Source organism: Chiloscyllium punctatum, chromosome 31 (genome assembly GCF_047496795.1).
Source record: "Chiloscyllium punctatum isolate Juve2018m chromosome 31, sChiPun1.3, whole genome shotgun sequence".
Classification (NCBI taxonomy): Eukaryota; Metazoa; Chordata; class Chondrichthyes; order Orectolobiformes; family Hemiscylliidae; genus Chiloscyllium; species Chiloscyllium punctatum.
The window spans coordinates 73,058,386-73,129,769 of record NC_092769.1 but is presented as its reverse complement, the minus strand read 5'-3'; the positions used below and the strand labels follow the sequence as shown (position 1 = coordinate 73,129,769).

The 71,384-nt window shown below is 57.7% G+C and overlaps 2 protein-coding genes across 3 annotated transcripts in view; both read right to left on the bottom strand.

The window, feature by feature from the left end:
* The window catches only part of LOC140457076 (avidin-like), a 5,872-nt gene extending 924 nt beyond the window's left edge, over positions 1-4,948 (bottom strand). Inside the window, exons 1-3 of the mRNA XM_072551048.1 lie at positions 4,836-4,948; positions 3,819-4,014; positions 1,279-1,402 (exon numbers count right to left, since the gene is read on the bottom strand). Of these exons, the coding sequence (XP_072407149.1) occupies positions 1,279-1,402; positions 3,819-4,014; positions 4,836-4,907 (392 nt within the window). The 5' untranslated portion in view covers positions 4,908-4,948. The remainder of the gene's footprint in view (positions 1-1,278; positions 1,403-3,818; positions 4,015-4,835) is intronic.
* Positions 4,949-37,499: 32,551 nt separating this feature from the next.
* On the bottom strand, positions 37,500-70,180 carry ccs (copper chaperone for superoxide dismutase). Of its 2 annotated transcripts, XM_072551044.1 has the most exons (8): positions 70,001-70,174; positions 67,517-67,589; positions 61,453-61,590; positions 60,577-60,754; positions 50,012-50,072; positions 48,680-48,757; positions 38,493-38,596; positions 37,500-37,724 (listed from the first exon to the last, which is right to left on the bottom strand). In XM_072551044.1, exons 1-8 carry the CDS (start codon positions 70,019-70,021, stop codon positions 37,571-37,573), a joined length of 807 nt encoding a protein of 268 aa, XP_072407145.1. In that variant the 5' UTR covers positions 70,022-70,174; the 3' UTR covers positions 37,500-37,570. The 2 variants fall into 2 exon arrangements, with proteins under 2 accessions (XP_072407145.1, XP_072407146.1); XM_072551045.1 differs by lacking the exon at positions 48,680-48,757 and having other exon boundaries at positions 70,001-70,180.
* Positions 70,181-71,384: the final 1,204 nt, after the last annotated feature.

Below are 71,384 nucleotides of genomic sequence, written 5' to 3'. Positions count from 1 at the left end.
GTGAACTAGATTACCTTAAAATGAAAAGTTTGTGTTAGTCCCAGACCAGAGGTGTTTGGATCAAACCCTGAAGTGATCGCTCAAGGCTGAGTATGTGTAAATGTGATCACGTCTTCCTGGAGCTATCTGCATTTCCAGCCCAAACCTTGATATCACAAGAGCTTTATACCAATGAGGTGGTAGATACAGGCACTCTGGTGTGAGTGCTGGTTTGGGGACAATATAGATTGTTTTGCTAGCTTGAAAATGATTGTGCTTCTTTTTGATGAAAGAGGGTGGGGAGGAGTTGGGATGTCTAGAAATGCAATACTGTACCAGATTCTTGGCTTTTGTGATCTCTCCCACCATCTGCAGGCCCCTAGGCTACAGATTAGATTATCTACAGTGTGGAAACAGGCCCTTCGGCCCTCCAAAGAGTAACCCACATAGGCCCATTTCCCTCTGACTAATGCAATTTAGCACGGCCAATCCCACCCTAACCTGCACATCCCTGGACACTATGGGACAATTTAGCATGGCCAATCCACCCTAACCTGCACATCCCTGGACACTATGGGACAATTTAGCACGGCCAATCCACCCTAACCTGCACATCCCTGGGCACTATGGGACAATTTAGCACGGCCAATCCACCCTAACCTGTACATCCCTGGGCACTATGGGACAATTCAGCACGGCCAATCCACCCTAACCTACACCTCAGGCGACTGACTGTGTGGAGTTTGCACGTTCTCCCCGTGTCTGCGTGGGTTTCCTCCGGGTGCTCCGGTTTCCTCCCACAGTCCAAAGATGTGCAGGTCAGGTGAATTGGCCATGCTAAATTGCCCGTAGTGTTAGGTAAGGGGTAGATGTAGATGTAGGGGTATGGGTGGGTTACGCTTCGGCGGGGCGGTGTGGACTTGTTGGGCCGAAGGGCCTGTTTCCACATTGTAAGTAATCTAATCTAATCTAATCTAATCTAATCTAATCTAATCTAATCTAATCCCTGAGCACTATGGGACAATTTACCATGGCTGATCCACCCTAACCAGCACATCTTTAGATTGTGGGAGCACTGAGAGGAAACCCCATGCAGACACGGGGAGAATGTGCAAACTCCACACAGACAGTCGCCCGAGGCTGGGATCGAACCTGGGACCCTGGTGCTGTGAGGCAGCAGTGCTAACTACTGAGCCACCGTGCCGCCCTGAAGACAGAGTAACCAGCTTGACTGTGACTCAGTCAGATTCTGACAGGACCCCGGCCTGAGAGAGACAGTTTATTCGTGAAAATCATTACCAGGTTGCCTCCCAGTTGTCTTTTGACGTCGAAACACTTCGCCTGAGTAACCACATGGTCATCAAAGTCTCCTTTTCGTTAATCACGAAGTACTGTCCAGTCCAGACGCTGACACTGCCTGGGACTGTGAGTGACAAGGAACCAAAGCAGAAATACAAATGTCAAGAGCACAGCTTCTGACGATAGCGACCAGGTGTAGGTTTACTCCTACAGCGACAGAATTGAAAAGTTGTAACAGACACATAACCTTAGCTTGGCTGGACAGCATTTCTAGGTAAAAACAATGACTGCAGATGCTGGAAACCAGAGTCTGGATTAGAGTGGTGCTGGAAAAGCACAGCAGGTCAGGCAGCATCCGAGGAGCAGGAAAATCGACGTTTCGGGCAAAAGCCCTTCATCAGGAATAAAGGCAGAGAGTCTGAAGCATGGAGAGATAAGCTAGAGGAGGGTGGGGGTGGGGAGAAAGTAGCATAGAGTACAATGGGTGAGTGGGGGAGGGGATGAAGGTGATAGGTCAGGGAGGAGAGGGTGGAGTGGATAGGTGGAAAAGAAGATAGGCAGGTCGGACAGGTCATGGGGACAGTTACTGAGCTGGAAGGTTGGAACTAGGGTGAGGTGGGGGAAGGGGAAATGAGGAAACTGTTGAAGTCCACATTGATGCCCTGGGGTTGAAGTGTTCCGAGGCGGAAGATGAGGCGTTCTTCCTCCAGGCGTCTGGTGGTGAGGGAGCGGTGGTGAAGGAGGCCCAGGACCTCCATGTCCTCGGCAGAGTGGGAGGGGGAGTTGAAATGTTGGGCCACGGGGCGGTGTGGTTGATTGGTGCGGGTGTCCCGGAGATGTTCCCTAAAGTGCTCTGCTAGGAGGCGCCCAGTCTCCCCAATGTAGAGGGGATCGCATCGGGAGCAACGGATACAATAAATGATATTAGTGGATGTGCAGATGAAACTTTGATGGATGTGGAAGGCTCCTTTAGGGCCTTGGATGGAGGTGAGGGAGGAGGTGTGGGCACAGGTTTTGCAGTTCCTGCGGTGGCAGGGGAAGGTGCCAGGATGGGAGGGTGGGTTGTAGGGGGGGCGTGGACCTGACCAGGTAGTCACGGAGGGAACGGTCTTTGCGGAAGGCGGAAAGGGGTGGGGAGGGAAATATATCCCTGGTCTTTTTGGAGGTGGCGGAAATGTCGGCAGATGATTTGGTTCATGCGAAGGTTGGTAGGGTGGAAGGTGAGCACCAGGGGCGTTCTGTCCTTGTTACGGTTGGAGGGGTGGGGTCTGAGGGCGGAGGTGCGGGATATGGACGAAATGCGTTGGAGGGCATCTTTAACCACGTGGGAAGGGAAATTGCAGTCTCTAAAGAAGGAGGCCATCTGGTGTGTTCTGTGGTGGAACTGGTCCTCCTGGGAGCAGATACGGCGGAGGCAGAGAAATTGGGAACACGGGATGGCATTTTTGCAAGAGGTAGGGTGGGAAGAGGTGTAATCCAGGTAGCTATGGGAGTCGGTGGGTTTGTAAAAAATGTCAGTGTCAAGTCGGTCGTCATTAATGGAGATGGAGAGGTCCAGGAAGGGGAGGGAGGTGTCAGAGATAGTCCAGGTAAATTTAAGGTCAGGGTGGAATGTGTTGGTGAAGTTGATGAATTGCTCAACCTCCTCGCGGGAGCATGAGGTGGCGCCAATGCAGTCAACAATGTAGCGGAGGAAGAGGTGGGGAGTGGTGCCGGCATAATTATGGAAGATCAACTGCTCTACGTAGCCAACAAAGAGACAGGCATAGCTGGGACCCATACGTGTGCCCATGGCTACCCCTTTGGTCTGGAGGAAGTGGGAGGATTCAAAGGAGAAATTGTTAAGGGTGAGGACCAGTTCGGCCAAACGAATGAGAGTGTCGGTGGAAGGGTACTGTTGGGGACGTCTGGAGAGGAAAAAAACGGAGGGCTTGGAGGCCCTGGTCATGGCGGATGGAGGTGTAGAGGGATTGGATATCCATGGTGAAGATGAGGCGTTGGGGGCCGGGGAAACGGAAGTCTTGGAGGAGGTGGAGGGCGTGGGTGGTGTCTCGAACGTATGTGGGGAGTTCCTGGACTAGGGGGAATCGTCACTTGCTGGGTCACTGTCTACAGATTATGGGGTGGGGCCATTTTGGACTGAGATGGGGAGAAATGTCTTCCCCCAGAGAGTGGGGGGGGGGGGGGGTGGGGGGGGGGGGGGGGGGGGGGGGTGGTGGTGGGGGAGAGCCTGTGGAATTGTCTGTCACAGAAAGGGGGGTTGGGGCTGAAACAGCGAATGTTCTTAGGAAGGAGTCGGATCAAATTCTTGGGGCTAAACGGATCAAAAGGTACGAAGGGAGAAAGCAGGAACAGCAGACTGAGTGAGGAATGATCAGCCTTCATCCTATTGAATGGGGTAGTAGGATTGAACGGCTAAAGGGCCTGCTCCTGTTTACTCACTCCCCCCCTGTTGAGAGGTGAAGAGTAAAATTTGTATAAACGAAAGATCGACTGTTGCCTCAGGGGAATTGATTGGTTAAATAAATATTCAGGGTTACCTGTGATCCACTTCACCACAAACCCAAAGGTGGGATTGCTGAGATCTTGCTGATACCCAGTGACATTCCCTCTTGCAGGCTGTGCAGACGCTGACACTTTGGAGATGTACGAACCAGTTATTAACCCAGAGTTGGACACACTGATCCGCATTGTAGAATGGAGTTCGTTCACCCAGCAGCCAGACAGGGCAGTTATCTGATAGGAAAATGACAGATTTAAACATCATCGACTGATTTCCACTGGACAGTGATCAGGAGCAGGGACCCTGTCTGATTCCCCCTCTCTGACTCTAACCCTGGGGATCACTGGACAGTGATCAGGAGCAGGGACCCTGTCTGATTCCCCCTCTCTCTCTAACCCTGGGGATCACTGGACAGTGATCAGGAGCAGGGACCCTGTCTGATTCCCCCTCTCTCTCTAACCCTGGGGATCACTGGGCAGTGATCAGGAGCAGGGACCCTGTCTGATTCCCCCTCTCTCTCTAACCCTGGGGATCTTTGGACAGTGATCAGGAGCAGGGACCCTGTCTGATTCCCCCTCTCTCTCTAACCCTGGGGATCACTGGACAGTGATCAGGAGCAGGGACCCTGTCTGATTACTCCTCTCTCTCTAACCCTGGGGATCACTGGGCAGTGATCAGGAGCAGGGACCCTGTCTGATTCCCCCTCTCTGACTCTAACCCTGGGGATCACTGGACAGTGATCAGGAGCAGGGACCCTGTCTGATTCCACCTCTCTCTCTAACCCTGGGGATCACTGGACAGTGATCAGGAGCAGGGACCCTGTCTGATTACCCCTCTCTCTCTCTCTAACCCTAGGGATCACTGGACAGTGATCAGGAGCAGGGACACTATCTGACATCTCTCCTCTCCCTACACCTGGCCTGGCCACCCTGTTTGAAAGCCAGGGTCGAAATCTAAGCGACATTCACCAGCCTGACCGCCACAAAAACCCCCCTGGCCAACCCTGGTCTGCGTCTCCTGCAGGAACCCTTTCGGCCGAACCCTGTCGGTTTACCAATTCCACACGCGAAGAGCTGGAGACAGGCAAGGAGATTGCGAGAGCCAGTTGGAGCAGCTTAATGTCCATGGTGCTGCCCGAGACACCCACTCAGACGCGGAACTGCAGCCCATCTGCATTTATAGCGTTCCCTTCCCTCCAGCCCGAGGTCAGGTTGTGCAACGATTGAGCAAGTCGAGGAGAAGGGGAGGGGTTAAATCTGCCCTTGAGAAGAGATGGAGGAACTGGCAAACACCAGCCGACTGTTGGCAGGGGGTTAACATCAGCGCAGAGTTAATTCACAAACTGAGCTGAGTTTGATGGGGAGCGGGCTGACATATCATTACGGAGAAGTGGGAATGCTTGGTGCCAATTATTCCGAAGGCTTTATTAAGCTTACCCCTTGCAATTCAAGCCTGGCATCTGCTGGCTCGGGCAGCCCCTGATATGGGAGTGGGGGGTGGGGGGGGGGGCACGAATTTAGGCTATGAGAGAAAATGACCGCAGTGTGATCCATCAACATCTCTCCCAGAGGGTTCTCACTTGCATTTACCTGGCACCACGGCCAATGACAGATCGCCAATAACTTTTGGAATCGGGTCCCGTTTCTGAAGGCAGGGAAGGTGACGCCACATTCAGTAACAGGATTGACTCAGGAGGTCGACTCAGGTACTCACATCCTGGGAGGATTCCTCACCATGAACAACAAGGCTTCCAGTAGGAGCTGATGGAGCTTTCACCCACACGGTACAAGGCAGACGGAGTGTTGGTTGGATGTCACACCCTGAAAGGTAGCACTTTGGACAGTGCCCGCTCCCTCAGCACTGACCCTCCGACAGTGCGGCGCTACCTCAGCACTGACCCTCCGACAGTGCGGCACTCCCTCAGCACTGACCCTCCGACAGTGCGGCACTCCCTCAGCACTGACCCTCCGACAGTGCGGCGCTCCCTCAGCACTGACCCTCCGACAGTGCGGCGCTCCCTCAGCACTGACCCTCCGACAGTGCGGCGCTACCTCAGCACTGACCCTCCGACAGTGCGGCACTCCCTCAGCACTGACCCTCCGACAGTGCGGCGCTCCCTCAGCACTGACCCTCCGACAGTGCCCACTCCCTCAGCACTGACCCTCCGACAGTGCGGCGCTCCCTCAGCACTGACCCTCCGACAGTGCCCACTCCCTCAGCACTGACCCTCCGACAGTGCGGCACTCCCTCAGCACTGACACTCCGACAGTGCCCACTCCCTCAGCACTGACCCTCCGACAGTGCGGCGCTCCCTCAGCACTCACCCTCCGACAGTGCGGAACTCCCTCAGCACTGACCCTCCGACAGTGCCCACTCCCTCAGTGCTGACCCTCCGACAGTGCAGCGCTCCCTCAGCGCTGACCCTCCGACAGTGCGGCACTCCTTCAGCACTGACCCTCCGACAGTGCCCGCTCCCTCAGCACTGACCCTCTGACAGTGCCCACTCCCTCAGCACTGACCCTCCGACAGTGCCCATTTTCTCAGCACTGACCCTCCGACAGTGCCCACTCCCTCAGCACTGACCCTCCGACAGTGCCCACTCCCTCAGCGCTGACCCTCCGACGGTGCGATGCTCCCTCAGCGCTGACCCTCCGACAGTGCGGTGCTCCCTCAGTACTGACCCTCCGACAGTGCAGCACTCCCTCAGCACTGACCCTCCGACAGTGCGGCGGCCACTCAGCACTGACCCTCCGACAGTGCAGCACTCCCTCAGCACTGACCCTCCGACAGTGCGGCACTCCCTCAGCACTGACCCTCCGACAGTGCAGCACTCCCTCAGCACTGACCCTCCGACAGTGCGGTGCTCCCTCAGCACTGACCCTCCGACAGTGCGGCACTCCCTCAGCACTGACCCTCTGACAGTGCGACACTCCCTCAGCACTGACCCTCCGACAGTGCCCGCTCCCTAAGCACTGACCCTCCGACAGTGCCCACTCCCTCAGCACTGACCCTCTGACAGTGCCCACTCCCTCAGCGCTGACCCTCCGACAGTGCGGCACTCCCTCAGCACTGACCCTCCGACAGTGCCCACTCCCTCAGCGCTGACCCTCCGACAGTGCGGCACTCCCTCAGCACTGACCCTCTGACAGTGCCCGCTCCCTCAGCACTGACCCTCTGACAGTGCCCACTCCCTCAGCACTGACCATCCGACAGTGCCCACTCCCTCAGCACTGACCCTCCGACAGTGCCCACTCCCTCAGCACTGACCCTCCGACAGTGCGGTGCTCCCTCAGCGCTGACCCACCGACAGTGCCCACTCCCTCAGCGCTGATCCTCCGACAGTGCGGCGCTCCCTCAGCGCTGACCCTCCGACTGTGCGATGCGCCCTCAGCGCTGACCCTCCGACAGTGCGGTGCTCCCTCAGCACTGACCCTCCGACAGTGCGGCACTCCCTCAGCACTCACCCTCCAACAGTGCGGCGGCCTCTCAGCACTGACCCTCCGACAGTGCCCACTCCCTCAGCACTGACCCTCCGACAGTGTGGCACTCCCTCAGCACTGACCCTCCGACAGTGCGGTGCTCCCTCAGCACTGACCCTCCGACAGTGCGGCACTCCCTCAGCACTGACCCTCTGACAGTGCGGCACTCCCTCAGCACTACTGACCCTCCGACAGTGCCCACTCCCTCAGCACTGAACCGCCGACAGTGCCCACTCTCTCAGTACTGACCCTCCGACAGTGCGGCACTCTCTCAGCACTGAGCCTCCGACAGTGCGGTGCTCCCTCAGTGTTGACCCACCGACAGTGCCCACTCCCTCAGCGCTGATCCTCAGACAGTGCGGCGCTCCCTCAGCGCTGACCCTCCGACAGTGCGGAGCTCCCTCAGCGCTGACCCTCCGACAGTGCGGCGCTCCCTCAGCGCTGACCCTCCGACAGTGCGGCACTACCTCAGCGCTGACCCTCCGACAGTGCGGCGGCCCCTCAGCACTGAGCCTCCGACAGTGCGGCGCTCCCTCAACACTGACCCTCCGACAGTGCGGCGCTCCCTCAACACTGACCCTCCGTTGGTGCGGCGCTCCCTCAACACTGACCCTCCGACAGTGCGGTGCTCCCTCAGCGCTGACCCACCGACAGTGCCCACTCCCTCAGCGCTGACCCTCCGACAGTGCCCACTCCCTCAGCGCTGACCCTCCGACAGTGCGGTGCTCCCTCAACACTGACCCTCCGATAGTGCGGTGCTCCCTCAACACTGACCCTCCGACAGTGCGGTGCTCCCTCAGCGCTGACCCTCCGACAGTGCCCACTCCCTCAGCGCTGACCCTCCGACAGTGCGGCGCTCCCTCAACACTGACCCTCCGATAGTGCGGCGCTCCCTCAACACTGACCCTCCGACAGTGCGGTGCTCCCTCAGCGCTGACCCACCGACAGTGCCCGCTCCCTCAGCGCTGACCCTCCGACAGTGCCCACTCCCTCAGCGCTGACCCTCCGACAGTGCGGTGCTCCCTCAGCGCTGACCCACCGACAGCGCCCACTCCCTCAGCGCTGACCCTCCGACAGTGCGGTGCTCCCTCAGCGCTGACCCAACGACCATGCCCACTCCCTCAGCGCTGACCCTCAGACAGTGCGGCGCTCCCTCAGCACTAACCCTCCGACAGTGCGGCACTCCCTCAGCGCTGACCCTCCGACAGTGCCCGCTCCCTCAGCGCTGACCCTCTGACAGTGCCCACTCCCTCAGCACTGACCATCTGACAGTGCCCACTCCCTCAGCACTGACCCATCTGACAGCGCCCACTCCCTCAGCACTGACCCTCTGACAGCGCCCACTCCCTCAGCACTGACCCTCTGACAGTGCCCACTCCCTCAGGACTGACCCTCTGACAGTGCCCACTCCCTCAGCACTGACCCTCCAACAGTGCCCATTTTCTCAGCACTGACCCTCCGACAGTGCCCACTCCCTCAGCACTGACCCGCCGACAGTGCCCACTCCCTCAGCACTGACCCGCCGACAGTGCGGCACTCCCTCAGCACTGACCCTCCAACAGTGCCCGCTCCCTCAGCGCTGACCCTCTGACAGTGCCCACTCCCTCAGCACTGACCCTCTGACAGTGCCCACTCCCTCAGCACTGACCCTCTGACAGTGCCCACTCCCTCAGCACAGACCCATCTGACAGCGCCCACTCCCTCAGCACTGACCCTCTGACAGCGCCCACTCCCTCAGCACTGACCCTCTGACAGCGCCCACTCCCTCAGCACTGACCCATCTGACAGCGCCCACTCCCTCAGCACTGACCCTCTGACAGCGCCCACTCCCTCAGCACTGACCCTCTGACAGTGCCCACTCCCTCAGCACTGACCCTCCGACAGTGCGGCGCTCTCTCAGCACTCACCCTCCGACAGTGCCCACTCCCTCAGCACCGACCCTCCGACAGTGCCCACTCCCTCAGCACTGACCCTCCGACAGTGTGGCACTACCTCAGCACTGACCCTCCGACAGTGTGGCACACCCTCAGCACTGACCCTCTGACAGTGCGGCACTCCCTCAGCACTGACCCTCTGACAGTGCGGTGCTCCCTCAGCACTGACCCTCCGACAGTGTGGCACTCCCTCAGCACTGACCCTCTGACAGTGCGGCACTCCCTCAGCACTGACCCTCTGACAGTGCGGCACTCCCTCAGCACTGACCCTCTGACAGTGCGGCACTCCCTCCGCACTGACCCTCCGACAGTGCCCACTCCCTCAGCACTGACCCGCCGACAGTGCGGCACACCCTCAGCACTGACCCTCCGACAGTGCGGCACACCCTCAGCACTGACCCTCCGACAGTGCCCACTACCTCAGCACTGACCCTCCGACAGTGCGGTGCTCCCTCAGCGCTGACCCACCGACAGTGCCCACTCCCTCAGCGCTGATCCTCCGACAGTGCGGCGCTCCCTCAGCGCTGACCCTCCGACTGTGCGATGCGCCCTCAGCGCTGACCCTCCGACAGTGCGGTGCTCCCTCAGCACTGACCCTCCGACAGTGCGGCACTCCCTCAGCACTCACCCTCCAACAGTGCGGCGGCCTCTCAGCACTGACCCTCCGACAGTGCCCACTCCCTCAGCACTGACCCTCCGACAGTGCGGCACTCCCTCAGCGCTGACCCTCCGACAGTGCGGCGCTCCCTCAGCACTGACCCTCCGACAGTGCGGCACTCCCTCAGCACTGACCCTCCGACAGTGCGGAGCTCCCTCAGCACTGACCCTCCGACAGTGCCCACTCCCTCAGCACTGATCCACCGACAGTGCCCACTCCCTCAGCGCTGATCCTCCGACAGTGCGGCGCTCCCTCAGCGCTGACCCTCCGACAGTGCGGCGCTCCCTCAGCGCTGACCCTCCAACAGTGTGGCACTCCCTCAGTACTGACCCTCCGACAGTGCGGCATTCCCTCAGCACTGACCCTCCGACAGTGCCCACTCCCTCAGCACTGACCCTCTGACAGTGCGGCACTCCCTCAGCACTGACCCTCCGACAGTGCCCACTCCCTCAGCACTGACCCGCCGACAGTGCGGCACTCCCTCAGCACTGACCCTCCGACAGTGCGGCACTCCCTCAGCACTGACCCTCCGACAGTGCCCACTCCCTCAGTACTGACCCTCCGACAGTGCGGCGCTCTCTCAGCACTGACCCTCCGACAGTGCCCACTCCCTCAGCACTGACCCTCCGACAGTGCCCACTCCCTCAGTACTGACCCTCAGACAGTGCGGCGCTCCCTCAGCGCTGACCCTCCGACAGTGCGATGCTCCCTCAGCGCTGACCCTCCGACAGTGCGGCGCTTCCTCAGCACTGACCCTCTGACAGTGCCCACTCCCTCAGCACTGACCCTCCGACAGTGCGGCGCTCCCTCAGCACTCACCCTCCGACAGTGCCCACTCCCTCAGCACTGACCCTCCGACAGTGCCCACTCCCTCAGCACTGACCCTCCGACAGTGTGGCACTCCCTCAGCACTGACCCTCCGACAGTGCGGTGCTCCCTCAGCACTGACCTTCCGACAGTGCGGTGCTCCCTCAGCACTGACCCTCTGACAGTGCGGCACTCCCTCAGCACTGACCCTCTGACAGTGCGGCACTCCCTCAGCACTGACCCTCCGACAGTGCCCACTCCCTCAGCGCTGACCTTCCGACAGTGCGGAGCTCCCTCAGCACTGACCCTCCGACAGTGCCCACTCCCTCAGCACTGACCCTCCGACAGTGCGGCGCTCCCTCAGCGCTGACCTTCCGACAGTGCGGAGCTCCCTCAGCGCTGACTCTCCGACAGTGTGGTGCTCCCTCAGCGCTGACCCACCGACAGTGCGGCACTCCCTCAGCACTGACCCTCTGACAGTGCGGCACTCCCTCAGCACTACTGACCCTCCGACAGTGCCCACTCCCTCAGCACTGAACCGCCGACAGTGCCCACTCTCTCAGTACTGACCCTCCGACAGTGCGGCACTCTCTCAGCACTGAGCCTCCGACAGTGCGGTGCTCCCTCAGTGTTGACCCACCGACAGTGCCCACTCCCTCAGCGCTGATCCTCAGACAGTGCGGCGCTCCCTCAGCGCTGACCCTCCGACAGTGCGGAGCTCCCTCAGCGCTGACCCTCCGACAGTGCGGCGCTCCCTCAGCGCTGACCCTCCGACAGTGCGGCGCTCACTCAGCACTCACCCTCCGACAGTGCGGCGGCCCCTCAGCACTGACCCTCCGACAGTGCCCACTCCCTCAGCACTGACCCTCCGACAGTGCGGCGCTCCCTCAACACTGACCCTCCGTTGGTGCGGCGCTCCCTCAGCACTGACCCTCCGACAGTGCGGTGCTCCCTCAGCGCTGACCCACCGACAGTGCCCACTCCCTCAGCGCTGACCCTCCGACAGTGCCCACTCCCTCAGCGCTGACCCTCCGACAGTGCGGTGCTCCCTCAACACTGACCCTCCGATAGTGCGGCGCTCCCTCAGCGCTGACCCTCCGACAGTACGGCACTCCCTCAGCGCTGACCCTCCGACAGTGCCCACTCCCTCAGCGCTGACCCTCCGACAGTGCGGCGCTCCCTCAACACTGACCCTCCGATAGTGCGGCGCTCCCTCAACACTGACCCTCCGACAGTGCGGTGCTCCCTCAGCGCTGACCCACCGACAGTGCCCGCTCCCTCAGCGCTGACCCTCCGACAGTGCGCAGCTCCCTCAGCGCTGACCCTCCGACAGTGCGGTGCTCCCTCAGCGCTGACCCACCGACAGTGCCCACTACCTCAGCGCTGACCATCCGACAGTGCGGTGCTCCCTCAGCACTGACCCAACGACCATGCCCACTCCCTCAGCACTGACCCTCAGACAGTGCGGCGCTCCCTCAGCACTAACCCTCCGACAGTGCGGCACTCCCTCAGCGCTGACCCTCCGACAGTGCCCGCTCCCTCAGCGCTGACCCTCTGACAGTGCCCACTCCCTCAGCACTGACCCTCTGACAGTGCCCACTCCCTCAGCACTGACCCATCTGACAGCGCCCACTCCCTCAGCACTGACCCTCTGACAGCGCCCACTCCCTCAGCACTGACCCTCTGACAGTGCCCACTCCCTCAGGACTGACCCTCTGACAGTGCCCACTCCCTCAGCACTGACCCTCCAACAGTGCCCATTTTCTCAGCACTGACCCTCCGACAGTGCCCACTCCCTCAGCACTGACCCGCCGACAGTGCGGCACTCCCTCAGCACTGACCCTCCAACAGTGCCCGCTCCCTCAGCGCTGACCCTCTGACAGTGCCCACTCCCTCAGCACTGACCCTCTGACAGTGCCCACTCCCTCAGCACTGACCCTCTGACAGTGCCCACTCCCTCAGCACAGACCCATCTGACAGCGCCCACTCCCTCAGCACTGACCCTCTGACAGCGCCCACTCCCTCAGCACTGACCCTCTGACAGCGCCCACTCCCTCAGCACTGACCCATCTGACAGCGCCCACTCCCTCAGCACTGACCCTCTGACAGCGCCCACTCCCTCAGCACTGACCCTCTGACAGTGCCCACTCCCTCAGCACTGACCCTCCGACAGTGCGGCGCTCTCTCAGCACTCACCCTCCGACAGTGCCCACTCCCTCAGCACCGACCCTCCGACAGTGCCCACTCCCTCAGCACTGACCCTCCGACAGTGTGGCACTCCCTCAGCACTGACCCTCCGACAGTGTGGCACACCCTCAGCACTGACCCTCTGACAGTGCGGTGCTCCCTCAGCACTGACCCTCCGACAGTGCGGCACTCCCTCAGCACTGACCCTCTGACAGTGCGGTGCTCCCTCAGCACTGACCCTCCGACAGTGTGGCACTCCCTCAGCACTGACCCTCTGACAGTGCGGCACTCCCTCAGCACTGACCCTCTGACAGTGCGGCACTCCCTCAGCACTGACCCTCTGACAGTGCGGCACTCCCTCCGCACTGACCCTCCGACAGTGCCCACTCCCTCAGCACTGACCCGCCGACAGTGCGGCACACCCTCAGCACTGACCCTCCGACAGTGCCCACTCCCTCAGTACTGACCCTCCGACAGTGCGGCACTCTCTCAGCACTGACCCTCCGACAGTGCGGCGCTCCCTCAGTGCTGACCCTCCGACAGTGCGATGCTCCCTCAGCGCTGACCCTCCGACAGTGCGGCGCTCCCTCAGCGCTGACACTCCGACAATGCGGCACTCCCTCAGCGCTGACCCTCCGACAGTGCGGCACTCCCTCAACGCTGACTCTCCGACAGTGCGGCGCTCCCTCAGCACTGACCCTCCGACAGTGCCCACTCCCGCAGCGCTGACCCTCCGACAGTGCGGCACTCCCTCAGCACTGACCCTCCGACAGTGCCCACTCCCGCAGCGCTGACCCTCCGACAGTGCGGCGCTCCCTCAGCGCTGACCTTCCGACAGTGCGGAGCTCCCTCAGCACTGACCCTCCGACAGTGCCCACTCCCTCAGCGCAGACCCTCCGACAGTGCGGCGCTCCCTCAGCGCTGACCTTCCGACAGTGCGGAGCTCCCTCAGCGCTGACCCTCCGACAGTGCGGTGCTCCCTCAGCGCTGACCCACCGACAGTGCCCACTACCTCAGCGCTGACCCTCCGACAGTGCGGCGCTCCCTCAGCGCTGACCCTCCGACAGTGCGGCGCTCCCTCAGCGCTAACCCTCCGACACTGCGGCACTCCCTCAGCGCTGACCCTCCCACAGTGCCCACTCCCTCAGCACTGACCCTCTGACAGTGCCCACTCCCTCAGCACTGACCCATCTGACAGCGCCCACTCCCTCAGCACTGACCCTCTGACAGCGCCCACTCCTTCAGCACTGACCCTCTGACAGCGCCCACTCCCTCAGCACTGACCCTCTGACAGCACCCACTCCCTCAGCACTGACCCTCTGACAACGCCCACTCCCTCAGCACTGACCCTCTGACAGTGCCCACTCCCTCAGCACTGACCCTCTGACAGTGCCCACTCCCTCAGCACTGACCCTCCGACAGTGCGGCGCTCCCTCAGCACTCACCCTCCGACAGTGCCCACTCCCTCAGCACTGACCCTCCGACAGTGCCCACTCCCTCAGCACTGACCCTCCGACAGTGTGGCACTCCCTCAGCACTGACCCTCCGACAGTGCGGTGCTCCCTCAGCACTGACCCTCCGACAGTGCGGTGCTCCCTCAGCACTGACCCTCTGACAGTGCGGCACTCCCTCAGCACTGACCCTCTGACAGTGCGGCACTCCCTCAGCACTGACCCTCCGACAGTGCCCACTCCCTCAGCGCTGGCCTTTCCGACAGTGCGGAGCTCCCTCAGCACTGACCCTCCGACAGTGCCCACTCCCTCAGCACTGACCCTCCGACAGTGCGGCGCTCCCTCAGCGCTGACCTTCCGACAGTGCGGAGCTCCCTCAGCGCTGACTCTCCGACAGTGTGGTGCTCCCTCAGCGCTGACCCACCGACAGTGCCCACGACCTCAGCGCTGACCCTCCGACAATGCGCCGCTCCCTCAGCGCTAACCCTCCGACACTGCGGCACTCCCTCAGCACTGACCCTCTGACAGTGCCCACTCCCTCAGCACTGACCCTCTGACAGTGCCCACTCCCTCAGCACTGACCCTCCGACAGTGTGGCACTCCCTCAGCACTGACCCTCCGACAGTGTGGCACACCCTCAGCACTGACCCTCTGACAGTGCGGTGCTCCCTCAGCACTGACCCTCCGACAGTGCGGCACTCCCTCAGCACTGACCCTCTGACAGTGCGGTGCTCCCTCAGCACTGACCCTCCGACAGTGTGGCACTCCCTCAGCACTGACCCTCTGACAGTGCGGCACTCCCTCAGCACTGACCCTCTGACAGTGCGGCACTCCCTCAGCACTGACCCTCTGACAGTGCGGCACTCCCTCCGCACTGACCCTCCGACAGTGCCCACTCCCTCAGCACTGACCCGCCGACAGTGCGGCACACCCTCAGCACTGACCCTCCGACAGTGCGGCACACCCTCAGCACTGACCCTCCGACAGTGCCCACTCCCTCAGTACTGACCCTCCGACAGTGCGGTGCTCCCTCAGCACTGACCCTCCGACAGTGCGGCACTCCCTCAGCACTGACCCTCTGACAGTGCGGCACTCCCTCAGCACTGACCCTCTGACAGTGCGGCACTCCCTCAGCACTGACCCTCCGACAGTGCCCACTCCCTCAGTGCTGACCTTCCGACAGTGCGGAGCTCCCTCAGCACTGACCCTCCGACAGTGCCCACTCCCTCAGCACTGACCCTCCGACAGTGCGGCGCTCCCTCAGCGCTGACCTTCCGACAGTGCGGAGCTCCCTCAGCGCTGACCCTCCGACAGTGCGGTGCTCCCTCAGCGCTGACCCACCGACAGTGCCCACTACCTCAGCGCTGACCCTCCGACAATGCGCCGCTCCCTCAGCGCTAACCCTCCGACACTGCGGCACTCCCTCAGCACTGACCCTCTGACAGTGCCCACTCCCTCAGCACTGACCCTCTGACAGCGCCCACTCCCTCAGCACTGACCCTCTGACAGCGCCCACTCCCTCAGCACTGACCCTCTGACAGCGCCCACTCCCTCAGCACTGACCCTCCGACAGTGCCCACTCCCTCAGCACTGACCCTCTGACAGTGCGGCGCTCCCTCAGCGCTAACCCTCCGACACTGCGGCACTCCCTCCGCGCTGACGCTCCGACAGTGCGGCGCTCCCTCAGCACTCACCCTCCGACAGTGCCCACTCCCTCAGCACTGACCCTCCGACAGTGCCCACTCCCTCAGCACTGACCCTCCGACAGTGCCCACTCCCTCAGCACTGACCCTCCGACAGTGCGGCACTCCCTCAGCACTGACCCTCCGACAGTGCCCACTCCCTCAGCACTGACCCGCCGACAGTGCGGCACTCCCTCAGCACTGACCCTCCGATAGTGCGGCACTCCCTCAGCACTGACCCTCCGACAGTGCCCACTCCCTCAGTACTGACCCTCCGACAGTGCGGCACTCTCTCAGCACTGACCCTCTGACAGTGCGGCGCTCCCTCAGCGCTGACCCTCCGACAGTACGGCACTCCCTCAGCGCTGACCCTCCGACAGTGCGGAACTCCCTCAGCGCTGACCCTCCGACAGTGCGGCACTCCCTCAACGCTGACTCTCCGACAGTGCGGCGCTCCCTCAGCACTGACCCTCCGACAGTGCCCACTCCCGCAGCGCTGACCCTCCGACAGTGCGGCGCTCCCTCAGCGCTGACCTTCCGACAGTGCGGAGCTCCCTCAGCACTGACCCTCCGACAGTGCCCACTCCCTCAGCGCAGACCCTCCGACAGTGCGGCGCTCCCTCAGCGCTGACCTTCCGACAGTGCGGAGCTCCCTCAGCGCTGACCCTCCGACAGTGCGGTGCTCCCTCAGCGCTGACCCACCGACAGTGCCCACTCCCTCAGCACTGACCCTCTGACAGCGCCCACTCCCTCAGCACTGACCCTCTGACAGTGCCCGCTCCCTCAGCACTGACCCTCTGACAGTGCCCGCTCCCTCAGCACTGACCCTCTGACAGTGCCCGCTCCCTCAGCACTGACCCTCCGACAGTGCCCGCTCCCTCAGCGCTGACCCTCCGACAGTGCCCACTCCCTCAGCACTGACCCTCCGACAGTGCCCGCTCCCTCAGCGCTGACCCTCCGACAGTGCCCGCTCCCTCAGTGCTGACCCTCCGACAGTGCCCACTCCCTCAGCACTGACCCTCTGACAGCGCCCACTCCCTCAGCACTGACCCTCTGACAGTGCCCGCTCCCTCAGCACTGACCCTCTGACAGTGCCCGCTCCCTCAGCACTGACCCTCTGACAGTGCCCGCTCCCTCAGCACTGACCCTCCGACAGTGCCCGCTCCCTCAGCACTGACCCTCCGACAGTGCCCGCTCCCTCAGCGCTGACCCTCCGACAGTGCCCACTCCCTCAGCACTGACCCTCCGACAATGCGCCGCTCCCTCAGCGCTAACCCTCCGACACTGCGGCACTCCCTCAGCACTGACCCTCTGACAGTGCCCACTCCCTCAGCACTGACCCTCTGACAGCGCCCACTCCCTCAGCACTGACCCTCTGACAGCGCCCACTCCCTCAGCACTGACCCTCTGACAGCGCCCACTCCCTCAGCACTGACCCTCCGACAGTGCCCACTCCCTCAGCACTGACCCTCTGACAGCGCCCACTCCCTCAGCACTCACCCTCCGACAGTGCCCACTCCCTCAGCACTGACCCTCCGACAGTGCCCACTCCCTCAGCACTGACCCTCCGACAGTGCCCACTCCCTCAGCACTGACCCTCCGACAGTGCGGCACTCCCTCAGCACTGACCCTCCGACAGTGCCCACTCCCTCAGCACTGACCCGCCGACAGTGCGGCACTCCCTCAGCACTGACCCTCCGATAGTGCGGCACTCCCTCAGCACTGACCCTCCGACAGTGCCCACTCCCTCAGTACTGACCCTCCGACAGTGCGGCACTCTCTCAGCACTGACCCTCTGACAGTGCGGCGCTCCCTCAGCGCTGACCCTCCGACAGTACGGCACTCCCTCAGCGCTGACCCTCCGACAGTGCGGAACTCCCTCAGCGCTGACCCTCCGACAGTGCGGCACTCCCTCAACGCTGACTCTCCGACAGTGCGGCGCTCCCTCAGCACTGACCCTCCGACAGTGCCCACTCCCGCAGCGCTGACCCTCCGACAGTGCGGCGCTCCCTCAGCGCTGACCTTCCGACAGTGCCGAGCTCCCTCAGCACTGACCCTCCGACAGTGCCCACTCCCTCAGCGCAGACCCTCCGACAGTGCGGCGCTCCCTCAGCGCTGACCTTCCGACAGTGCGGAGCTCCCTCAGCGCTGACCCTCCGACAGTGCGGTGCTCCCTCAGCGCTGACCCACCGACAGTGCCCACTACCTCAGCGCTGACCCTCCGACAGTGCGGCGCTCCCTCAGCGCTGACCCTCCGACAGTGCGGCGCTCCCTCAGCGCTAACCCTCCGACACTGCGGCACTCCCTCAGCGCTGACCCTCCCACAGTGCCCACTCCCTCAGCACTGACCCTCTGACAGTGCCCACTCCCTCAGCACTGACCCATCTGACAGCGCCCACTCCCTCAGCACTGACCCTCTGACAGCGCCCACTCCTTCAGCACTGACCCTCTGACAGCGCCCACTCCCTCAGCACTGACCCTCTGACAGCACCCACTCCCTCAGCACTGACCCTCTGACAACGCCCACTCCCTCAGCACTGACCCTCTGACAGTGCCCACTCCCTCAGCACTGACCCTCTGACAGTGCCCACTCCCTCAGCACTGACCCTCCGACAGTGCGGCGCTCCCTCAGCACTCACCCTCCGACAGTGCCCACTCCCTCAGCACTGACCCTCCGACAGTGCCCACTCCCTCAGCACTGACCCTCCGACAGTGTGGCACTCCCTCAGCACTGACCCTCCGACAGTGCGGTGCTCCCTCAGCACTGACCCTCCGACAGTGCGGTGCTCCCTCAGCACTGACCCTCTGACAGTGCGGCACTCCCTCAGCACTGACCCTCTGACAGTGCGGCACTCCCTCAGCACTGACCCTCCGACAGTGCCCACTCCCTCAGCACTGACCCTCCGACAGTGCCCACTCCCTTAGCACTCACCCTCTGACAGCGCCCACTCCCTCAGCACTGACCCTCTGACAGCGCCCACTCCCTCAGCACTGACCCTCTGACAGTGCCCACTCCCTTAGCACTCACCCTCTGACAGCGCCCACTCCCTCAGCACTGACCCTCTGACAGCGCCCACTCCCTCAGCACTGACCCTCTGACAGTGCCCGCTCCCTCAGCACTGACCCTCTGACAGTGCCCGCTCCCTCAGCACTGACCCTCTGACAGTGCCCGCTCCCTCAGCACTGACCCTCCGACAGTGCCCGCTCCCTCAGCACTGACCCTCCAACAGTGCCCGCTCCCTCAGCGCTGACCCTCCGACAGTGCCCACTCCCTCAGCACTGACCCTCCGACAGTGCCCGCTCCCTCAGCGCTGACCCTCCGACAGTGCCCGCTCCCTCAGTGCTGACCCTCCGACAGTGCCCACTCCCTCAGCACTGACCCATCTGACAGCGCCCACTCCCTCAGCACTGACCCTCTGACAGCGCCCACTCCTTCAGCACTGACCCTCTGACAGCGCCCACTCCCTCAGCACTGACCCTCTGACAGCACCCACTCCCTCAGCACTGACCCTCTGACAGTGCCCACTCCCTCAGCACTGACCCTCTGACAGTGCCCACTCCCTCAGCACTGACCCTCCGACAGTGCGGCGCTCCCTCAGCACTCACCCTCCGACAGTGCCCACTCCCTCAGCACTGACCCTCCGACAGTGCCCACTCCCTCAGCACTGACCCTCCGACAGTGTGGCACTCCCTCAGCACTGACCCTCCGACAGTGCGGTGCTCCCTCAGCACTGACCCTCTGACAGTGCGGCACTCCCTCAGCACTGACCCTCTGACAGTGCGGCACTCCCTCAGCACTGACCCTCCGACAGTGCCCACTCCCTCAGCGCTGACCTTCCGACAGTGCGGAGCTCCCTCAGCACTGACCCTCCGACAGTGCCCACTCCCTCAGCACTGACCCTCCGACAGTGCGGCGCTCCCTCAGCGCTGACCTTCCGACAGTGCGGAGCTCCCTCAGCGCTGACCCTCCGACAGTGCGGTGCTCCCTCAGCGCTGACCCACCGACAGTGCCCACGACCTCAGCGCTGACCCTCCGACAATGCGCCGCTCCCTCAGCGCTAACCCTCCGACACTGCGGCACTCCCTCAGCACTGACCCTCTGACAGTGCCCACTCCCTCAGCACTGACCCTCTGACAGCGCCCACTCCCTCAGCACTGACCCTCTGACAGCGCCCACTCCCTCAGCACTGACCCTCCGACAGTGCCCACTCCCTCAGCACTGACCCTCTGACAGTGCGGCGCTCCCTCAGCGCTAACCCTCCGACACTGCGGCACTCCCTCAGCACTCACCCTCCGACAGTGCCCACTCCCTCAGCACTGACCCTCTGACAGTGCCCACTCCCTCAGCACTGACCCTCTGACAGCACCCACTCCCTCAGCACTGACCCTCTGACAGTGCCCACTCCCTCAGCACTGACCCTCCGACAGTGCGGCGCTCCCTCAGCACTCACCCTCCGACAGTGCCCACTCCCTCAGCACTGACCCTCCGACAGTGCCCACTCCCTCAGCACTGACCCTCCGACAGTGTGGCACTCCCTCAGCACTGACCCTCCGACAGTGCGGTGCTCCCTCAGCACTGACCCTCTGACAGTGCGGCACTCCCTCAGCACTGACCCTCTGACAGTGCGGCACTCCCTCAGCACTGACCCTCCGACAGTGCCCACTCCCTCAGCGCTGACCTTCCGACAGTGCGGAGCTCCCTCAGCACTGACCCTCCGACAGTGCCCACTCCCTCAGCACTGACCCTCCGACAGTGCGGCGCTCCCTCAGCGCTGACCTTCCGACAGTGCGGAGCTCCCTCAGCGCTGACCCTCCGACAGTGCGGTGCTCCCTCAGCGCTGACCCACCGACAGTGCCCACGACCTCAGCGCTGACCCTCCGACAATGCGCCGCTCCCTCAGCGCTAACCCTCCGACACTGCGGCACTCCCTCAGCACTGACCCTCCGACAGTGCCCACTCCCTTAGCACTCACCCTCTGACAGCGCCCACTCCCTCAGCACTGACCCTCTGACAGCGCCCACTCCCTCAGCACTGACCCTCTGACAGTGCCCGCTCCCTCAGCACTGACCCTCTGACAGTGCCCGCTCCCTCAGCACTGACCCTCTGACAGTGCCCGCTCCCTCAGCACTGACCCTCCGACAGTGCCCGCTCCCTCAGCACTGACCCTCCGACAGTGCCCGCTCCCTCAGCGCTGACCCTCCGACAGTGCCCACTCCCTCAGCACTGACCCTCCGACAATGCGCCGCTCCCTCAGCGCTAACCCTCCGACACTGCGGCACTCCCTCAGCACTGACCCTCTGACAGTGCCCACTCCCTCAGCACTGACCCTCTGACAGCGCCCACTCCCTCAGCACTGACCCTCTGACAGCGCCCACTCCCTCAGCACTGACCCTCTGACAGCGCCCACTCCCTCAGCACTGACCCTCCGACAGTGCCCACTCCCTCAGCACTGACCCTCTGACAGTGCGGCGCTCCCTCAGCGCTAACCCTCCGACACTGCGGCACTCCCTCCGCGCTGACGCTCCGACAGTGCCCACTCCCTCAGCACTGACCCTCCGACAGTGCCCACTCCCTCAGCACTGACCCTCCGACAGTGCCCACTCCCTCAGCACTGACCCTCCGACAGTGCGGCACTCCCTCAGCACTGACCCTCCGACAGTGCCCACTCCCTCAGCACTGACCCGCCGACAGTGCGGCACTCCCTCAGCACTGACCCTCCGATAGTGCGGCACTCCCTCAGCACTGACCCTCCGACAGTGCCCACTCCCTCAGTACTGACCCTCCGACAGTGCGGCACTCTCTCAGCACTGACCCTCTGACAGTGCGGCGCTCCCTCAGCGCTGACCCTCCGACAGTACGGCACTCCCTCAGCGCTGACCCTCCGACAGTGCGGAACTCCCTCAGCGCTGACCCTCCGACAGTGCGGCACTCCCTCAACGCTGACTCTCCGACAGTGCGGCGCTCCCTCAGCACTGACCCTCCGACAGTGCCCACTCCCGCAGCGCTGACCCTCCGACAGTGCGGCGCTCCCTCAGCGCTGACCTTCCGACAGTGCGGAGCTCCCTCAGCACTGACCCTCCGACAGTGCCCACTCCCTCAGCGCAGACCCTCCGACAGTGCGGCGCTCCCTCAGCGCTGACCTTCCGACAGTGCGGAGCTCCCTCAGCGCTGACCCTCCGACAGTGCAGTGCTCCCTCAGCGCTGACCCACCGACAGTGCCCACTACCTCAGCGCTGACCCTCCGACAGTGCGGCGCTCCCTCAGCGCTGACCCTCCGACAGTGCGGCGCTCCCTCAGCGCTAACCCTCCGACACTGCGGCACTCCCTCAGCGCTGACCCTCCCACAGTGCCCACTCCCTCAGCACTGACCCTCTAACAGTGCCCACTCCCTCAGCACTGACCCATCTGACAGCGCCCACTCCCTCAGCACTGACCCTCTGACAGCGCCCACTCCTTCAGCACTGACCCTCTGACAGCGCCCACTCCCTCAGCACTGACCCTCTGACAGCACCCACTCCCTCAGCACTGACCCTCTGACAACGCCCACTCCCTCAGCACTGACCCTCTGACAGTGCCCACTCCCTCAGCACTGACCCTCTGACAGTGCCCACTCCCTCAGCACTGACCCTCCGACAGTGCGGCGCTCCCTCAGCACTCACCCTCCGACAGTGCCCACTCCCTCAGCACTGACCCTCCGACAGTGCCCACTCCCTCAGCACTGACCCTCCGACAGTGTGGCACTCCCTCAGCACTGACCCTCCGACAGTGCGGTGCTCCCTCAGCACTGACCCTCCGACAGTGCGGTGCTCCCTCAGCACTGACCCTCTGACAGTGCGGCACTCCCTCAGCACTGACCCTCTGACAGTGCGGCACTCCCTCAGCACTGACCCTCCGACAGTGCCCACTCCCTCAGCGCTGACCTTCCGACAGTGCGGAGCTCCCTCAGCACTGACCCTCCGACAGTGCCCACTCCCTCAGCACTGACCCTCCGACAGTGCGGCGCTCCCTCAGCGCTGACCTTCCGACAGTGCGGAGCTCCCTCAGCGCTGACTCTCCGACAGTGTGGTGCTCCCTCAGCGCTGACCCACCGACAGTGCCCACGACCTCAGCGCTGACCCTCCGACAATGCGCCGCTCCCTCAGCGCTAACCCTCCGACACTGCGGCACTCCCTCAGCACTGACCCTCTGACAGTGCCCACTCCCTCAGCACTGACCCTCTGACAGCGCCCACTCCCTCAGCACTGACCCTCCGACAGTGTGGCACTCCCTCAGCACTGACCCTCCGACAGTGTGGCACACCCTCAGCACTGACCCTCTGACAGTGCGGTGCTCCCTCAGCACTGACCCTCCGACAGTGCGGCACTCCCTCAGCACTGACCCTCTGACAGTGCGGTGCTCCCTCAGCACTGACCCTCCGACAGTGTGGCACTCCCTCAGCACTGACCCTCTGACAGTGCGGCACTCCCTCAGCACTGACCCTCTGACAGTGCGGCACTCCCTCAGCACTGACCCTCTGACAGTGCGGCACTCCCTCCGCACTGACCCTCCGACAGTGCCCACTCCCTCAGCACTGACCCGCCGACAGTGCGGCACACCCTCAGCACTGACCCTCCGACAGTGCGGCACACCCTCAGCACTGACCCTCCGACAGTGCCCACTCCCTCAGTACTGACCCTCCGACAGTGCGGCACTCTCTCAGCACTGACCCTCCGACAGTGCGGCGCTCCCTCAGTGCTGACCCTCCGACAGTGCGATGCTCCCTCAGCGCTGACCCTCCGACAGTGCGGCGCTCCCTCAGCGCTGACACTCCGACAGTGCGGCACTCCCTCAGCGCTGACCCTCCGACACTGCGGCACTCCCTCAACGCTGACTCTCCGACAGTGCGGCGCTCCCTCAGCACTGACCCTCCGACAGTGCCCACTCCCGCAGCGCTGACCCTCCGACAGTGCGGCGCTCCCTCAGCGCTGACCTTCTGACAGTGCGGAGCTCCCTCAGCACTGACCCTCCGACAGTGCCCACTCCCTCAGCGCAGACCCTCCGACAGTGCGGCGCTCCCTCAGCGCTGACCTTCCGACAGTGCGGAGCTCCCTCAGCGCTGACCCTCCGACAGTGCGGTGCTCCCTCAGCGCTGACCCACCGACAGTGCCCACTACCTCAGCGCTGACCCTCCGACAGTGCGGCGCTCCCTCAGCGCTGACCCTCCGACAGTGCGGCGCTCCCTCAGCGCTAACCCTCCGACAGTGCGGCGCTTCCTCAGCGCTGACCCTCCGACAGTGCGGCACTCCCTCAGCGCTGACCCTCCGACAGTGCGGCACTCCCTCAACACTGACCCTACGACAGTGCGGCGCTCCCTCAGCACTGACCCTCCCACAGTGCCCACTCCCTCAGCACTGACCCTCTGACAGTGCCCACTCCCTCAGCACTGACCCATCTGACAGCGCCCACTCCCTCAGCACTGACCCTCTGACAGCGCCCACTCCTTCAGCACTGACCCTCTGACAGCGCCCACTCCCTCAGCACTGACCCTCTGACAGCACCCACTCCCTCAGCACTGACCCTCTGACAGCGCCCAGTCCCTCAGCACTGACCCTCTGACAGTGCCCACTCCCTCAGCACTGACCCTCCGACAGTGCGGCGCTCCCTCAGCACTCACCCTCCGACAGTGCCCACTCCCTCAGCACTGACCCTCCGACAGTGCCCACTCCCTCAGCACTGACCCTCCGACAGTGTGGCACTCCCTCAGCACTGACCCTCCGACAGTGCGGTGCTCCCTCAGCACTGACCCTCCGACAGTGCGGCACTCCCTCAGCACTGACCCTCTGACAGTGCGGCACTCCCTCAGCACTGACCCTCTGACAGTGCGGCACTCCCTCAGCACTGACCCTCCGACAGTGCCCACTCCCTCAGTGCTGACCTTCCGACAGTGCGGAGCTCCCTCAGCACTGACCCTCCGACAGTGCCCACTCCCTCAGCACTGACCCTCCGACAGTGCGGCGCTCCCTCAGCGCTGACCTTCCGACAGTGCGGAGCTCCCTCAGCGCTGACCCTCCGACAGTGCGGTGCTCCCTCAGCGCTGACCCACCGACAGTGCCCACTACCTCAGCGCTGACCCTCCGACAATGCGCCGCTCCCTCAGCGCTAACCCTCCGACACTGCGGCACTCCCTCAGCACTGACCCTCTGACAGTGCCCACTCCCTCAGCACTGACCCTCTGACAGTGCCCACTCCCTCAGCACTGACCCTCTGACAGCGCCCACTCCCTCAGCACTGACCCTCTGACAGCGCCCACTCCCTCAGCACTGACCCTCCGACAGTGCCCACTCCCTCAGCACTGACCCTCTGACAGTGCGGCGCTCCCTCAGCGCTAACCCTCCGACACTGCGGCACTCCCTCCGCGCTGACGCTCCGACAGTGCGGCGCTCCCTCAGCACTCACCCTCCGACAGTGCCCACTCCCTCAGCACTGACCCTCCGACAGTGCCCACTCCCTCAGCACTGACCCTCCGACAGTGCCCACTCCCTCAGCACTGACCCTCCGACAGTGCGGCACTCCCTCAGCACTGACCCTCCGACAGTGCCCACTCCCTCAGCACTGACCCGCCGACAGTGCGGCACTCCCTCAGCACTGACCCTCCGATAGTGCGGCACTCCCTCAGCACTGACCCTCCGACAGTGCCCACTCCCTCAGTACTGACCCTCCGACAGTGCGGCACTCTCTCAGCACTGACCCTCTGACAGTGCGGAACTCCCTCAACGCTGACTCTCCGACAGTGCAGCGCTCCCTCAGCACTGACCTTCCGACAGTGCGGTGCTCCCTCAGCACTGACCCTCCGACAGTGCCCACTCCCTCAGCGCTGACCCTCCGACAGTGCGGCGCTCCCTCAGCGCTGACCTTCCGACAGTGCGCAGCTCCCTCAGCGCTGACCCTCCAACAGTGCGGTGCTCCCTCAGCGCTGACCCACCGACAGTGCCCACTACCTCAGCGCTGACCCTCCGACAGTGCGGTGCTCCCTCAGCGCTGACCCTCCGACAGTGCCCACTCCCTCAGCACTGACCCTCCGACAGTGCCCACTCCCTTAGCACTCACCCTCTGACAGCGCCCACTCCCTCAGCACTGACCCTCTGACAGCGCCCACTCCCTCAGCACTGACCCTCTGACAGTGCCCGCTCCCTCAGCACTGACCCTCTGACAGTGCCCGCTCCCTCAGCACTGACCCTCTGACAGTGCCCGCTCCCTCAGCACTGACCCTCCGACAGTGCCCGCTCCCTCAGCACTGACCCTCCGACAGTGCCCGCTCCCTCAGCGCTGACCCTCCGACAGTGCCCACTCCCTCAGCACTGACCCTCCGACAGTGCCCGCTCCCTCAGCGCTGACCCTCCGACAGTGCCCGCTCCCTCAGTGCTGACCCTCCGACAGTGCCCACTCCCTCAGCACTGACCCATCTGACAGCGCCCACTCCCTCAGCACTGACCCTCTGACAGCGCCCACTCCTTCAGCACTGACCCTCTGACAGCGCCCACTCCCTCAGCACTGACCCTCTGACAGCACCCACTCCCTCAGCACTGACCCTCTGACAGTGCCCACTCCCTCAGCACTGACCCTCTGACAGTGCCCACTCCCTCAGCACTGACCCTCCGACAGTGCGGCGCTCCCTCAGCACTCACCCTCCGACAGTGCCCACTCCCTCAGCACTGACCCTCCGACAGTGCCCACTCCCTCAGCACTGACCCTCCGACAGTGTGGCACTCCCTCAGCAATGACCCTCCGACAGTGCGGTGCTCCCTCAGCACTGACCCTCTGACAGTGCGGCACTCCCTCAGCACTGACCCTCTGACAGTGCGGCACTCCCTCAGCACTGACCCTCCGACAGTGCCCACTCCCTCAGCGCTGACCTTCCGACAGTGCGGAGCTCCCTCAGCACTGACCCTCCGACAGTGCCCACTCCCTCAGCACTGACCCTCCGACAGTGCGGCGCTCCCTCAGCGCTGACCTTCCGACAGTGCGGAGCTCCCTCAGCGCTGACCCTCCGACAGTGCGGTGCTCCCTCAGCGCTGACCCACCGACAGTGCCCACGACCTCAGCGCTGACCCTCCGACAATGCGCCGCTCCCTCAGCGCTAACCCTCCGACACTGCGGCACTCCCTCAGCACTGACCCTCTGACAGTGCCCACTCCCTCAGCACTGACCCTCTGACAGCGCCCACTCCCTCAGCACTGACCCTCTGACAGCGCCCACTCCCTCAGCACTGACCCTCCGACAGTGCCCACTCCCTCAGCACTGACCCTCTGACAGTGCGGCGCTCCCTCAGCGCTAACCCTCCGACACTGCGGCACTCCCTCAGCACTCACCCTCCGACAGTGCCCACTCCCTCAGCACTGACCCTCTGACAGTGCCCACTCCCTCAGCACTGACCCTCTGACAGCACCCACTCCCTCAGCACTGACCCTCTGACAGTGCCCACTCCCTCAGCACTGACCCTCCGACAGTGCGGCGCTCCCTCAGCACTCACCCTCCGACAGTGCCCACTCCCTCAGCACTGACCCTCCGACAGTGCCCACTCCCTCAGCACTGACCCTCCGACAGTGTGGCACTCCCTCAGCACTGACCCTCCGACAGTGCGGTGCTCCCTCAGCACTGACCCTCTGACAGTGCGGCACTCCCTCAGCACTGACCCTCTGACAGTGCGGCACTCCCTCAGCACTGACCCTCCGACAGTGCCCACTCCCTCAGCGCTGACCTTCCGACAGTGCGGAGCTCCCTCAGCACTGACCCTCCGACAGTGCCCACTCCCTCAGCACTGACCCTCCGACAGTGCGGCGCTCCCTCAGCGCTGACCTTCCGACAGTGCGGAGCTCCCTCAGCGCTGACCCTCCGACAGTGCGGTGCTCCCTCAGCGCTGACCCACCGACAGTGCCCACGACCTCAGCGCTGACCCTCCGACAATGCGCCGCTCCCTCAGCGCTAACCCTCCGACACTGCGGCACTCCCTCAGCACTGACCCTCCGACAGTGCCCACTCCCTTAGCACTCACCCTCTGACAGCGCCCACTCCCTCAGCACTGACCCTCTGACAGCGCCCACTCCCTCAGCACTGACCCTCTGACAGTGCCCGCTCCCTCAGCACTGACCCTCTGACAGTGCCCGCTCCCTCAGCACTGACCCTCTGACAGTGCCCGCTCCCTCAGCACTGACCCTCCGACAGTGCCCGCTCCCTCAGCACTGACCCTCCGACAGTGCCCGCTCCCTCAGCGCTGACCCTCCGACAGTGCCCACTCCCTCAGCACTGACCCTCCGACAGTGCCCGCTCCCTCAGCGCTGACCCTCCGACAGTGCCCGCTCCCTCAGTGCTGACCCTCCGACAGTGCCCACTCCCTCAGCACTGACCCATCTGACAGCGCCCACTCCCTCAGCACTGACCCTCTGACAGCGCCCACTCCTTCAGCACTGACCCTCTGACAGCGCCCACTCCCTCAGCACTGACCCTCTGACAGCACCCACTCCCTCAGCACTGACCCTCTGACAGTGCCCACTCCCTCAGCACTGACCCTCTGACAGTGCCCACTCCCTCAGCACTGACCCTCCGACAGTGCGGCGCTCCCTCAGCACTCACCCTCCGACAGTGCCCACTCCCTCAGCACTGACCCTCCGACAGTGCCCACTCCCTCAGCACTGACCCTCCGACAGTGTGGCACTCCCTCAGCACTGACCCTCCGACAGTGCGGTGCTCCCTCAGCACTGACCCTCTGACAGTGCGGCACTCCCTCAGCACTGACCCTCTGACAGTGCGGCACTCCCTCAGCACTGACCCTCCGACAGTGCCCACTCCCTCAGCGCTGACCTTCCGACAGTGCGGAGCTCCCTCAGCACTGACCCTCCGACAGTGCGGCGCTCCCTCAGCGCTGACCTTCCGACAGTGCGGAGCTCCCTCAGCGCTGACCCTCCGACAGTGCGGTGCTCCCTCAGCGCTGACCCACCGACAGTGCCCACGACCTCAGCGCTGACCCTCCGACAATGCGCCGCTCCCTCAGCGCTAACCCTCCGACACTGCGGCACTCCCTCAGCACTGACCCTCTGACAGTGCCCACTCCCTCAGCACTGACCCTCTGACAGCGCCCACTCCCTCAGCACTGACCCTCTGACAGCGCCCACTCCCTCAGCACTGACCCTCCGACAGTGCCCACTCCCTCAGCACTGACCCTCTGACAGTGCGGCGCTCCCTCAGCGCTAACCCTCCGACACTGCGGCACTCCCTCAGCACTCACCCTCCGACAGTGCCCACTCCCTCAGCACTGACCCTCTGACAGTGCCCACTCCCTCAGCACTGACCCTCTGACAGTGCCCACTCCCTCAGCACTGACCCTCCGACAGTGCGGCGCTCCCTCAGCACTCACCCTCCGACAGTGCCCACTCCCTCAGCACTGACCCTCCGACAGTGCCCACTCCCTCAGCACTGACCCTCCGACAGTGTGGCACTCCCTCAGCACTGACCCTCCGACAGTGCGGTGCTCCCTCAGCACTGACCCTCTGACAGTGCGGCACTCCCTCAGCACTGACCCTCTGACAGTGCGGCACTCCCTCAGCACTGACCCTCCGACAGTGCCCACTCCCTCAGCGCTGACCTTCCGACAGTGCGGAGCTCCCTCAGCACTGACCCTCCGACAGTGCCCACTCCCTCAGCACTGACCCTCCGACAGTGCGGCGCTCCCTCAGCGCTGACCTTCCGACAGTGCGGAGCTCCCTCAGCGCTGACCCTCCGACAGTGCGGTGCTCCCTCAGCGCTGACCCACCGACAGTGCCCACGACCTCAGCGCTGACCCTCCGACAATGCGCCGCTCCCTCAGCGCTAACCCTCCGACACTGCGGCACTCCCTCAGCACTGACCCTCTGACAGTGCCCACTCCCTCAGCACTGACCCTCTGACAGCGCCCACTCCCTCAGCACTGACCCTCTGACAGCGCCCACTCCCTCAGCACTGACCCTCCGACAGTGCCCACTCCCTCAGCACTGACCCTCTGACAGTGCGGCGCTCCCTCAGCGCTAACCCTCCGACACTGCGGCACTCCCTCAGCACTCACCCTCCGACAGTGCCCACTCCCTCAGCACTGACCCTCCGACAGTGCCCACTCCCTCAGCACTGACCCTCCGACAGTGCGGCACTCTCTCAGCACTGACCCTCCGACAGTGCCCACTCCCTCAGCACTGACCCGCCGACAGTGCGGCACTCCCTCAGCACTGACCCTCCGACAGTGCGGCACTCCCTCAGCACTGACCCTCCGACAGTGCCCACTCCCTCAGTACTGACCCTCCGACAGTGCGGCACTCTCTCAGCACTGACCCTCCGACAGTGCGGCGCTCCCTCAGCGCTGACCCTCCGACAGTACGGCACTCCCTCAGCGCTGACCCTCCGACAGTGCGGCACTCCCTCAACGCTGACTCTCCGACAGTGCAGCGCTCCCTCAGCACTGACCTTCCGACAGTGCGGTGCTTCCTCAGCACTGACCCTCCGACAGTGCCCACTCCCTCAGCGCTGACCCTCCGACAGTGCGGCGCTCCCTCAGCGCTGACCTTCCGACAGTGCGCAGCTCCCTCAGCGCTGACCCTCCGACAGTGCGGTGCTCCCTCAGCGCTGACCCACCGACAGTGCCCACTACCTCAGCGCTGACCCTCCGACAGTGCGGTGCTCCCTCAGCGCTGACCCTCCGACAGTGCCCACTCCCTCAGCACTGACCCTCCGACAGTGCCCACTCCCTTAGCACTCACCCTCTGACAGCGCCCACTCCCTCAGCACTGACCCTCTGACAGCACCCACTCCCTCAGCACTGACCCTCTGACAGTGCCCGCTCCCTCAGCACTGACCCTCTGACAGTGCCCGCTCCCTCAGCACTGACCCTCTGACAGTGCCCGCTCCCTCAGCACTGACCCTCTGACAGTGCCCGCTCCCTCAGCACTGACCCTCTGACAGTGCCCGCTCCCTCAGCACTGACCCTCTGACAGTGCCCGCTCCCTCAGCACTGACCCTCCGACAGTGCCCGCTCCCTCAGCACTGACCCTCCGACAGTGCCCGCTCCCTCAGCACTGACCCTCCGACAGTGCCCGCTCCCTCAGCACTGGCCCTCCGACAGTGCCCGCTCCCTCAGCGCTGACCCTCCGACAGTGCCCGCTCCCTCAGTGCTGACCCTCCGACAGTGCGGCACTCCCTCAGCGCTGACCCTCCGACAGTGCCCGCTCCCTCAGCACTGACCCTCTGACAGTGCCCACTCCCTCAGCACTGACCATCCGACAGTGCCCACTCCCTCAGCACTGACCCTCCGACAGTGCGGTGCTCCCTCAGCGCTGACCCACCGACAGTGCCCACTCCCTCAGCGCTGATCCTCCGACAGTGCGGCGCTCCCTCAGCGCTGACCCTCCGACTGTGCGATGCGCCCTCAGCGCTGACCCTCCGACAGTGCGGTGCTCCCTCAGCACTGACCCTCCGACAGTGCGGCACTCCCTCAGCACTCAGCCTCCAACAGTGCGGAGGCCTCTCAGCACTGACCCTCCGACAGTGCCCACTCCCTCAGCACTGACCCTCCGACAGTGCGGCACTCCCTCAGCGCTGACCCTCCGACAGTGAGGCGCTCCCTCAGCACTGACCCTCCGACAGTGCGGCGCTCCCTCAGCGCTGACCCTCCGACAGTGCGGCGCTCCCTCAGCGCTGACCCTCCGACAGTGCGATGCTCCCTCAGCGCTGACCCTCCGACAGTGCGGCGCTCCCTCAGCGCTGACCCTCCAACAGTGTGGCACTCCCTCAGTACTGACCCTCCGACAGTGCGGCATTCCCTCAGCACTGACCCTCCGACAGTGCCCACTCCCTCAGCACTGACCCTCTGACAGTGCGGCACTCCCTCAGCACTGACCCTCCGACAGTGCCCACTCCCTCAGCACTGACCCGCCGACAGTGCGGCACTCCCTCAGCACTGACCCTCCGACAGTGCGGCACTCCCTCAGCACTGACCCTCCGACAGTGCCCACTCCCTCAGTACTGACCCTCCGACAGTGCGGCGCTCTCTCAGCACTGACCCTCCGACAGTGCGGCGCTCCCTCAGCGCTGACCCTCCGACAGTGCGATGCTCCCTCAGCGCTGACCCTCCGACAGTGCGGCGCTTCCTCAGCGCTGACCCTCCGACAGTGCGGCACTCCCTCAGCGCTGACCCTCCGACAGTGCGGCACTCCCTCAACACTGACCCTCCGACAGTGCGGCGCTCCCTCAGCACTGACCGTCCGACAGTGCCCACTCCCTCAGCACTGACCCTCCGACAGTGCCCACTCCCTCAGCACAGACGGTGCTCCCTCAGTGTTGACCCACCGACAGTGCCCACTCCCTCAGCGCTGATCCTCCGACAGTGCGGCGCTCCCTCAGCGCTGACCCTCCGAGAGTGCGGAGCTCCCTCAGCACTGACCCTCCGACAGTGCGGCACTCCCTCAGCACTACTGACCCTCCGACAGTGCCCACTCCCTCAGCACTGAACCGCCGACAGTGCCCACTCCCTCAGTACTGACCCTCCGACAGTGCGGCACTCTCTCAGCACTGACCCTCCGACAGTGCGGTGCTCCCTCAGTGTTGACCCACCGACAGTGCCCACTCCCTCAGCGCTGATCCTCAGACAGTGCGGCGCTCCCTCAGCGCTGAACCTCCGACAGTGCGGAGCTCCCTCAGCGCTGACCCTCCGACAGTGCGGCGGCCCCTCAGCACTGAGCCTCCGACAGTGCGGCGCTCCCTCAACACTGACCCACCGACAGTGCCCACTCCCTCAGCGCTGACCCTCCGACAGTACGGCGCTCCCTCAGCGCTGACCCTCCGACAGTGCCCACTCCCTCAGCGCTGACCCTCCGACAGTGCGGTGCTCCCTCAGCGCTGACCCACCGACAGCGCCCACTCCCTCAGCGCTGACCCTCCGACAGTGCGGTGCTCCCTCAGCGCTGACCCAACGACCATGCCCACTCCCTCAGCGCTGACCCTCCGACAGTGCGGCGCTCCCTCAGCGCTGACCCTCCGACAGTGCGGCGCTCCCTCAGCACTAACCCTCCGACAGTGCGGCACTCCCTCAGCGCTGACCCTCCGACTGTGCCCGCTCCCTCAGCGCTGACCCTCTGACAGTGCCCACTCCCTCAGCACTGACCCTCCGACAGTGCCCACTCCCTCAGCACTGACCCGCCGACAGTGCCCACTCCCTCAGCACTGACCCGCCGACAGTGCGGCACTCCCTCAGCACTGACCCTCCAACAGTGCCCGCTCCCTCAGCGCTGACCCTCTGACAGTGCCCACTCCCTCAGCACTGACCCTCTGACAGTGCCCACTCCCTCAGCACTGACCCACTGACAGTGCCCACTCCCTCAGCACAGACCCATCTGACAGCGCCCACTCCCTCAGCACTGACCCTCTGACAGCGCCCACTCCCTCAGCACTGACCCTCTGACAGCGCCCACTCCCTCAGCACTGACCCTCTGACAGCGCCCACTCCTTCAGCACTGACCCTCTGACAGCGCCCACTCCCTCAGCACTGACCCTCTGACAGCGCCCACTCCCTCAGCACTGACCCACTGACAGTGCGGCACTCCCTCAGCACAGACCCTCTGACAGTGCGGCACCCCCTCCGCACTGACCCTCCGACAGTGCCCACTCCCTCAGCACTGACCCGCCGACAGTGCGGCACTCCCTCAGCACTGGCCCTCCGACAGTGCGGCACTCCCTCAGCACTGACCCTCCGACAGTGCCCACTCCCTCAGTACTGACCCTCCGACAGTGCGGCACTCTCTCAGCACTGACCCTCCGACAGTGCGGCGCTCCCTCAGTGCTGACCCTCCGACAGTGCGATGCTCCCTCAGCGCTGACCCTCCGACAGTGCGGCGCTCCCTCAGCGCTGACACTCCGACAGTGCGGCACTCCCTCAGCGCTGACCCTCCGACAGTGCGGCACTCCCTCAACGCTGACTCTCCGACAGTGCGGCGCTCCCTCAGCACTGACCCTCCGACAGTGCCCACTCCCTCAGCGCTGACCCTCCGACAGTGCGGCGCTCCCTCAGCGCTGACCTTCCGACAGTGCGGAGCTCCCTCAGCACTGACCCTCCGACAGTGCCCACTCCCTCAGCGCTGACCCTCCGACAGTGCGGCGCTCCCTCAGCGCTGACCTTCCGACAGTGCGGAGCTCCCTCAGCGCTGACCCTCCGACAGTGCGGTGCTCCCTCAGCGCTGACCCACCGACAGTGCCCACTACCTCAGCGCTGACCCTCCGACAGTGCGGCGCTCCCTCAGCGCTGACCCTCCGACAGTGCGGCGCTCCCTCAGCGCTAACCCTCCGACACTGCGGCACTCCCTCAGCGCTGACCCTCCCACAGTGCCCACTCCCTCAGCACTGACCCTCTGACAGTGCCCACTCCCTCAGCACTGACCCATCTGACAGCGCCCACTCCCTCAGCACTGACCCTCTGACAGCGCCCACTCCTTCAGCACTGACCCTCTGACAGCGCCCACTCCCTCAGCACTGACCCTCTGACAGCACCCACTCCCTCAGCACTGACCCTCTGACAGCGCCCACTCCCTCAGCACTGACCCTCTGACAGTGCCCACTCCCTCAGCACTGACCCTCTGACAGTGCCCACTCCCTCAGCACTGACCCTCCGACAGTGCGGCGCTCCCTCAGCACTCACCCTCCGACAGTGCCCACTCCCTCAGCACTGACCCTCCGACAGTGCCCACTCCCTCAGCACTGACCCTCCGACAGTGTGGCACTCCCTCAGCACTGACCCTCCGACAGTGCGGTGCTCCCTCAGCACTGACCCTCCGACAGTGCGGCACTCCCTCAGCACTGACCCTCTGACAGTGCGGCACTCCCTCAGCACTGACCCTCTGACAGTGCGGCACTCCCTCAGCACTGACCCTCCGACAGTGCCCACTCCCTCAGCGCTGACCTTCCGACAGTGCGGAGCTCCCTCAGCACTGACCCTCCGACAGTGCGGTGCTCCCTCAGCGCTGACCTTCCGACAGTGCGGAGCTCCCTCAGCGCTGACCCTCCGACAGTGCGGTGCTCCCTCAGCGCTGACCCACCGACAGTGCCCACTACCTCAGCGCTGACCCTCCGACAATGCGCCGCTCCCTCAGCGCTAACCCTCCGACACTGCGGCACTCCCTCAGCACTGACCCTCTGACAGTGCCCACTCCCTCAGCACTGACCCTCTGACAGCGCCCACTCCCTCAGCACTGACCCTCCGACAGTGCCCACTCCCTCAGCACTGACCCTCTGACAGTGCGGCGCTCCCTCAGTGCTAACCCTCCGACACTGCGGCACTCCCTCCGCGCTGACCCTCCGACAGTGCGGCGCTCCCTCAGCACTCACCCTCCGACAGTGCCCACTCCCTCAGCACTGACCCTCCGACAGTGCCCACTCCCTCAGCACTGACCCTCCGACAGTGTGGCACTCCCTCAGCACTGACCCTCCGACAGTGCGGTGCTCCCTCAGCACTGACCCTCCGACAGTGCGGCACTCCCTCAGCACTGACCCTCCGACAGTGCCCACTCCCTCAGCACTGACCCGCCGACAGTGCGGCACTCCCTCAGCACTGACCCTCCGACAGTGCGGCACTCCCTCAGCACTGACCCTCCGACAGTGCCCACTCCCTCAGTACTGACCCTCCGACAGTGCGGCACTCTCTCAGCACTGACCCTCCGACAATGCGGCGCTCCCTCAGCGCTGACCCTCCGACAGTACGGCACTCCCTCAGCGCTGACCCTCCGACAGTGCGGCACTCCCTCAACGCTGACTCTCCGACAGTGCAGCGCTCCCTCAGCACTGACCCTCCGACGGTGCCCACTCCCTCAGCGCTGACCGTCCGACAGTGCGGCGCTCCCTCAGCGCTGACCTTCCGACAGTGCGGAGCTCCCTCAGCACTGACACTCCGACAGTGCCCACTCCCTCAGCGCTGACCCTCCGACAGTGCGGCGCTCCCTCAGCGCTGACCTTCCGACAGTGCGCAGCTCCCTCAGCGCTGACCCTCCGACAGTGCGGTGCTCCCTCAGCGCTGACCCACCGACAGTGCCCACTACCTCAGCGCTGACCCTCCGACAGTGCGGTGCTCCCTCAGCGCTGACCCTCCGACAGTGCCCACTCCCTCAGCACTGACCCTCCGACGGTGCCCACTCCCTCAGCGCTGACCCTCTGACAGTGCGGCGCTCCCTCAGCGCTGACCTTCCGACAGTGCGGAGCTCCCTCAGCACTGACCCTCCGACAGTGCCCACTCCCTCAGCGCTGACCCTCCGACAGTGCGGCGCTCCCTCAGCGCTGACCTTCCGACAGTGCGCAGCTCCCTCAGCGCTGACCCTCCGACAGTGCGGTGCTCCCTCAGCGCTGACCCACCGACAGTGCCCACTACCTCAGCGCTGACCCTCCGACAGTGCGGTGCTCCCTCAGCGCTGACCCTCCGACAGTGCCCACTCCCTCAGCACTGACCCTCCGACAGTGCCCACTCCCTTAGCACTCACCCTCTGACAGCGCCCGCTCCCTCAGCACTGACCCTCTGACAGCGCCCGCTCCCTCAGCACTGACCCTCTGACAGCGCCCGCTCCCTCAGCACTGACCCTCTGACAGCGCCCGCTCCCTCAGCACTGACCCTCTGACAGCGCCCGCTCCCTCAGCACTGACCCTCTGACAGCGCCCGCTCCCTCAGCACTGACCCTCTGACAGCGCCCGCTCCCTCAGCACTGACCCTCTGACAGCGCCCGCTCCCTCAGCACTGACCCTCTGACAGTGCCCGCTCCCTCAGCGCTGACCCTCCGACAGTGCCCGCTCCCTCAACACTGACCATCCGACAGTGCCCACTCCCTCAGCACTGACCCTGAGCCAGGTGCTCGGTGATACAGGGCCCCAGTAAATCCAGCCAAAGTGAAGGAGAGACAGATTTAATTTCAAATCACTGCTGAACTTTATTGTATTGTGGCTGTTGAGAGTCATTCGGAGAAAAGATATTTTACAGGAAGCATCAGCTCGATTCCAAATTTAATCACTTCAAACAGCACCGAAGATTAATTATTAAATCTGACTCCACTTGAAATGGTGGGGCTGGAATGGTCAGTCGGAAATCAAAATCTCCCAACAGAGCCTCACACACACACACAACCTCATTGGCCGTTTCAAATTAGAAAGTGAGAATTACGTTTCTGTGGCGCCTAGTGACTTTGCAACCCTGACGAGTGTCCGCAGCCAATGGCGGGCTTTCTCAGGCGCAGTTGCCACGGTTGCGTTTGAGTAACCACGGCAACCGCCTCCTGCGAGGTGTGCCATCGACCCCGCATGGAGGTCACATCCAGGCTGGGGGGGGGGGGGGGGGGGGGGGGGGGGTCAGGGGTCGGTAGGGTCTGAGAGCTACAATTCGCTTCAGAACCCGACCCCCCCACCCCCAACAACCCCAAGAGGAGGACAACACATTTTCTAGAAGATTCCGGCATGCCATCTGATTGGAAGCTGGTCACCATGTTTTTTTTTGGGTGGGGGGGGGGGGGCAGGTGGTGGGTGTGAGGGAGGGAGGTGTGGGGGTTTGGGGAGACCAGGGTGGACCTGGTTCAGAGGTTTGCCGTGGGCGGATCCTGGGACTTGCGACCCGTCCCTGCGATTGGCCGATCCTGCTCCTCCCACAGGGTCACTCCGTCACATGAGCAGATCCTTTTGGGATTCTGGAAGAGTCCAGCCGAACGAGCAATAATTCCACAGGCCAAACTAAAAACGGGGGAAACAGTCAGTGAGGAACAGGGAAAAAAAAAACAGGGCAGGAATAGCACGAGGGCCTCGCACACAGAGTAAAGCCCACTTTACTCTTTTAAACTGAAAGTAACACTCCCTCTACACATTCCTCATCAAACCATCTCAGGATAGGAATGGTACGGATTAGATACAGAGTAAATCTCCCTCGTTACTGTCCCCCATCAAACACCCCCAAGGGCAGAGATAACACAGGGTTAGATACAGAGTAAATCTCCCTCGTTACTGTCCCCCATCAAACACCCCCAAGGGCAGAGATAACACAGGGTTAGATACAGAGTAAAGCTTCCTCTACGCTGTCCCCCATCAAACACTCCCCAGGACAGGGACAGCACGGGGTTAGATACGGAGTAAAGCTTCCTCTACACTGTCCCCCCATCAAACACTCCTAGAGACAGGGACAGCACGGGGTTAGATACGGAGTAAAGCTTCCTCTACGCTGTCCCCCATCAAACACTCCCCAGGACAGGGGCAGCATGGGGTTAGATACAGAGTAAAGCACCCTCTACACTGTCCCCCATTAAACACTCCCAGGGCAGGGACAGCTCAGGGTTAGATACAGAGTAAAGCTCCCTCTTCCCTTTTAATCTGAAACCAAATTGTGAGTAAAACTCTCTCTGCACCCCCTGAAGCCCTTGAGTGTTAGCTTAACGTTGGGCCCTCCCCAATGCCAGGTACCGCGGGCAGAGAGAAGAGGAGTTGCCCTTCTAGACGCTGCCCACCTACCGTTCTCCAGAGTTGCCCGTGACCTTGGACAGAGGGTGGGAACCTCTGCCCAAATCATCCTCACCGCTGTCGATCACCAGGGACCGGCCGATGATGTCAGAGACCTGGGGGGGGGGGGAGGGAACACAGTCAGTGGCAGTCGGTGGGATAAAGTTATCCTGCCCTTCCTTACCTGCCCCCACATCAACACCCATCCCATACCCCTGGGCCCAGTCATCAAGCTGCCCTTTTCCAAATCCCTCACGCAGTCTGAATCACTCAAACACCGAGACTCCGTTAAAAAGGAAGGAAAGATCATTCCTCAGAAGGAAAACCATAGAGGGGCACGGAAACAGACCAACCAGCGCCTACCAACCAGAATCCCAAACTAATCTAGTCCTGTCTGCTCGCTTATGGCCCATACCCCCCCCCAAATGTTCCCGATTCACGTACTTATCCAAATGTCCTTTCAATGCAGGAATTGTATCCGCATCCACCACATCCTCAGGAAATTCACAGCACATGCCAACCACCCTCTGTGTTAGAAAGAAAATGCCTTCGCGCCGTTTTCAAATCTCTCTCCTTAAAAATATTTTTTCTGATTGCAGACTGAAACATGGTTGAGCAACCAAGGCTTGTGTGGAAATGAGTGCTGCCCCTTTATAAAAGGCACAAGCAATCCAACACTCTTTGTCGGTGGTGTTTACACAGCTGCCTGTTCAAGCAGTGGGGTGAGGTTCAGTCACAGACGAGATGGAGTCACAGAGCGGTGTATGATCAGCAGATTAGCTGGCAGCTGATTGGTCTGGGGCATGGTGCCCAGCTGAGTGACTGGCTCCTTGCGAGCCAAGGAGCTTGTGGGGGTGAACATTAGGATCAGAAGCCATCACACCACCAGAGCTGCTCTTCTCTCTGGAAAACCTGAGACCTTAAGAAAGCCAGTTTCTTACTGTTGTGAGCTGTAGCTCTTACCCAATAGGTCAGAGACTTCATAGGTTGTGAATCAGTCACTCTGCGCCTCCTACAAGCAAATGAAGTATGGAGCAGTAGGTCATCTCAGTGAACCTTGCAGATAGGAACTACCTTAGCAGTGTTTCCCTTATCCATAACACCTTTGTGTCTATCAGTGGAGGGGCAGTTTTATCTGCTGATACATTGATGGTTCATAATGGTCTGTAGCTTGAATATTTATGTGTAATCCATAATATTCACTGTACAGTACAGGACCCTGGTCTGCATTCCCTGTAGGCCTGAAACAATCAGGTACATTGGGGGATTTTGATAACTTTTTCTACAAGCTTCCATTTTTGTCACAACGTCAGGAGTGGTGGGGCTTGGGTTGCAGTGAGACAGACCACTGGGGGCTTTGACAATGTAAACTTCAGAATGTTAACAACCTCATGGATTGAAAGCACCAGTAACGGCTCTTCCCGAAATAAAACGTTTCCCCAGAGGAAAGGGGCAAGCCGCCACGGAATTCAAAGCAACAGGCTAATTAGCCATCTTTGAGAAGTAGGAATCAAAGCCCATTGACATACAGTGGTGCTCCCAGCACTGAATCCGCGCCCCCACCCCACCCCACCCTCGAGCTATCAACATCCTGGGGGATCCCATTGACCAGAAACTCAACTGGGCTCACAACATAAATGTAGCGGCTAGGAATCCCGCAGCAAGTAACACATCTCCTGACTCCCCCCCCCCGAAGCCGACACCGACCAGGCACAAGTCAGGAGGGTGAGGGAATATTCCCCACTTGCCCCTGGATGGGGGGGGCAGCTCCAACAACACTCAACATCCAGGGACAAAGCACCCCCCCAAATGATTGGCACCACATCCATAAGCATCCATACCCTCCACCACTGATGCTCAATAGCAGCAGTGTACATCATCTACAAAATTCCCCACAGAAATTCAAACCCATGACCACTTCCATCTAGAAGCACAAGGGGCAGCAGGTACATTGGAACCCTACCAACTTCCAAGTTCCCCTCCAAGCCACTCACCATCCTGACTTGGAAAGATCTTCCCGGTCCTTCACTGTCGGGTCAAAATCCTGGAATTCCCTCCGTAAGGGTATTGTGGGTCAACCCACAGCAAGTGGACGGCTCAAGAAGGCAGCTCACCCCCCACCTTCTCAAGGGGGGCAACTAGGGACGGGCAATAAATACTGGGTCCAGCCATAACGCCCACATCCCACAAATGAATAAAATGGCAAAAAAAGTTAAACAAGACGTTTTCTGGGGGGGGGGGGGGAAGAGAGGGTAAACATTGCTTGACAACCTGAGACCTTGTGACCAATGAGCAATTAGGATTGCCTGCAGAAGGAACGTCCTGAGGTAAAGGGGTTAAATGCAGGTCAGGCTGTGTTTCAAACAGACAGCACTGAATGTGGCAAGGTACAGGGGAGCTGCTTCTGATAAGTTGGCAAGCTACAGACTCGAGTTCACCAGGTGCGTAATCAGTGTCGGGGATGAAATAATTAGATTAGATTAGATTACTTACAGTAGCGGAAACAGGCCCTTCGGCCCAACAAGTCCACACTGACCCCCTTCGCCCAGACCCATTCCCCTACATTTACCCTTTCACCTAACACTACAGGCAATTTAGCATGGCCAGTTCCCCTAACCTGGACTGTGGGAGGAAACCAGAGCACCCGGAGGAAACCCACGCAGACACGGGGAGAATGTGCAAACTCCACACAGTCAGTCAGCTGATGTGGGAATTGAACCCGGGTCTCTGGCGCTGTGAGGCAGCAGTGCTAACCACTGTGCCACCCACGATCATCGATTAGATCACACCGCAGACATGAGAGAGAGAAATCATGTAGGGAGAGCAGAACTAGAGGGCATAGGTTTAGGGTGAGAGAGGAAAGATCTAGTTGGGACCTGAGGGGCAGTTTTTTTTTAAAAGAAAGTGGTGCATGTGTGGAATGAGCTGCCAGAGGAAGTGGTGGAGGCTGGTACAATTTCCGCACTTAAAAGGATCTGGATGGGGATATAAATAGGAAGGGTTTGGAGGGATATGGGCCGGGTGCTGGCAGGTGGGACTAGATTGGGTTGGGATATCTGGTCAGCATGGACGCATTGTTTCCGTGCTGTACATCTCTATGACTCTATAATTCAACTCCAGGATGCTCCCTGAGCAGAACTTCAAAGAGGAACGTTGGGTACTTAGTTGGAGTCGTAGCTAAATTGCACCATTAATTGGGTAATAGCCAGTGGAGTTGGGAAACGTAACTTGTTTACTGGGTGCAAGGAGAAACTGAATTAATGCCTGCAGCCTCTGACTGGAAACTGGGAAAACATTCAAGGATATGGGACAGGTGCAGAAAATTGGGATTAGTTCACTTTTAGTGGTACAAAGAAAATTACAGCACAGGAACAGGCCCTTCGGCCCTCCAAACCTATACCGATCCAGATCCTCTATCTAAAGCTGTCACCTATTTTCTAAGGGTCTGTATCCCTCTGCACCCTACCCGTTCATGTATCTGTCTAGATCTATCTGAAATAACGCTATTGTGCCCACCTCTGCTGGCAATGTGTTCCATGCACCCCCCGCCCCCCCCCCCCCACCCCCCCCCCCCCCACTCACTGTGTAAATAACCTTCTGCACATATCTCCCCTAAACCTTTCCCCACTCACTCTGAACTTGTGAGCCCTAGTAATTGAGTCCCTCACTCCGGCGAAAAAAACTTCTTGCTATCCACCCTGTCTCTACTTCTCGTGATTTTGTAGACCTCGATCAGGTCCCCCCTTCAACCTCCATCTTTCTAATGAAAGTAATCCTAATCTACTCAACCTCTCCTCATAGGTAACTCCCTCCATACCAGACAACATCCTGGTGAACCACCTCTGCAAAGCATCCACGTCCTTTTGGTAAAGTGGATTAGATTTTATAGATTCATACAGTGTAGAAAGAGGCCCTTCGGCCCATCAAGTCTACACCAACAATTAACTCAACTGTGACTTTTCCCAGTTCCACTGAGGGGCTGCAGACATTAACTATACAGTAACTGGAAAAGCCCTGGGAAAACGATGTACAGAGCGATCTGGGTGTTCAGGTCCATTGTTCCCTGAAGGTGGAAACACAGGTCAGTAGAGTGGTCAAGAAGGCGTATGGCATGCTTTCCTTCATCAGACGGGGTATTGAGTACAAGGGTTGGCAGGTCATGTTAGAGTTGTATAGGACTTTGGTTCGGCCACATTTGGAATACTGCGTACACTTCTGGTCGCCACATTACCAAAAGGACGTGGATGCTTTGCAGAGGTGGTTCACCAGGATGTTGTCTGATATGGAGGGAGTTACCTATGAGGAGAGGTTGAGTAGATTAGGATTACTTTCATTAGAAAGATGGAGGTTGAACGGGGGACCTGATCGAGGTCTACAAAATCACGAGAAGTAGAGACAGGGTGGATAGCAAGAAGTTTTTTTCGCCGGAGTGAGGGACTCAATTACTAGGGCTCACAAGTTCAGAGTGAGTGGGGAAAGGTTTAGGGGAGATATGTGCAGAAGGTTATTTACACAGTGAGTGGGGGGGGGTGGGGGGGGGGGGGTGGCGGGGGGTGCATGGAACACATTGCCAGCAGAGGTGGGCACAATAGCGTTATTTCAGATAGATCTAGACAGATACATGAACGGACAGGGTGCAGAGGGATACAGACCCTTAGAAAATAGGTGACAGGTTTAGATAGAGGATCTGGATCGGTGTAGGTTTGGAGGGCCGAAGGGCCTGTTCCTGTGCTGTAATTTTCTTTGATCTTTGTACCACTAAAGACGCACTAATCCCAATTTTCTGAATCTGTCCCATATGATATTATGAAACCTGAAGTGCTCATCCAAATATCTTTTTGCATATTGTAAGGTTTCTGGCCTTCACTACCTTCCCAGGCAGCACATTCCAGATTCCTACCACCCTCTGAATGAATAAGCTTTTTCCCCTAAATCCTCTCTGAATCTCTTGCCCCTTACCCTAAACATTTTTCCCCTCTCATGACTGACCCCTCAACCAAGGGGAACCGTTGCTCTCTATCCTCCCTGTGCATACCCCTCATAACCTCATACATCTTAATCTTGCCCCACCCCCCCTCCCCCGCCACTCTTAAAAGAAACCAATCCAAGCCTGTCTTGTCTCTTCTTATAGCTCAATGTCTCCATTCCAGGCGACATCCTGGTGAACCTCCTCTGTACCCCCTCCAATGCTATCACATCCCTGCTGTAGTGAGGTGACCAGAACTGCACACGGTACTCCAGCTGTAGCCTGACCAATGCTCTGTACAATTCCAACATTACCTCTTTGCTCTAATACTCTATACCATGACCGATGAAAGCAAGTGTCACACATTAACTATCTGCCGACTTCAGGGATCTGTGAATAATTATCCCAAGATCCCTCTGTTCTTCTAAGCTACCCAATATCCTGCCATTCATTAAGTACTCCCCCATCTTGTTGTTCTTCCAAAGTGCATCACCTCGCCCTTATCAGGGTTAAATATCATCTGCCACTGATCTGAACAACCCATTTATATCTTCCTGGAACCTACAACCATCCTCTTTGCTATTAACCACTATACCGATCCTGGTGTTTTCTGCAAATTTTATCACCTATTCCCAACATTTTCATCTGTATCATTTATGTACATAACAAACAATAAGGGTCCCAGGACTGATCCATGTCGTTCACTGCTGGACACCAGCCTCCAGTCACACAAATGGCCTGCTACCACTACCTTTTGTGTCCTATTACTAAGCCAGTTTCTGATACATCTCACCAAGTTTCCCTCAATTCCACGTGCCTTAACCTTCTCAATCTCCCACATGGGAACTGGTCAAGAGCTTTGCTAAAGTCCATATTTACGACATGAACTAGAGTCATAGAGTCATCGAGATGTACAGCACAGAAACAGACCCTTCGGTCCAACCCGTCCATGCCGACCAGATATCCCAACCCCAATCTAGTCACACCTGCCAGCACACGGCCCTTACCCTTCCTATTCATATACCCATCCAAATGTCTCTTCAATGTTGCAATTGTACCAGCCTCCACCACATCCTCTGGCAGCTCATTCCATACACGTACCACCCTCTGTGTGAAAAAGTTGCCCCTTAGGTCCCTTTTATATCTTTCCTCCCTTACCCTAAACTCTAGTTCTGGACTCCCCCACCCCAGGGAAAAGACCTTGTCTATTTACCCTATCCATGCCCCCTCATGATTTTATAAACCTCTATAAGTTCACCCCTCAGCCTCTGACGCTCCAGGGAAAACAGCCCCAGCCTGTTCAGCCTCTCCCTATAGCTCAAACCCTCCAACCCTGGCAACATCTAGAGGAAGCAGTGGGTGAGACAGGAACAACTAATAGAGACGTACAAAATAATACATGGCTTTGAAAAGGTGGATGCTAGAAAATTGTTTCTGTTAGGCGAGGAGACTAGGACCCGTGGACACAGCCTTAGAATTAGAGGGGGTCATTTCAGAACGGAAATGCGGAGACATTTCTTCAGCCAGAGAGTGGTGGGCCTGTGGAATTCATTGCCACGGAGTGCAGTGGAAGCCGGGACGCTAAATGTCTTCAAGGCCGAGATTGATAGGTTCTTGTTGTCTAGAGGAATTAAGGGCTACGGGGAGAACGCTGGCAAGTGGAGCTGAAATGCGCATCAGCCATGATTGAATGGCGGAGTGGACTCGATGGGCCGAATGGCCTTACTTCCACTCCTATGTCTTATGGTCTAACAGGAGGGTGTGGACGTTGGGGAAGGGGAATGGGGGTGAATGTGGATTGAATGACTCCTCCGTGTCTGTGTGCACGGGCTAATGTGTGTGTGCGGGCTAGTGTGTGTGCGCGTGTCTGTGTGCACGGGCTAATGTGTGTGTGCGGGCTAGTGTGTGTGCGCGTGTGTCTGTGTGCATGGGCAAGTGTGTGCACGCGTGTCTGTGTGCAAGGGCAAGTGTGTGCGCGTGTGTCTGTGTGCGTGTGCTAGTGCGTGTGCGCATGTTTCTGTGTGTGGGCTAGTGTGTGTGCGCGTGTGTCTGTGTGCATGGGCAAGTGTGTGCACGCTTGTCTGTGTGCATGGGCAAGTGTGTGTGCGCGGGCGGGTGTGTGTGCATGTGTGGACGTGTACCTGTGTGCGTCTGTGCCTGGCTGTGTGCCTGTCCTGCCTGGCTGTGCGCCTGTCCGTGTGCCTATCCCTGTCTCTTTTCTTTCAGCCCCGATTTGCATAAACCTCGTCTTGGCCCTACATGCGACCCTGAAGCGGCCAAGAGAACCACTCAATTCAAAAAGGGCACTTGGAGATGGGTGGGAAAAGCTGGTGAAGGAATTAGGCTGAGGTTGGTCGGTTGGTGAGAAAGGATCTTTTCCAATCTCACCGTCTGTTTAAGTGGGGTCCTGCTCACACTATGTTTCAGCACCCCCCCCCCCCCCCCGACAGTCTATTCCATTTCGGAACCATCTGCCACTAACCGTCCATTAACTGTCACTAACGGTCCCCAGCAAAAACTGTTAGCTCTTGCAACAGCTCGCCCACGGTCATGGCGCAATCTTTGTCAACCATCCTCCATGGGTTTTTGTTAAGGGACAGGTTTCCCCCCTCCAGGCCCCTGGTGATTTGCACTGTCTTGCTGGCTGCCCCCTGGGGGTCGGAGGTGAGTTCAGAGGGCAGCTGAGGACAGGGAAAGGGCAAAGAGTCTTCCGGGAAGGGGCTGAGCTCGACTCGCTTGAGAGAGCGGACAGCTGCTTGCAAACAAAGGTAACAGGAGGCTGGGGGGGACACTTAGTGCCTGAAGTAAAGCGATCACCGAGAGGGGATTGTTTTGCAAAGTCTTGGAAACAAGCCATTCGGCCCGTCCTCCCAGTTCTGGCTCTCTGCAGCAGTGACCCACTCGGGTCTGACTGACTAACCTTTTCCATCTGTCCTGTCACCTGCAAATCACTGACAGCCATGTCCCCTCAGACCCTGCACCCTTTTGAGTTCCTCAGCTTCGACAACAGCCTGCGCAGACAGGGGGCTCGGACACTGTGGACGGATCAAGACAGGGTAGATAGGACAAACACGACCGCTGCAGTGGGAGTAGGGGAAAAGAGTTGTGCACATTCTCAAAATTTGACATAAGCCGTTCAGGTATAAAACCACGAGGCACCCCGTTGGATAGTGATGATATGCAAGGATACAGGTGAAAAGGGCTTGCCACTGGGTCTACACGATAGAGCTAACACAGCCAGTGCAGTTACGATGGGCTGATTGGCCTTCTTCCACACCATAACAGCTCTGATTGTTTCTTTCTCCCCTCCCCCCGGCCTCTCCCATTGGAAACATGCAGCCTACGAGGTTGGAAGAAGAGATGACAATGAATAAAAGGAATTTGGACGTACACTCGAGGTAAGTACACTGGCTTGGCCACAGGTAGACGGTGGGATGGAAGGGGACTGCCTAGATAGTGCTAGCATGAAACTGATGGGCCGAACGTGCAGAGCCAAAGTGAGTTTGGGAGCAAGCAAACCATGTAGGGGCTGAAGAGGAGGATGGTCTGACACCACTACCCACCAGCAACTGATCTGTGACCAAGTTGCAAACACATTCTGCTCTTGAGTTGTGAACATCGTGATCCAGCAGCACTCAAGTGAATTGATGGACCCGGCCTAATAAAGTTTAAACTTCACTTTAACTGAACAATTCCAACAAAGCGAGTTGAACCTCTAATAATTCCTGAAGAAGGGCTTATGCCCGAAACGTGGATTCCCCTGCTCCTTGGATGCTGCCCGACCTGCTGCGCTTTTCCAGCAACACATTTTCAGCTCTGAACCTCTAATATAGTCAGGCGGGTGGGTTCGGGGAGCGGTTTGGAATTAACTGTCTAGCAATAATCCCACTTGGCCATCACATTCCCGAAACACAAAAACTCGCTTTCCTCTCTCCTCAGGCAGCCTTCTGCTTTTCTTTCAGAATGTCAGCCCCCCGCAGAACGTGGCTTTAGAGTCAGGGCTGATGAGAGAGGGGTTACAAAGCTGCTGAGAGATTGGCCAATTCACGCAGAGTGCTCCCTCACGCACAGCCAAGTGTTAATGAGCAATGGTGTAAGACAGCAACAGCTCTGTTTAATGCTTCACCAGACAGTGCGGCACTCCCTCAGTGCTGACCCTCCGACAGTGCCCGCTCCCTCGGCGCTGACCCTCCGACAGTGCGGCGCTCCCTCAGCGCTGACCCACTGACAGTGCGGCGCTCCCTCAGCGCCGACCCTCCGACAGTGCCCGCTCCCTCGGCGCTGACCCTCCGACAGTGCGGCGCTCCCTCAGCGCTGACCCACCGACAGTGCGGCGCTCCCTCAGCGCTGACCCACCGACAGTGCGGCGCTCCCTCAGCGCTGACCCACCGACAGTGCGGCGCTCCCTCAGCGCTGACCCACCGACAGTGCGGCGCTCCCTCAGCGCCGACCCTCCGACAGTGCGGCGCTCCCTCAGCGCCGACCCTCCGACAGTGCCCACTCCCTCAGTGCTGACCCTGCAACAGTGCCCACTCCCTCGGCGCTGACCCTCCGACAGTGCGGTGCTCCCTCAGCGCTGACCCTCCGACAGTGCGGCGCTCCCTCAGCGCTGACCCTCCGACAGTGCGGCACTCCCTCAGCGCTGACCCTCCGACAGTGCGGCACTCCCTCAGCACTGACCCTCCGACAGTGCCCGCTCCCTCAGCGCTGACCCTCCGACAGTGCGGCGCTCCCTCAGCGCTGACCCACCGACAGTGCCCGCTCACTCAGCGCCGACCCTCCGACAGTGCCCACTCCCTCAGTGCTGACCCTGCAACAGTGCCCACTCCCTCGGCGCTGACCCTCCGACAGTGCGGTGCTCCCTCAGCGCTGACCCTCCGACAGTGCCCGCTCCCTCAGCGCTGACCCTCCGACAGTGCGGCGCTCCCTCAGCGCTGACCCACCGACAGTGCCCGCTCCCTCAGCGCCGACCCTCCGACAGTGCCCACTCCCTCAGCACTGACCCTCCGACAGTGCCCACTCCCTCAGCACTGACCCTCCGACAGTGCCCACTCCCTCAGCACTGACCCTCCGACAGTGCCCACTCCCTCAGCACTGACCCTCCGACAGTGCCCACTCCCTCAGCACTGACAGTGGCAAGCTGCTTTGGCTTATTTGTCAAGTCCGTCACTGGAGGGTGGCACCACATCGCCAGCTCCTCCCTTCACAGTGCTGACCCGCGGCTCCACCTCACCTTGATGCGGTCATCCTCCATTCGGAACATAGCCCTCCCATCCTCGCTCGCCCGGATGTTTCCCAGGTCACCAACATGCTGGGGGAGGGGAGGGGGGGGGAAGAAAGAGTGGGGGGGGGGAAGAGAGAGTGGGGGGGGGGGAAGAGAGAGTGGGGGGGGGGGGAAGAGAGAGTGGGGGGGAGAGAGAGTGGGGGAGGGAGAGAGGGGGGGGAGAGAGAGGGGGAGGAGAGAGAGGGGGGGGAGTGAGAGGGGGGGAGGGGGGGGAGAGAGAGGGGGGGGGAAGAGGGGGTGGGGGGGTGGAGAGAGAGGGGGGGAGAGAGAGGGGGGGAGAGAGAGAGGGAGGGAGAGAGAGAGGGAGGGAGAGGGGGGGGGGAGAGAGAGGGGGGGGAGGGAGGGAGAGAGACAGAGAGAGAGAGAGGGAGACAGATGGAGACACCAATCAGGAATTCCAAAAGGTCAGCAACCCACAAAGCCTCAGGATGGTGGAGAGAGAACTTCAAACACTCCCCAGGACAGGGATAGTTACAGAGTAAAACTCCCTCCATACCATCTCCATCAAACACTCCAAGGATAGAGACAGCACAGGGTTAGATACAGGACTGATCCCACCAAACACTCCCAGGAAAGGGTTAGACACAGAGTAAAGCTCCCTCTGCACTGTCCCCCCCCACCAAACACTCCCAGGACAGGGACAGCACGGGGTTCGATACAGAGTAAAGCTCCCTCTACACTGTCCCCCCATCAAACACTCCCAGGACAGGGACAGCACGGGGTTAAATACAGAGTAAAGCTCCCTCTACACTGTCTCCCACCAAACACTCCCAGGACAGGGACAGCACGGGGTTAGATACAGAGTAAAGCTCCTCTACACTGTCCCCCCCTCAAACACTCCCAGGACAGAGACAGCACGGGGTTAGATACAGAGTAAAGCTCCTCTACACTGTCCCCCCCTCAAACACTCCCAGGACAGAGACAGCACGGGGTTAGATACAGAGTAAAGCTCTCTGTACTTTTTAAAATTGAAAGTAAAGTGTCCTCAATACCGTCCCCACTAAACACTCCCAGGACAGGAATACCTCGGGGTTCAATACATTCACAAAACATGTGCTGAACTGGAGAGTATGAGACTCTCATATCAGCCCCCTAGGTACCCTATCGCCTCTATCAGCAAAGTATTTTGATCATTTGTGTACGGGCTCAGGGGGAACAATGTCCAACTTGCTGGGGCTCTAGGTGGAAGGATGTGTCTGAGACAGCCCTGGGATGCCCTGCACGAGTCTCCCTCGCTACCCTACCCCCTGAGGGGGCACAAGGCAGGCCAGCCTTACTTACCCGGTCTACATCCTGCGGCCCTCCATGCCTGTTCTCTCCTGGGTTGTAATGGTCACCACAGCTGTGGACGAATCACATTCCAGCTTTAAACACTGCCCCTCAGCCGAAGCCCCCTCACATCCCAGTCGGAGGGTTTCTTCCGGGAACGCCTCGTCTGTTCCTGGGCCATCGACACCGCCCGCCCACCACGACCCCTCCCCATGTAACCGCAACACCTGTGCCTTCCCCTCCCCCCTGCTCACCAACCAGGAGCCTAGAGTCTGTCCAGGTGAAGCAGCACTGCACCTGGACCTCCTCCAATTGTATTTGCTGCACCCACCGCGGCCTCCTCTACACTTTGGGGAAGCCAAAACGCGGACTGGGTGACTGCTTTGCGGGACCCCTCCGGTCCGTGCACCGACATGACCCTGACCTTCCCGTCGCCGGTCATTTGAACCCAGCGTCCTGCTCACGTGCCCACACATCTGTCCTCGGCAACGCTGCCACCTTCGCACGGGGCACTTCACAACCTTCTGGGCTTCAACACCTTCAGACTGTGAGCCCATTCCTTCCCTTTCTTTTCGTTCTGCCCGTTACACTCGGAGTCAATCTCCCTCTCCACCCCAGTGAGACTGTCTGTTCTTTCCAGCCTGGCAGTTAGACACACCAAGGTTCGACCACCCTCGCATTCCCATCAATCAATCCGAACTATCAGCGTCCTTCCTTGCCCAGCACTCCAACACCCCACCCCCTCAAACTATAGCGCAAATGCTGCTCCCTCCACACTTCACATCAACTCAGAGGAAGAGTCTTCTGGCCTCAAAATGTTAGCTTGCTCTCTCCAGCAATTTTTTTTGCTTTCAGTCAGACAGACATGGGGAGGGTCCAAGGACTTGCGTCAGAGACTGAAGCTCCAATCGTTCCCACAATGTTAGACATGGGTCCGGTCTTAAACAAGATGTACCATTGACATTGTCCTCTCCTGCTGAAGAGCTGGACACATCGGAAGCTGTACAAATTCTACTGAAGACTACCCACCAAACGTCACCCCACCAATCTCCAGATACAGTGCATCATCCTCTGCCAGCTACAGTCAGACCCTAATCCCAGAGATATATTTCCCTCCCCGCCCCTATCAGCGGTCCAGAGAGAACATTCCCTCTGCAACTCCCCCCGTTAGGCCCACAAACTCATCCTTCACTCCCAGCACCTTCCCTAGCCACCGCAAGAGGTGCAAAACCTGTGCCCACACCTCCCCCCTCCCCTCACCTCCATCCAAACCCCAAAGGACGCTTCCACATCCAGCAGAGATGTTCCTGCACATCCAAGCACTTCATCTACTGTGTCCATTGCTCTCAATGTGGTCTCCTTTACATTGGGGAGACTGGATGTCAACTTGTGGAACGTTTCAGAGAACATCTCCAGGACACACATGCACCAACTAAGCCCACTGCCTTGTGGCTGAACACTTCAACTCCCCCTCCCACTCTGCCAAGGACATGCAAGTCCTGGGCCTCCTCCACCGCCAAATCCGAGCCACCCGACGCCTGGAGCAAAAACGCCTCATCTTCTGTCTTGGGACCCTCCAACCACGCGGGATCAATGTGGATTTCACCAGTTTCCTCATCTCTCCTCCCTTCGCCCCCCCACCCCACCTTATCTCAGATCCAACCCTCCAACTCAGCACCACCCTCGTGAATTGTCCTACCTGTCCAACTCCCTTCCCATTTATCTGCCCCATCCTTCCCTCCAACCTATCACCATTAACCCCCACCTGCGTCAACCTATCGCCTTCCAAGCTATCTTCCCCTCCTCCCACTCCCACCCCCACCCCCACCCCAACCCTCCTATTTATCGCTCAGCCCCCTTGGCACCACCCCCCTACATTCCTGATGAAGGGCTTGTGTCCATAACGTCAACTCTCCTGCTCCTCGGATGCTGCCTGACTGGCTGTGCTTTTCCAGCGCTCTTTGACACTGCTTATGAAGCACGGCCAGACTTTGACAAATTCAGAACTAGGATGGATGTTCTGCAGAAGGACAAAGACTGGAATAAGACCATAAGGGACAGGAGCAGAAATCAGGCCATTCAGCCCATTGAGTGGGCTCTGCCCTTCAATCATGGCTGATACGATTCTCAACCCCATTCTCCCCGTAACCATTGATACTCAAGAACCTATCTCAGTCTTAAATATACTGAATCGAACCAACTGTAAGGACAATTGTAAATAATTAGGAATCTCTTTGCAGAGTTAAGTGTTCGCCTGTCGGACAGTGCTACCTTGTTGAAAAGGATATGCTCCTTCTTTAACCGGGTTTCAGACTTTCAGAAATAATTCGGCTTTTTGAAACTGAAGTAAAGGAAGGCCCGAATACAATGGGGTCACATTCATTCCCATTGGACACGGAACACGATCAGGCAACTGGTTTTGGGGACAACGCAGATTTCAATTAAAATATTAAATGAGTGACATCCCTTGCCTTCATTGCTCAGAGTCTCGGAGTTGGGATGTTATAAATTATGAGGGGCATGGATAGGATAAATAGACAAAGTCTTTTCCCTGGGGTGGGGGAGTCCAGAACTAGAGGGGCATAGGTTTAAGGTGAGAGGGGAAAGATATAAAAGGGACCTAAGGGGCAACTTTTTCACACAGAGGGTGGTACGTGTATGGAATGAGCTGCCAGAGGATGTGGTGGAGTCTGGTACAATGACAACATTTAAGAGGCATTTGGATGGGTATATGAACAGGAAGGGTTTGGAGGGATATGGGCCGGGTGCTGGCAGGTGGGACTAGATTGGGTTGGGATATCTGGTCAGCATGGACGGGTTGGACCGAAGGGTCTGTTGCCATGTTGTACATCTCTATGACTCTATGACACTGGTGTAATGCGTCCAGTTCCAGAGGGGCGGTTTTTGGACTGGAGGCCTGTGACCAGCGGTGTTCCACAGGGACTTTTCTATAAATGATTTACATGAGAATATAGAAGGCATGGTTGGTACGTTTGTGGGTGATGCCAAGGTTGGTGGTATAGTAGAGAGTGAAGGAGGTTAACCTGAGATGACAAAGAGATCTTGATCAATTGGTTCAATGCGCTGAGGGGTGGCAGATAGAATTTCGTTTGGATAAAAGTAAAATATTGTATTTTTGTAGAACAAACAAGGGCAGGACTTATACAACTAAAATGTAGGGCCTTGGGTAGTGTTGTAGAACAGAGCGATCTCGGGGTTCATGTGCATAATTCTATGGCGTTTGCACTATGTATAGATAGGGTGTTGAAGGCATGGTGAATTACGTTAAGGTAGTACAGGATGTTGGTGAAACCTCTTCTGGAGTACTGCAGTGTCCAGTTCTGGTTGCCCCTGCTCTAGGAAGGATATTATTAAGCTGGAGAGGGCTCAGAAAAGGTTTATCAGGATGTTGCCGGGAATGGAGGGTTTGAGTAACAAAAATTGGGTTGGGATATTTTTCAGGCGTAAGTGGGTACCGTAGATGCTGGAGGTTAGAGTCAAGATCAGAGTGGTGCTGGAAAAGCACAGCAGGTCAGGCAGCATCCGAGGAGCAGGAAAATCGATGTTTCAGGCAACAGCCCTTTGTCAGGAATTCCCTTTTCCAGCACCACTCTAATCTTGACTGGGATATTTTTCGCTGGAGCGTAGGAGGGTGACCTTATGGAGGTTTATAAAATCATGAAGGGGCATGGATAGGGTGAAAGGCAAGGGTCTTTGCCCTAGGGTGGGTGAGTTCAAAACCAGGGGGCCATACTTATAGGTGGAGAGGAGAAAAATTTTAAAACGAACATGAGGGGCAACTTTCAGCACGGAGTGGTTTGTACGTGAAATGAGCTTCCAGAGAAAGTGGATGTGGGGACAGTTACAATGTTTAAAAGACATTTGGATGAGTACATGAATAGGAAAGGTTTGGAGGGATACGGGGCAAACACAGGCAAGTGGGACTAGTTTACTTTGGGAACATGGTCAGCATAGACTAGTTGGACCAAAGGGTTTATTTGCGTGCTGGATGACTATATCAGGAGTTAGGAGTCCAAGGGAAAACAGAAAGACAACTTCAAACTAAATTGGCACTTTGCCTATCCATCATCTGACAGGTTAACAATCTCCCTAAAGAAAGCAGTGTATGGAACGATTAATCTAATCTTATAAAGTGAATCAGTGACAATCATGACATGTGTAAAATATACAGGAGGATACCAGTACATCTGTAACAAGTGTCTCGTTAACAAGTGGCTTGAACATTGTGGCAGCAATGGAACATGAAAGATGGGCAGTGAAGGACAAAAGCAAAAGGCATTTTTAAATCTTGCACATCACAGGCGTAGAAATTAAATTTCACATGTCTCCATTAATCTAGAGTGAAGAGAAATAAGTAACAGTGGACAAGATAATGGAGAAACAGACTAGGACATGTTGGTTAAACTTTAAATTCAACAATGGCTTGCATGTCTTCAAACATGTTATTTAAAACCGTAGAATTGTACAGCACAGAAGCAGACCCTTTGGTTCATCTCATTCACGCTGACCAAATATTCTAAATTAATCTAATCCCATTTGTCAGCATTTGGCCCATATCCCTCCAAACCCTTCCTATTCACGTCCCCATCCAGATGCCTCTTAAATGTTGCAAATTGTACCAGCCTCCACCACATCCTCTGGCAGCTCATTCCATACACGTACCACCCTCTGGGTGAAAAAGTTGCCCCTCAGGTCCCTTTTAAATCTTTCCCCTCTCACCTTCAACCTATGCCCTCTAGTTGTGGACTCCCCCAACTTGGGGAAAAGATTTTGACTATTCACCCTATCCACACCCCTCACGATTTTATAAACTTCTAAAAGGTCACCCCTCAGCCTTCGATGCTCCAGGGAAAACAGCCCCAGCCTGTTCAGCCTCTCCCTGTAGCTCAGATCCTCCAACCCTGGCAACATCCTTGTAAGTCTTTTCTGGACCCTTTCAAGTTTCACAACACCCTTCCGATAGGAGGGAGGCCAGAACTGAATGCAGTGTTTCAAAAGTGACCTAACCAATTTCTTGTAGAGCTGCAACAGGACCTCTCAAATCCTATACTCAATGCACTGACCAATAAAGGAAAGTGTACCAAACGCCTTTTTCCCATACCCTGTCTACCTACAACTCCACTTTCAAGGAATTTAAAGAGGAGAGGGGATTCTGTTAACGTTGCAAGTAGATGTTCAAAGTTTGTGAGAAGATTTGTAGCTCGGGTGCTCATTGTTGTGGTTCTGTTCGCCGAGCTGGGAATTTGTGTAGCAGACGTTTCGTCCCCTGTCTAGGTGACATCCTCAGTGCTTGGGAGCCTCCTGTGAAGCGCTTCTGTGATGTTTCCTCCGGCAGTTATAGTGATTTGAATCTGCAGCTTCCGGTTGTCAGTTCCAGCTGTCTGCTGCAGTGGGTCCAGGTCAATGTGTTTGTTGATAGAATCTGTGGATGAATGCCATGCCTCTAGGAATTCCCTGGCTGTTCTCTGTTTGGCTTGTCCTATAATAGTAGTGTTGTCCCAGTCGAACTCATGTTGCTTGTCATCTGCGTGTGTGGCTACTAAGGGTAGCTGGTCGTGTCGTTTCATGGCTAGTTGGTGTTCGTGGATGCGGATCGTTAGCTGTCTTCCTGTTTGTCCTACAGACAGATAATCAGGTTTGACCTACAGAGAGTGAAACCTGAAAGCAACGACACCCCCAGATTCTATGGACTACCTAAAGTGCACAAACCAGACATCCCACTCAGACCCATAGTATCACTTCCAGGGACACCATCACACAAACCGGCTAAAGAACTACAGCAGAAACTGAAATACCTGATCAGCGGATCCAGACAATCTATACAGTCAACACAGGAATTCTTGGACATCATCAGAAATACACACATAGACAAGGAAGAAATCATGGTCTCATTCGATGTAACGGCACTGTTCACCTCTATCGACAAAACCCTAGCCAGGGAAACATTAGCCAACCTACTGGACAGACATAACAGACAACAGGATGTTGAACCTATCAACAAAGACGGCATACTCAAACTACTGGACCTGTGCCTCACAACACACTTCACATTCAACAACCAAATATATGAACAAATCAACGGCACACCCATGGGCTCATCCATCTCTGGACTCATAGCAGAAGCAGTAATGCAAAGATTAGAACAAACAGTCTTACCGCAAATTCAACCCAAACTCTGTGTCAGATATGTGGATGACACCTTTGTAATCATTAAAAACACAGAAATAGAGAACACAGACTGGATCATCAACGCCACACTCACAGGAATCCGATTCACTAGAGAGGAAGAAAAGGACAACCAACTCCCATTCCTAGACGTGATGGTACAGAGAACACCGAACGGAGAGTTCACCACAAAGGTATACAGGAAAGCCACTCACACAGACCAAGTCCTGAACTACGAAAGCAACCACCCCAACACACACAAAAGAAGTTGCATCAAGACACTGTTCAAAAGGGCCACAACACACTGCAGTGCACCAGAACTGCAAAAAGAGGAAGAAGAACACCTATACAATGTATTCGCCAAAAACGGATACCCACGCAATTTCATCAACAGATGCCTAAAACAACGGCAAGGTGGCACAGTGGTTAGCACTGCTGCCTCACAGCGCCTGAGACCCGGGTTCAATTTCCACCTCAGGCGACTGACTGTGTGGAGTTTGCACGTTCTCCCCGTGTCTGCGTGGGTTTCCTCCGGGTGCTCCGGTTTCCTCCCACAGTCCAAAGATGTGCAGGCCAGGCGAATTGGCCATGCTAAATTGCCCATAGTGTTAGGTAAGGGGTAAGTGTAGATGTAGGGGTATGGGTGGGTTACGCTTCGGCGGGGCGGTGTGGACTTGTTGGGCCGAAGGGCCTGTTTCCACACTGTAACTAATCTAATCTAATCTAATCTAACGGAACGAGGACATGCCGCAACCCAAAGGACTAGCCACACTACCATACATCAGGAGCATTTCCGAACTGACAGCCAGACTACTGCGACCACTAGGACTCATAACAGCACACAAACCAACAGCCACGCTCAGACAACAACTCACCAGAACGAAGGACCCGATACCCAGCATGAGCAAAACCAATGTAGTGTACAAAATCCCATGCAAGGACTGCACAAAACACTACATAGGACAAACAGGAAGACAGTTAACAATCCGTATACATGAACACCAACTAGCCACGAAACGACACGACCAGCTATCCTTAGTAGCCACACACACAGACGACAAGCAACATGAGTTCGACTGGGACAACACTACTATTATAGGACAAGCCAAACAGAGAACAGCCAGGGAATTCCTAGAGGCATGGCACTCATCCACAGACTCTATCAACAAACACATCGACCTGGACCCAATATACCGGCCACTACAGCGGACAGCTGGAACTGACAACCGGAAGCAGCAGAGACAAATCACTATAAATGCCGGAGGAAAGATCACAGAAGCGCTTCACGGGAGGCTCCCAAGCACTGAGGATGTCACCGAGACAGGGGACGAAACGTCTGCAACACAAATTCCCAGTTTGGTGAACAGAACCACAACAATTGCAAGTAGATCATTAAATGATTGAGGTCAATTGATTAATGAATTGACGGGTAGAGCCTGGAGTGGGGGCTGTGTGCATTATATCCCCCACAAACTCCCTTTTAATTTGATCGCTTCCTCCCTCCTCTTACAGTTCCCCTATTTTTGTTAGTGCTGCACTGCCCCTAGAAGGCAGCACTTGCAAGATGTTCTTTTATCGAGTGACATGAACACTTCGATGTTGTGTTTACAATTTGATGACATAGATCTCCCTCAAGTGGAGGCAATGGCCTTGGTATTATCACTAGGCAATGCTCTGGGGACCTGGGTTCGAATCCTGCCACGGCAGAAATTGAATTCAATACATTTAAATAAGATTACTGGAACTAAGGGGCGGCACAGTGGCTCAGTGGTCAGCACTGCTGCCTCACAGCACCAGGGACCCAGGTTCGATTCCAGACTGGGGCAGTGTGGAATTTGCACATTCTCCCCGTGTCTGTGTGGGTTTCCTCCGGGTGCTCCGGTTTCCTCCCACAGTCCAAAGATGTGCAGGTCGGGTGAATTGGCCATGCTAAATTGTCCATAGTGTTAGGTGCATTAGTCAGGGGTGAATGTCGGGGGGGTGGGTTGCTCTTTGGAGGGTCGGTGTGGACTTGTTGGGCTGAAGGGCCTATTTCCACACTGTAGGGAATCTAATCTAATCTAAAACCATCATCAATTGTGAAAAATCCATCTGGTTCAATCATATCATTTACCTGACCTGGCCTAAGCATGACCCACAGAAACTTGGGTGACTCTTAATTATTAAGGGCGGCCGATAAATGCTGGCCTAGCCAGTATTGCCAGCACGTTGTGAATTAGTTTAAAAATAAAATTGATGCAGAGTCATAGTCATAGAGATGTACAGCATGGAAACAGACCCTTTGGTCCAACCTGTCCATGCCGACCAGATATCCCAACCCAATCTAGTCCCGTTTCCCAGCATCCAGCCCATATCCCTCCAAACCCTTCCTCTTTATATACCCATCCAGATGCCTTTTAAATGTTGTCATTGTACCAGCCTCCACCACTTCCTCTGGCAGCTCATTCCACACACGTACCACCCTCTGGGTGAAAAAGTTGCCCTTTAGGTCCCTTTTCTATCTTTCCCCTCTCACCCTAAACCTATGCCCTCTAGTTCTGGACTCCCTCACCTCACTTGATAAAAGACTTGGTCTATTTATCCTCTCCATGCCCCTCGTGAATCTATAAACCTCTATAAGGTCACCCCTCAGTCTCCGTCATTTGACTGTGAATGGGTAAAATATCTGTCACAGGATATTTAAAGAAAATATATAGATCTGTGTGGTGGGGTCCCTTACAATCACACCCAAACCACCCAAATGTTTGTTAGCGAAATGAAGTATTGCCTGTTGTACTATTTTCGGGAGAACAAAGGGGACTTGTGTGTACGCTGACTTTTATTGCTCAGCCCTTTGAGTATAGGAGTTGGGACGACATGTTGAGGTTGTACAGGATGCTGGTGAGGCCTCTTCTGGAGTCCTGTGTGTCCAGTCCTGGTCTTCCGGTAATGGGAAGGATAGTATTAAGCTGGAGAGGGTTTAGAAGAGATTGACAAGATGGTGCCAGGATTGGAATGCCAGCTTTCTAAAGAAAGGCAGGATAGGCTGGCATTCTTTTCACTGGCATGTACAAGTTTATAAAATCATGAGGTGTATAGATTAGATTCCCTACAGTGTGGAAACAGCCCCCACCCCCCCAGCCCAACAAGTCCACACCGACCCTCCGAAGAGTAACCCATTCCCCTACCCTAGATTTACCCCTGACTAACGCACCTAACACTACGGGCAATTCAGCACGGCCAATCCACCCTGACCTGCAGGTCTTTGCGGGAGGAAACCGGAGCACCCGGAGGAAACCCACGCAGACACGGGGAGAATGTGCAAACTCCACACAGACAGTCGCCCGAGGCTGGAATCGAACCCAGGTCCCTGGCACTGTGAGGCAGAAGTGCTAACCACTGTGCCACCGTGCCACCCCCTATAGATAGGGTAGTTGTCTTTTTCCTAGGATGGGGGAGTTTCAAGACTAGAGGGCACACATTTAAGATTAGATTAGATTACTTACAGTGTGGAAACAGGCCCTTCGGCCCAACAAGTCCACACCGACCCGCCGAAGCGCAACCCACCCAGACCCATTCCCTTACATTTACCCCTTCACCTAACACTATGGGGCAATTTAGCATGGCCAATTCACCTGACCTGCACATCTTTGGACTGTGAGAAGAAACTGGAGCACCCGGAGGAACCCCACGCAGACACGGGGAGAATGTGCAAACTCCACACAGAGTGTCACCTGAGGTGGGAGGTGAACCCGGGTCTCTGGCGCTGTGAGGCAGCAGTGCTAACCACTGTGCCACCGTGCCGCCCATGTGAGAGGAGAAAGATTTCAAAAAGACCTGATGGGTAAACGCTTTACACGGAGAGTGGTTCACGTGTGGAATGAACTTGCAGAGGAAGTGGTGGATGTGGGGACAGTTACAAGATTTAAAAGATATTTGGATAAGGACATGAATAGGAAAGGGTTTGGAGGGATATGGGCCAGGAGCAGGCAGGTGGGTCTAGTTTAGTTTGTGGTGATGGACTGGTTGGACTGAAGGGTCTGTTTCCATGCTGGATGACTCTATGACTACGTGAGGCTGAGTAATTAATAAACTCTAACCATCACAAAAACTCTCTTGGTTTCAGCTTCTCCAACAGGCTTAGATCCAGATGGATGTAGCATCACCCCCTCAAGGGACTGTTAGGGAATGGGGAAGGAAAATGTTAGGCCTTGCCCAGCAACACCCACAATGAAAAGGGTGTGGTCGCAGTTCACACCAAGGGTCAAGTAGGCTGGCAGTGCCAAGGCTCAGGAATTGAATGGGGTGCTAAAGGTCACGACTGTCAACATAGGAAGCTAAAAGGGATGGCAGGGGAACTACACCCCAATATCTCCCTGACACGCGCACACACTCCCCGGGAAACAGTGTACCTGAGGCAGGAGTTGGTCAGGTCTCCGAACTCGTGCACGTGCAGTCCGTGTTGGCCAGGTTTCAGACCATCGACTGTTCCCTCGATGAGGCACAGCTTCTCGGACAGCTGCAGGAATCGCACTGCACCCTTGATGTTGCCCTCTGGGCCCAGCATGGCCACAGCAGCACCCAGGTCCTCTGCAGAGAAACACCACAGTGCGCAGGTTAGACCTCTCCCTCTGCTCCTTTAGACTGAAGACAAGGTTCCCTCTACACTGTCCCCCCTCAAACTCTCCCCAGGACAGGGGCAGCACGGGGTCAGATACAGAGTAAAGCTCCCTATACACTGTCCCCCCATCAAACACTCCTTGCACAGGAACAACATGGGGTTAAACACAGAGTAAAAAGCTCCTTCAACACTATCCCATCAAATACTCCTTGGACAGGGACAGCACGGGGCTAGATACAGAGGAAAGCTCCCTGTACATTGTCCCCCATCAAATACTCCCAGGACAGGGACAGCACGGGGTTAGATACAGAATAAAGTTCCCTCTACATTGTGGCAAAAGTGAGGACTGCAGGTGCTGCCGATTAGAGTCAAGAGTGTGATGCTGGAAAAGCACAGCAGGTCAGGCAGCATCCGAGGAGCAGGAAAATCAATGTTTCGGATAAAACGTCCTGATGAGGAGCTTTTGCCTGAAACGTCGATTTTCCTGCTCCTCAGATGCTGCCTGACCTGCTGTGTCTTTCAAGCACCACACTCTTCCCTCTCCACTCTCTCCATTAAACACCCCCGGAACAGCAGGGGGTTAGATGCAGAGTAAAGCTCCCTCAATAATTCCCCTTTAACCACTCGCCTGGGTCTCGCAGTGAGAGTTCTTGGCTGTTGTACTCACTGAGAGTGGATGGGCCCATGCCTTTTAACACGGCCCGTCTGCCCGTGCTCTCTATCAGCTCCTGCACCTCCCTGGATGTCAGTGTCGTGTCGATTAGTACCTGCTCTGTGCTGACATCAATATCCACCGATTGGATTCCTGCAAGAAATCGGAGGCAGCTCATTACGAGAACAGCTTTTGCACCGACGACATGCTCTGTACCAGCTGTCCTGAACCGGGGGAAGGTGGTGAAATGGGCTTGTTACAGCCATTGATAATGCCCCCTCTCCCACTGACCTTTGAACTCTGAACCCCTCTCCCTCTGTTCATCCAGTAACAATTATATGGTGACGTGTGTACACACACACACACACAGTGCCTTCCTAACACCACACGTAGTTCAAGAGTGTGCCTCACCACTAAGTTCCCAATGACAACTAGGTCTGGGCAACAAATGCTGAGACTAGCCATGATTTGGAGATGCTGGTGTTGGACTGGGGTGTACAAAGTTAAAAATCACACAACACCAGGTTATAGTCCAACAGGTTTGATTGGAAGCACTAGCTTTCGGAGCGTCGCTCCTTCATCAGGTGGTAGTGGACAGCAGGTTGTGTCCTCCACTACCACCTGGTGAAGGAGCGACGCTCCGAAAGCTACTGTGCTTCCAATTAAACCTGTTAGACTATAACCTGGTGTTGTGTGATTTTTACCTTTGAGACTAGCCAGTGCTACTCTCAACCCGTGAGCAAACCACAGCGCAGATTTGAGGAGCAACATCTCATCTTCACACCAGACACTTCACAACCTTCTGGAGTTCAACTTCTTCAGATTGGGAATCCATTCCTTCCCTTCATTTTAGTTTTGCCGGGTTACATTCTGTGTCATCCCCTCTCCCCTCCCCGGTGGGACTGTCTGGTTTTTTTTTCACCGTCTGGCATCGTTGTTCGGCCATTCCCACAGTCCGATCACTTCATCCTGAATTATCGACATCCTTTCTCCCCCGGCACTCCAACACACTCCGCCCCCCCCCACTATTGCACAAATGCTGCCCCCTCCACGTCAGCTCTGAAGAACACTCATCCAGTCTCGAAACGTTAGCTTGCTCTCTCTCTCTCTCCTTGGATGCTGCCTGACCCTTTGTGACCTCCACCAGTTGGTTTGTTTTCAGCAATTAGCTCAGTTGCACAGGGTATAACGTACACACCCATACTGACAGACATGCAATCTCTCTCCCTCTCACACACACACACATTTTCACACTGTCACACACACGTTAAATATCACACACACCCCCAATTCACAATGATGCACACAATCTCATTTCTTCCCTCACAAGCACACATTACAAGACATTGCATACTCTGCCAGTGGTATGCAAACACTGAAATATTCACACACCCACATGTACATACACAATGTTAAACTCATACACACATAAATGGTACATGGATACATACACATTCTCTCTCATGTAGAGATTAATGTACACGATCAAACACACAATGAGTTACACCTTCACAGTGACACACACACCCACAAAGCCACATCTGCTCACACACAATGCAACACAGTGAACATACCAATATAAACTCATGGCTGATCTGATACTCTATATTGCTGCCTATCTCTGATAAACTTTCACCTCCTCGCTCAATGCGAATCTACCGAGCTCTGCCTTAAAATATTGAAAGTTTCTGTTTTCACTACCTTTCATGGAACAGCATTCCAAGCACAGTTAAAACTGAGGGATTAAAATGAAATCTCCTGCTCTCCATCTTAAATAGGTGACTGCACATTCTGTAACGCAAACCCCACTTTCTAAGTTCTCCAACAAGAGGAGACATGCGTCACTCCTGTGCACAGCAGGAAGGCGGTAATGCTACTGGGTCAGTAATCCAGAGGCCCAGCCTAATGTTCTGGGGATAAGGGTTCAAATCCCACCACGGCAGAGGCTGAAATCTGAATTTGATTAAAAACCTGAAATAAAATGCCAGCCCAAAGGTGACCCCTTCAAACGCCCTCTTGGGGAGGGCAATCTACCATCCTTACCTGGTCTGTCCTCTATGTGACGCCCAGGGCAATGTCACTGACTCTCAGTTGCTCTCTGTAATGGACAGGCCAACAGCTCAGTTCAAGAGGCAACCAGCAGTGGGTATTAAGTGCTGATGCAATGCCCACAGCCAATGAACAAACCTTTAAATGGTCCCCTCTGGTAGCTGTGTGTTTCAATCAAGCCATCCCTTAACCTTCCAAATGCAAACATCAAACACGGAGAGGCAAGTTGCAGGAGTGGGCCATCTGAGGTGTCAGATGAGCTTTGCCATTCAATATAACCATGGCTGATTGGTTTGGGTTTCAAATACCACGCTCCCGGCTACCCCTGGTAACCTTGGATCCCCCCCCGCCCTTTGATTTTCTTCTCCTTAGATTTAACAATCTCCTGCTTCCACCTTGAAAACATTCAGTGAGCTGGCACGGTGACTCAGTGGTTAGCACTGCTCCCTCACAGCACCAGGGACACGGGTTCGATTCTATCCTCGGGCTACTGACTGGATGGAGTTTGCACATTCTTCCTGTGTCAGCCTGGGTTTCCTCCCACTGTCCAAAGATGTGCAGGTTATAGTGGACTGGCTGTGCTAAATTGTCCCATAGTGTCCAGGGATGTGCAGGTTATAGTGGACTGGCCGTGCTAAATTGTCCCATAGTGCCCAGGGATGTGTAGGTTAGGGTGGGTTGGCAGTGCTAAATTGTCCGATAGTGCCCAGGGATGCGCAGGTTAGGGTGGATTGGCCATGCTAAATTGTCCCATAGTGCCCAGGGATGTGTAGGTTAGGGTGGGTTGGCAGTGCTAAATTGTCCCATAGTGCCCAGGGATGTGCAGGTTAGAGTGGATTGGCCGTGCTAAATTGCCCCATAGTGCCCAGGGATGTGCAGGTTAGGGTGGATTGGCCATGCTAAATTGTCCCATAGTGTCCAGGGATGTGCAGGTTAGGGTGGATTGGCAGTGCTAAATTGTCCCATATAGTCCATGGATGTGCAGGTTAGGGTGGATTGGCCATGCTAAATCGTCCCATAGTGCCCAGGGATGCGCAGGTTAGGGTGGATTGGCCATGCTAAATTTTCCCATAGTGCCCAGGGATGTGTAGGTTAGGGTGGATTGGCCATGCTAAATTGCCCCATAGTGCCCAGGGATGTGCAGGTTAGGGTGAATTGGCCGTGCTAACTTGTCCCATAGTGTCCAGGGATGTGCAGGTTATAGTGGACTGGCCGTGCTAAATTGTCCCATAGTGCCCAGGGATGTGTAGGTTAGGGTGGGTTGGCAGTGCTAAATTGTCCCATAGTGCCCAGGGATGCGCAGGTTAGGGTGGATTGGCCATGCTAAATTGTCCCATAGTGCCCAGGGATGTGTAGGTTAGGGTGGGTTGGCAGTGCTAAATTGTCCCATAGTGCCCAGGGATGTGCAGGTTAGAGTGGATTGGCCGTGCTAAATTGTCCCATAGTGTTCAGGGATGTGCAGGTTAGGGTGGATTGGCCGTGCTAAATTGTCCCGTAGTGCCTAGGGATGTGCAGGTTAGGGTGGATTGGCCGTGCTAAATTCTCCCATAGTGCCCAGGGATGTGTAGGTTAGGGTGGATTGGCCGTGCTAAATTTTCCCATAGTGCCCAGGGATGTGCAGGTTAGGGTGGATTGGCCGTGCTAAATTGTCCCAAAGTGTCCAGGGATGTGTAGGTTTGGGTGGATTGGCCATGCTAAATTGTCCCAAAGTGTCCAGGGATGTGTAGGTTTGGGTGGATTGGCCATGCTAAATTGTCCCAAAGTGTCCAGGGATGTGTAGGTTAGGTGAGTTAGCCATGGGGAACGTGGGATTGCGGGTCTTGGTTAAACACGAGCTCCCATTTGACAATACCACATGGACCCTTCCTGATTAATGATCAGTGCTAACACTTTCCCCACCAGACAGGAAGGAGGTTGGAGGAACACAGCAAGCCAGGCTGCATCAGGAGGTGAAAAAGTGGGCGTTTCAGGTGTACCCCTTGTTCAGGACTGGGATTGGGTGTGGGGGGAGCTGCAGATAAAGGAGATGGTGGGGGCAGGGTGGTGAAGTGGGGATAGGTGAAGACAGGTAGAGGGTACGACCTGGTTGGTCAATGGGAGGAATGAATCCGGTTGGTGGCAGGGAGCAGCGGAAGGCACGGGGAGGGCCTGGGAAGGGAGTCAGGGGATAGGAAGGGAGGGTATTTGAAATTGGAGAACTCAACGTTGAGTCCTCCGGGCTGTAGGCTGCCCGTGCAGAAGGCGAGGTGTTGTTCCTCCAATTTATGGTGCGGTTCATTGTGGCAATGGAGGAGGCCAAGGATGGTCATGTCAGAAAGGGAGTGGGAAGGGGAATTAAAATGGGCGATAACTGGTTGGCCCCTGTGGGCCTGGCTGAGACGCTCAGCGAAACGTTCCCTAAGTTTACGTTCGGTCTCCCCGATGTAGAGGAGACCACATTGGGAGCACCTGATGCAGTAAATGAGGTTGGGAGAGAGGCAGGTGAACCTCTGTCTCACCTGAAAGGACTGTGGCTCAAGCTGTGTCCCCTCTTGAACTTCACAATGTCACACTGACACACACAGACGCTCACACGCTTACAGAAAGGGCACACGGTTTCCCGAAAGAACCACGCACACATCTGAAGAGGATAGCATAAAATGCTGAAGAGGTGTTGATAGCCTCGATGAATGCCCCCAGCCACCTCACCGTGAACAGATCTGGGCACTTTCGGAAGGACACATTGGCCCGGGAGGGAATACAGCGTAGGTTTACAAGAATGATACCTGGGCTTCAGGGGTTGAGTCATGATAACGGATTATACTTTTCGGGCCTGTTTTCTCTGGAATTAAGGGTTGACCAGATTGAAATCTTCATTCTCTTAACAGGAAAAGACAGAGGAGATAAACTATTTCAACTGGTTGGGGATGAGGGGACACAGTTTGAGGACCGGGACCAGACCATTCAGAAGACATGTTAGGGAGCACATACACATACAAAGAATCATTAAATCTGAGCATTCCTCGTGTGGAAGCAGGTCATTTGTCCCATCAGGCCCACATGGACCCTCTGAAGAGCATCCCACCATAACCCTACTCTATCCCTGTAACCCTGCATTGCTCATGGCTAACCCACCCAGCCAGCACATCCCTCGACACTATGGGCAATTCAACATGGCCAATCCAGCCTAACCTGCACACCCCTGGGTAATTCAGCACGGCCAATCCACCCTAACCTGCACACCCCTGGGTAATTCAGCACGGCCAATCCACCCTAACCTGCACACCTCTGGGTAATTCAGCACGGCCAATCCACCCTAACCTGCACACCCCTGGGTAATTCAGCACGGCCAATCCAGCCTAACCTGCACACCCCTGGGTAATTCAGCACGGCCAATCCACCCTAACCTGCACATCACTGGGTAATTCAGCACGGCCAATCCACCCTAACCTGCACACCCCTGGGTAATTCTACACGGCCAATCCACCCTAACCTGCACACCCCTGGGTAATTCTACACGGCCAATCCACCCTAACCTGCACACCCCTGGGTAATTCAGCATGGCTAATCCACCCTAACCTGCACATCTTTGAACTGTGGGAGAAAACCCATGCAGTCACGGGGAGAATACGCAAACTCCACACAGACAGTAGCCCGAGGGTCCATGGCACAGTGAGGCAGCAGTGTTAACCCACTGAGACACCATGCCGCCCCAAAGGGTGGTAGAGGTTTGGAACTCTCTTTCACAAGCGGCAGTTGATGCCAGATCCGTGGTTAGTTTTAACTCTAAGATCGATACGGTTTTGTTAAGAAAAGGGATATGCAGTTAGGCCACAAATCTGCGATGCTGTCAGTGAATGGCAGAACGGGCTTGAAGGGCTGAATGGCCTATTCCTTATGTTCACTGATGCGCACAGACGTACAAACACTTGAGGGTTCGCCTCAGTGAGGGGTCAGAGAGCAGTCAGTCTCCTGAATCACAGCAGGGGGAGAAGAGGGTGCTTTACGTCATGAACGATTTGGAACCACGCAGTCTCAGGAAGAAACTTACCACTAACTCCAGACAAGGCACTCCTGACAGCGTTGGCACAGCTCTCGCAGCTCATCTGCACCGCAAACTCCAACTAAATACAGTTAAAAACATTCAAAACAGCAGGTTAGTCTGGATTGGCCATGCTAAATTATCCATAGTGTCCAGGGATATGGTGGCTAGGTGGGTTAGCCATGGGAAATACAGGGTTACTGGGGAAGTGGGAATCTCTTTGGAGGGTCAGTGTGGACTTGTTGGGCCAAATGGCCTGATTTCACACTGTGGGGATTCTGTGATTCTATTTGAAGGGGCAGCACAGTGGATAGCACTGCTGCCTCACAGCACCAGGGTCCCACGGGCGACTGTCTGTGTGGAGTTTGCACGTTCTCCCCGTGTCTGCGTGGGTTTCCTCTGGGTGCTCCGGTTTCCTCCCACAGTCCAACGATGTACAGGTCAGGTGAATTGGCCAGGCTAAATTGCCCATAGTGTTAGGTGCATTAGTCAGAGGGAAATGGGCCTGGGATGGTTACTCTTCGGAGGGTCAGTATGGACTGGTTGGGCCAAAGGGCCTGTTTCCACACTGTAGGGAATCTAATCTAAAAGAAAACGTGTATTTGTGTAGTGCCTGTAACATCCCTAGACTCTTCACGGACACCCAAAAACCAGGCCCCGAACGCAGAACTAAATATATTAGGGGCAACACATCAAAAACTTGGTCAAGAAAAAAATGGTTACAGTCTTAAAGGAAGGGAGGAGAGGCTGAGGGAGGGAAATCCAGAACGCAGGATCCTCCAATCACTGAATGATCCAGCCACCGCCAATGATGGGGTGATGGAAACGGGGGTGGGGGGGGTTGCTCAAGAGGTTGGAATTGGAGGAAGACAGATCTCAGAGGGTTGCAGGGGATGGGTGAAGGCCAGTGAGGGATTTCAAAACGAGGATGAGGTCTTTAAATTCAAAAGGCATGAGTCAGGAGCGTGATGGAATATTCCCCACTTGCACCTGAATGAGTGCACCTCCAACAACACTCAAGAAGCTCGACACCATCCAGGACAAAGCAACTCCAACTGAAGTTACCGCCTCACTCCATTCACTTTGGATCGATTTGCAACACAACCTATTCCAGTCCTCTCTCCCTGCCTTGACACATGGGGTTGGAATATTTATCCAAAAGCATCCACTCCCTCCACCACTGGCGCTCAGTAGCAGCAGTGTGTACCATCTACAAGATGCACTGCGGAAATTCACCAAAGATCCTCAGGCAGCACCTTGCAAACCCATGCCCACTCTTCTATTTGGAAGGACAAGGGGCAGCAGATACATAGGAACACCACCTTCAAGTTCCCCTCCAAGTTACTCACCGTCCTGACTTGGAAATATAATTGGCCGTTCCATCACTGACACTGGGTCAAAATGCTGGAATTCCCCTCTAAGGACAGCAGCGGTTCAAGAAGGCAGCACACCCCCACCTTCTCAAGGGGCAACTAGGGATGGGGGCAATAAATGCTGGGCCCAGCCAGCAACACACACATCCCACATATGAATTTTTTTTTAAATAGACGGCTCCTGAATTAGGAGTGAGCATGGATCTGAGAGCAATGTGGGTGAACAGGGCAGGAATTGGTGTATGGTAAGGGTTAAAGATTTATCTAGGAAAAGGATCAAGATTACAGAGAAAGCGTGAGGGCGTGCTTAGATTTAGGGGCCAGGGAACTAAATACACTCCAGCCAGTCTCTATCACAACCGGATGGTGTAGCAAATGATCACTTGTACAAAATAACACTTAATTGCTTTTTGACCATTTCTCCGCCTTACAAGATGATTAACTCTGAGACAATGCTGGGAAAAGTTGCAAGGAAGTTGGTGGCAGAAATAAAGCTTCCCCCCCCAAAGTGCCAGGTACATTTATATAGCACCTCTCCCCATCCCCGGGGGGCGTCCTAAAAATGCTTTACACTCAAAGGAAGGAGAAGCGGTAGCTACACTGTGCACAGCAAGTTGTCCCAAGGAAGATCCTTTGCACTCCCACCTTGATAACTCACTTGGGGCAGCGCTTAGAAAGCTAGTGCTTCCAATTGAACCTGTTGGACTATGACCTGGTGTTGTGTGAGTTTTCACTTGCAAAAGTAAACAAATGACTCTGCAATCAATTTGTCAGAAAGCTTCTCCCAATATAAAGAAACAGAACCATTCTTGCTTATTTCCCTCCCCCAGAAAACAGTCCCTTCCTTCCTGCCTCTCCCTTCCCCCAAAACACCGCAATTATAAAATGAAATAACAGCCCGGGGGCTTTAAATATTCCAACCCCATGCGTCAAAGGCAGGGAGAGAGGTCGAGAACAAGCTGCGTTGCAAATCGATCCAAAGTGAATGGAGTCAGGCAGCAACTTTAGTCATCACAGGCGCCACGCAATGCAACACAGCGTTCAGTTTCACAAAGCAAAATGGGACAGGGGGTAAACATTTCACGCTCAAACATCGCTCATCACGCACAAGCCCCGCTACCTTGCTGCTAGTGGCTGCCATCTTCCACTCCCTTCCGGCTTCTGGACTCCCTCCCAGCGTTAAAAGAGGGCACGCGTTTCATGTGAGTCCCTGTTGTTGACTGCACTGCACTCTGCTGAACGCGGGCATGTATCGCTTCGAAATGTCAACCTATTGAACAAAACAAAATGTCAAAACTTTAGGGGATTTCCCCCCCTAACCAGCCCTGCTCAGAGGCGTCATGAGCTTTTCCAGCAATTTCTGTTTCCCATGTGTACAGCATTCTTTCAGTTTTGTTTTTTATTTAGTCTGAACAGAAGCTCTGTGCTGTAAGAGGGGAAGTGCTGGAGGCTGGTTCAATGACAATCTTTTTAAACAGGCATCTGGATGGGTGTATGAATAGGAAGGGTATAGGCCAAGTGCTGGCAAGTGTTGGAGGCTGAGGGGTGACCTTATAGAGGTTTATAAACTCTCGAGGGCATAGATAGGATAAATAGACAAGGTTTTTTTCCCCCTGGGGAGGGGGAGCTGAAAATGTGTTGCTGGAAAAGCGCAGCAGGTCAGGCAGCATTCCAAGGAGCAGGAGAATCGACGTTTCGTGCCCGCAAGAAGGGCTCACGCCCGAAACGTCGATTCTCCTGTTCCTTGGATGCTGCCTGACCTGCTGCGCTTTTCCAGCAACACATTTTCAGCTCTGATCCCCAGCATCTGCAGTCCTCACTTTCTCCTGGGGAGGGGGAGTCCAGAACTAGAGGGGCATTGGTTTAGGGTGAGAGGGGAAAGATATAAAAGAGAACAAAGGGGCAACTTTTTCACGCAGAGGGTGGTACGTGTGTGGAATGAGCTGCCAGAGGATGTGGTGGAGGCTGGTACAATGACAACATTTAAAAGGCATCTGGATGGGTATATGAATGGGAAGGGTTTGGAGGGATATGGGCCGGGTACTGGCAGGTGGGACTAGATTGGGTTGGGATATCTGGTTGACATGGACAGGTTGGGCCGAAGGGTCTGTTTCCATGCTGTACATCTATGACTCTGTGACAGGCAACACTTGTTCCCATGAACTGGATTATACTCTTCCCCTTTATCCTTCACTCCTTTAATACTCCACACCGCCCCCCCCCCCGATCTTCCACACCCTGTAATAATTTCACCCTCATCCTCCACATCTTTTAAAATTTCACCCAGTCTGATCCCAGCTTCCCCTGCATTCTTGAATCCCCCACCCATCTAAACCCACGCTCGCTGTCACTCCCCACACCCTCTCAGATCCCGCCCAGTGTAATCATGTTCAGACCCTGACACTTTTTAATACTCATCACCATCCAGTTCTACTCTCCATCTGACTTCCCCCATATCCTTTAATGTCTCATCCCACTCTCCTCCTCACTGCCACACTCTTTTG

Coding starts and splice junctions, on each gene's coding strand:
- ccs (XM_072551044.1), bottom strand. CDS start 70,021: ATGGCAGCCACTAGCAGCAAG. Junction 60,755..61,452: donor CATGGGCCCATCCACTCTCA/GTGAGTACAACA, acceptor GTTTCTCTGCAG/AGGACCTGGGTGCTGCTGTG. Junction 50,073..60,576: donor CTGACCAACTCCTGCCTCAG/GTACACTGTTTC, acceptor ATTCGTCCACAG/CTGTGGTGACCATTACAACC.